The sequence below is a fragment of the Lagopus leucura genome, unplaced genomic scaffold, assembly GCF_019238085.1.
Source record: "Lagopus leucura isolate 7727_CA_CO unplaced genomic scaffold, USGS_WTPT01 Super-Scaffold_100004, whole genome shotgun sequence".
NCBI classification, from domain to species: domain Eukaryota; kingdom Metazoa; phylum Chordata; class Aves; order Galliformes; family Phasianidae; genus Lagopus; species Lagopus leucura.
In genome coordinates, this window is record NW_024962264.1 from 23,597,448 (window position 1) to 23,669,536 (window position 72,089).

Sequence of the window (72,089 nt, forward strand, 5' to 3'; positions counted from 1 at the left end):
TATAAATGTGGGGGCCAAAAACAGCATTTATCTTCCTTTGGGAATGAATTTGCAAGCAATGTACTCTCGCTGATCTCTGACACATACTACAAACAAGAGTAGTGTTTGTAGAGGTTTTCTAGTCATGTAGGGAAACTAATGACATTAAATAGAATGTGAAAAAGTTTTGATGTGGTTTTGATGTGGAATTCCAGAAATCAGAATTTTGCATGTGCTCCATTCTTTCCAGGACTGTTCTTAGATCACAATTAACGTGCAAGTTATGCAGTTTGTGATTCTGGAAAAAAAAATTATCACTTTTCTACATAGAAATAGTGTAGGACAGTAGTGAAAGTCAGTTTGGTGGCAACTTGTGAAACTGCTGTTCTTCCTGTACTTTCTGCTTGCTTTTCTTGTTCTGGGTATGTCTTTAAATGTGAAGTTTAATCTAACACTGCTATACAGACGTGTTTCTTTTTGCACAGACAAAGCAGTATGAAGCATATAGGCAAATTAAAAATAGAGCTTATACTCTGTTTGCACAATCATCCTTTCTATATGAATGCAAAACTTTAAATTTACATAGAAATAAGTATGCATTAAAAGCTATGAAACCAAGCGATGACCTCAGTGACATCACTGTAAATCTTGGCAGAAAAATGTTATCCTCTGGATTTATGCTAGTACTGTTAAAATAAATTGAGTGATTTATTAGAGATGAGTGAAGTTTTTATGGTCGTGTGGGTCTTGCACAAATGTGTAAGGTTGTTTGAGTACCAATATTCACCAGTTTAACTTTTCCTTTAATGTGTAATGATATCTGTGACAGGTCTGCACAATAAGTATCTAAGAGTATGTTAGTTAAAAGCTATGCTACTCAAGGAAATATCTTGCTGGGTTTTCTTTAGAGATAAAGTTGTAGAGATGTGGATGTGATTCAAAAGGATTCTGGAAACTGTGGATGTTAAATGAGTTTGGCACTGAGATGCATGCAGCATGACTCTTTTTCATCTCTCAGTTACTAATTTTGGATCAGCTACACTTGAAGCTGCAAATGTGGATCTATCCTGTTTTCTGTATCTTAGAGGAAAGTTAGTTCAAGGTAAATTACAGTGTCGTATTGAAAACTAACAAACTTCCATCTAAACAATAATAAAATTCCATACTACTCCCACAAAACAAAACAATAACAACAACAACAACAACAAAAAGACACCAACTCTCACATATTTTCAATAAGAAACAGCGCCGTGCTAAAAGGCAGTTTCCTTTTGATGAGCTGTTTGATCCAGCCAGTGTCCAATCAATGCAAAATTCATACTTCCCACAAGATGGCAGTGTATGTGCATTTTATAAACTAACCTCTAAACTAGTCTCCAGAAACCAAAGCAGTATTGTGACAACTTTGACGTTTATAACCAAGATAATTAGAGAGCAGGTGTTTTATTATTGCAGTTAGTTAAATCTTGAGAGAGAGAGAATTTTAGTAACTTCCATTAACACTGGGTTATAGCATTATTTATTTAAATATATAACAACTTTCTTGCCTTCTTCATTTTATGATTGGAAGACATAAGCACGCTGAGCAGTGAGGTGGCTATTTCTATACTGTAGAATGAAGGAACACCAAAGATGATGAGAAACTTTTATGCCTTTTACCCCAAAGGGAAAACTGGGGCTAAGGCTTCTCATCAAGACATACACAGAGTAAATTTCTGAAAGGATAAAACATTTTGGTTTTCTGGAGAAGAGACTGTGATGTTAAGAAGCAAACAAACAAAAATAACCGTGCTCACAGTATTGGTTTTGGTCCTTGAGCATAAATTAACTGCTTCTGTTCAGTAATAGGCACCTTGCCTATTAACAGTGTTTGTACCAGTATGAATTTTGCTGCGTGTACTTCATTTAACACATTGGTCTCTTAGACTTACCGGAATTAATGAGCACTCACAAATCTAATTTCTGATATTTAAAACTATGTAATTATGGAAATACAGTATCTTATAAGGAATTTCTAGAAAGCCTGTACTGCACGTAGAAATCCATCTTGGAGAATATTAAATTCATAAAACTGTATTTTGACAAAAGTACATGTTTGTGGGCTTTTTTTTTTTTTTTTTAATATGTATGTGGTGTTTTGGAAGATGTCCAGTGGATTTCTTTTGAGACTGTCACCTTTTGCTAAACAGCAAGTGCTGCATCTCTAAAGGACTGGAAAGTGCATCTGGGAGGCTTTCTGAAGACAACTGTTAACTCTGTTTTCCACAGAAAGCTGGGCAGAATATCTAAGAGATTCTGTGATCAAGGAGTACCAAGAAGGGCTTTTACAGTGCAGGTAGATATTCTGAGCAGAGTTGAGATGTATCCAAAGACTGTAAAGACTCATAAGGCTACTTTAGAGAAAGCTTAGACTGTTGTTTAAGAAATATTAGGAGTATGTGTTTTAATGCAAAAATCTACCTACATTTCTGATGTAATACTGCGTTCTACTCTTCCTCTACATCTTCAGGCTGAAAAAAGCATGTAAATAATGGTGAAGTTATTATTTGTATCTCTGATTGTAGAAGAGTTGTATGAAATGCAAGTGGAATGTGGATTTCAAATGCAACTGTGCGAATTCTTGAACTAAGAATCTATCTGAAGCTATTAGGAAAAGACATTATGGAACATGGAACCACACTGAGCAAGTAAGCCAGAGAATCATATAAATCTGTTCTTTATTTAAAGGAGGAAGAAACAAAAAGTAGGAACAAGGAGTAGATTCAGCTTTATCAATAGAGTCTAGCCTACACTGACCTTAGGAAAAGGGAATTGGAAATATTCCATTCTGAGAGAAATACTCTGCTATTCTAAACTTCAATTTTTTTATAGGTTGTTCCAAACACAAAGGGATTTATCCTGTGTGCATGGGGAAGTGAGAAGTTGGAGGGGCAAATAAGATCTCCTAATTTCCGCATTTCTTCTATTTGTTGGGGGTGAGTCTGTGAGTTACCAGTGCAAAACTGGTGCAAAGATTTAAAATAAAATGAAGGGTTTTGAAAACACTTGATGTAGAATATTTTGAAGAATTGGAAATAAACAGTTTTTAAAAAAAAAACATAAAGCAACAGATGTAAAATAATCTTAAAGCACTCAAACAAAAAATTCTAGCTATCTACATCATAAACCACTGTAATGAAATTGTGATGCAATGTGTAATTGATGCTAATATTCACATTATGCGTCTTAGAGCAGAAAAGATAAATGATTCTTCCAGTCCATTTATGAGAATATAAGGCTGCAAATTGCATGTGGCTGCCTGATCATAGTTCTTTAGAAAAATGATGAAGGAACTTTCTCTAACTACAAGTGGAAAGGTAGGAGAAAATAAACCATTATCACACAGTAATGATACACCTGACAATTTTTACACACTGCCTCCCATGATATTTCACTGTAATCTGAATTACCAGGGTATTGATATGTACTCTGGAGGGGTTTTACATACAATGCTTGAGACTTTTCAGTTAAGATAAACAATCTCGTTATTTTCAACATGTTGTTTGATTCATTTTCTTAGTTTAAAATGTTTGCCCTACCACTCAAATGTTTCTTAGTATCTGGAAACAAGAGGACATAGCTATAAAAGAATGAAGGTTGAACCATCATCAGTGTGCCTTGCCTAAGGAAGGCATTAATAGTATATGGAATCTACAGTATATAATTTCCGTAAATTTCAGTTTGTAGAACTATCAATTAATAATCTATAAAGTAGAATAGGTTTTTTTGTTTGTTTGTTTTGGGGAACAGATAGGAACCATGAGTGATTACTGTGTAGTGCAGCCTAAGGGTTGCCAACAGATACACATTTAAATATGCTCTTAAAATGTGATTAATTCATTTATAACCTGTATTGTTTCTTACTGAGTGTAAGGGTAATGAAAAGCAAGAATGTGAAAACTTGGACTTCCTACAATTTGATTTGACATCAGCCATGGGAAACTGGAAAAATTGGAGTGGTGTTTAAGTGAGAAAGAGCCATCTGTCATCACCTTATAAAATATTATTGTGTTTAGCTGTATCTACTACCCTACTGTGTTGTAGCAGTGCACAAAAACTACTTTACAATCTTGGAGGCATAACAAGCTTGTTTATCTTCCTCCTCTTGGCCTCTTCTTATCTTTTTGGCACAGCCAAATCTGTATGGCTTTCAAGGAAGTGTTGAGGCTTTTAGTGCTTTATACAGGTAAGTTGCTTATTAGTGATACAGAAGTTTCGTGTTTTGTGTGTGACGATGAGTATATTGGTGTGGAATGAACAACTTGCCAGGATATAGAAGGTAGCTAACAAAAAATATCTGTCAAAAAGGTCTTCTGCAAAGATATTTCTTATTTTGGTGCCAATAGGATTTATATTATATTGCACTGGCTATTAAACAGTTTCAATATGCTGCTTAAACTTAAATTGGCTTTCGAAGTTAGTAGCACGTTCAAGAACTTCCGTAACTGGCTGGTAATTGTTGTCGTGAAAAGTGTGTTGCAATCAGTGAAGTCATGGAAACTTACTGTACAGGTTAACTACTGATGTTTGTTTAGTAGATTTCAGTACCTGCTGAGGTCTCAGTCACTGCCCTGAGGCATTTATAATCAAAGATACTGAGAGATAACAAACTCACATTGAGTTTACTTGGCTGAAATTGATTAGCCAAGCCAAAGATGACACATGAGGCGTGACAGATAGCATATAACTCTCATTCCAGTATTAATGAGCCAATGAAAAACTGAAGTATTCAAGCAATGTTTGGAGTAATAATGTAAGAGGAATTAAGTGGGATTTAGAGATGTCTGTGTTTGTTTCCTGGGACAACGGCATCCGGTCTCGAAGCTGAATCACTAAGTGTGTCAATAACTTGGCCAGCTGACATCAGCCTGTTCCATGCTCAGTTTGCTCAATTTCAAAACATTTTACTTCATCACATCAGTGACGGTACTTCGCAGAGCATTCAAGTGCAAATTTGCGTACTTATATGCTAAAATTGGCCACTGAATTTCAATCAGTCTTAAAGCTGTCCTTTCTTATCTCGTCTAACCGTGATAGTGACATTTTCTATCACTTAAAAGAACATTGCTGTACAGAAATCTGATGTCTTGTCAGTGAAACCATAGTTATGAATAATACAGTTGTTACAGATCCATTCTCAAGGTCACTTCATTCTTACTTCGTGTTACTGCAGAGATTTATTGTGGCTTCAAAAATTTAGATGAAAAGATAAACAAAATGAAATCTTGTTTCTTTAATTTCAAGTTTGAAGATGGATAAGGTAGAGGGATTGGATAAATCCTAATTTGCTTTATTCACTGTCTATTTAGTTTGAAATCTCACAACTTTTTTATATCAGTTGTGAGCTTCTTATTTTGTTTTTCTGTATTAATATTCACATTCATAGAAGTATTCTACAATACTGCAAGATTTGATTGTGTTTACTGTTCTATGCTATTTTGTTGCATTTAACAATTTTGTTTTTTATTCAACAACATCTGGGTTTGAGGGGGGAAGCTGTGCACTGGATAAGGAGAGAGGCAATAATCTTTATTCCTCAAATCTTGTAGAAAAAACTTTGGATTAAGAACACCATCACACAGTTGTTATTGGGAGCTTTGAAGATGTGAACTTAAAAACACAAAAGAAAATAACTGAAAAACTGGTAAGCAGAAAGAAGAGTGAACAGGATAGTTAATGAAAATAAGAGTTGAACTAAAATGAAGATAAGGAAGGCTTAGTGAGCTTTTTCTGTGGAAAAGCAGTTATTATGTGGTGGGGAAAAAGGGAAAGATCAGAGGCACTTTTAAAAAAACAGATGCATTAGTGGAAGTATGTTAGGAACCAAAGGTTTAAAAATAATCATAAGTCAAGTTGTTGAGATTTTACTTCTTCAGAGGGTGAAAATATTCTCTGCTTTGAGAAAGATTACATCTAAGTCAATTTTTGTATAGATTCTAATTTGAAAGGTAACAAAATGTCCACTGTTCTTTCTGACATGCTTTCTTATGTTAATATTTCTATGCAGAAACTCTTCATAAACAGTTCTCTTATCTGACTTAGCCTGTAGCAGAATATAAAGAACACTGAACATAAGCGATTACTGATCAAGCACTAGAACTGGCTGCTCAGGGAGGTGATTGAGTCACCGTCCCTGGAGGTGTTTAAAAAAATGTATAAATGTGGTACTAAGGCACACAGTTTAGTAGAGAAATGGTGGTGACAGGTGGATGGTTGAACTAGATGATCTTGGAGGTCTTTTCAAACTTTAATTATTGTATGATTTTTTTTTCTATGATTACTGAGTGGTTCATAGTATGAGATGGAATCCATACAGCCTTTGCATAAGACACAACATTGAATTCAATGACAATTATTTCTTAAAATAAAATAAAGTTTGGTTTTGATTTTGTGAAGTAAGGTGATTGATTACTAGTAATTAAACATATTATCTAAGAAAATTGTGACTATTGAGTTCAATTATGTAGGTGAAATTTCCTATCTGAGAATCACACTGTGTTAAATTGAGTAGCAAACTTTTGACATTTTATTTACAAACGGGATGTATGAGAAGCAGGGAAATGTCTTGATTACTTACTACAGAATTGAGATATTTCTCCCCTCTCATAGACTACCCAGCTCCATATCCAGTACAAATAAAATGAGGTTTTATTTTTTTACATTCATTAGAATAACACTTTCAAGGTTTCTGCATTCTAGACTAAAGAAGCTCAGGTATATCCTTTACAGTCTCTTTAACTTGCATCTTGATAGACCTGTGGATTATTCTCCTATTCAGTTTCCAAGAGATAAAAGCTGGCGAGAGGAATAAAAAAGGGTAATATCACTTGAAGGAAAAAACATGCTCTACTGGACTTGTAAGTTGCTTTAGATTAGAGGTAGTAGACCACATAATTGATCTGCTATAGAGTTGGATGGGAAATGAGGAGTTGAGGCTGTATTACCTGTAACCTGGATATCAGCTTTGTACTGATGGGAGTCACAGCAGGATATTTATCACTTGAAGCTATGCTAGAAGTTATGTGACTACATTTCACTTCTCCTGTTGCTAAAATCATTCACAACTGCGTGTTTAACTGATAGGTTTAAGAAACTGCACCTTTTATTTCTTTTGTTTCCAGGAAGGTATTTCTGGAGTTTCCAAGATTTGCACTGGAGCTCCAATTTACTCTGGATCCAGATGCAAATTCCTATCACATGTGGTAGTGATAGGCTCATAGCGACATTCTTAAGTAGAGAATTACCAGGTATGTGCACATTTATAGATAGATTTTTCGAAATTCTGGAGAAACCTAAATGGTGGAATTGATCTCTGGAGGTCAGAGATCCCTGCACTAATTTTGTTTTTGAGACGAGCACATATGAGAAGATTCTCTGTCAATGATGCCCTGCCTGTATGCTAGTGGTCTCTCTCTGTTGCCTTAGGAGCCTGTAGGGCTCTGTACCTATTAATTCAATCGAAACCACTTCCGAGCAGCAGCATATTGCTGACAGCTACCCAGAGCCTTATGCAGTCACTAGTCCTACAGCAAATGCATTTAAGATTTCTGATTTTACACTTCTGTTGCTGTGTGCATCCTGGTATCATGCTGTGCTCACTGTTTGTGAGCCTTCTGGGATGAATCAGATGTGTTATGGCATTGGTTATACGGACTGGCGTATCTCACTGCAATTCCTATAATAATAATAATAATAATAATAATAGTGAGTATGAATCAGTGCAGGAGTGGCTCAGAGTTTCGGGGAGCCAAGAGATGATTCATCCTTTGAAATAAAGAGAAGCTGCTAATAAACATTAATAGACATTTTCTGTTTTGTTTGCAGTGTACCAGCTCTTGTATATACTGGGTAATCAACACAAGGATCTGAAAAAAAACCAATAACTGCTTTGTACATCATGAGTTAGAGGCACATATTGAGTTGACTGTGCTCTGACTGGCACTCTGGTGCTAAGATACAGTGACAAATTTCACCAGTTTGCTATTGCAACAGCTGCATTACTGTATATTGCATACAGATTATTAACAACAAATATGTTTAATTTAGAATTTGGTTTAGAATTAAAAGTGACAATTTACTTCATTAAAAAGAAGACTACTTGAAAGTAGATTCAGTGGACAGGAGTGATTTTGCTCTACAGAGAACAAACGTTTTCTCCTTCAGCTTGCAACAGTTCTTGTCTGTTTGACATAGTATTTGAGTGGGATCTCATGCTTCTCTGCCTGCTGTGGCACTCACTGTGCACCCCTACTGCACTGAATCTGTCTTTACAATTTAAGAGTGAATCATACCCAGCTGCAGTCCCACATGCTTCCAGCTTGTGAAAAATTTACTTTGTTTCAAATGAAAAATTTTGACACTATTTTGTTATTTGTCCGGATGATATCTTGGACTTCCTTACTGGCTTGTTCATTTGTAAGAGAGCCTTTCTATATTCTTATCATTGAAATGGTGTGTATATACACACATATTTACCTAACAAAAAAAAAAAAAAAAAAAAAAGATCAGAAAGAGATTAGAAAGTATGGTTATAAAGAAAAGAACTTGTGTTAAATTACAGAAGGGTGAAAAAGCAATATTATGAGTCCAAGGGGGAGCTTCTATAAAAAAATTCTGAAGGTTTTCAATTAGTGATGCATGGTGTATTGTAAGAGAACCACCACTGTGTTCTGAGCACATCTTGATACAATCCCGCTGGTTGCCAAAGTGATATAGAGCTTTCTGCCCTGAGGAATTATGATCCTCCCTGCACGTTTCTCAAAGTGGAAGCTAGCCTGGTGTGTCATTGACTGTCATCCTTTTCTGTTTTGTTTAATGTACATTCAGCTGCTACTTTGCTGGCTGTACAGTACCTCAAACCGTGGTCACCACTGGTCTTCCTTTGTTCAGCCACAGGAGTTTCATTCTGTGAATGAGTAAGTTCCATTTATTTTAGAAATACATGCACAAAAGAAAGCACCAAGAATAATCTTATGTGCTTGCTTTGTTTATGTCCTTTAATTTATTTTATATTGTTTTATTTTATTTTATTCTATTACCGCGTTTAAGTGGCCAAGACCCACTTCACAAACATTTCCAGGAGAAATGCTTTGTCAACCACTGCAAGTTTCCTTTTTCTTACTATGCAGACACTCCTTTTATCTGAGTCTTTGCAAAATTAATGTCTTCAGTACATGCAATTAAGCTGTATTTTTCTTATATCTGAACTCAAAAGTACTTTTTCAATTTGTCATCATTTTCAATACTCAGATATCTCAAATGACACACATTAATTATTCACTAATCTCTCCCCTCCAAAAAAATCCTATAGGCTTAAGACCCTGAGAGAGCTGTTTGGTTTGTGTATATGTGTCTTTTTTCATGGAAAAAATCATCTAAAAAAAGTCTGTAGAATATCAATATTGTGTAGATATTGGTTTCTAATTGACTGTTTCCACCCTTCCTCCTTTTTTTTTTTTTTTTTTTTTTTTTTTTTTTTTTTTAATTTCTTTTCACAACTTATAACCTAGTTTATAAACTGGGCTGAGATGATGCTCAGTGCATTTTTGACTTTTCATTTTGTTTGTTCTGATTATATTAAGTGTGTATGTGTGTTGACTTGCTCTAAATTCTTATCGAGGCTCTTGTAAACTCAGGAGAACTGTCCTGCATGTGAGTTTATTGATCTGCCTTTTTTACCCATTCAAGAGCACAGAATCCTTGGCTTCATATGAATAATTTGCTCATATAGAAAATGTTCATGACACTGTATTGGTAGCTATTACTTAAGATATCATAGAATCATAGAATCACCAAGGTTGGAAAAGACCTCTGAGATCATCCAGCCCAATCGCCTACCTACCACCAGTATTTCCCACTAAATTATGTCCTTTAATGCAATATCTAAGCATTTCTTGAATATCTCCGGGTATGGTGTCACCACTGGTTCCCTGTGCAGCCTGTTCCAGTGCCCAATCACACTTTTGGAGAAGAATTTCCTAACATCCAACCCAAATCTCCCCTGGTGCAACTTGAAGCCACTCTCTCTAATCCTATCACAAGTTATGTGATTGAAGAGGCTGACCCCTTACCTCGTTTTCTGACACCCCACTTCCTTTTCTGTAGCTGTAGAGAGCAATAAGATCTTCCCTGAGTCTCCTCTCCTCAAGACTAAATGATCCCAGTTTTCTCAGCCACTCCTCATAAGACTTGCACTCCAGATCCCTCACTAGCTATCAGAAAGAAGACATCTAAAAGAGGGATGAAATTAGGAACATTTGTCAATTTATTTTATAAAAACTTAAAGCATCTTATATCCAATCAGCTAAATAGATATATCAATAAGGTGTGTAAGTAGTTATGTCCATCTAGAAGCTCTTCCGAAAAGAATGGCATTGCTACAATAATTTATATAATCTATTTGAATTTCTGTCTACCATAGGCACTGGGAATCTTTATACTTTGTAAACTCAGTTACCTTATAGGAATACTTGTATCTCTTCCTCACAGTATCTATTTGTTGCACGTTACTTCTGTAGCATTCAAGATTAACTTATCTTTCCATTCAGATTTGAGTACATATTTGTTTTCTTCCTTAGGAAGAACTGGTAAGCAATATATAAATAAGGTACTTCCTAAAGCTGAACATTACTTGAGAAAACAATGCAAGTTTTCCCCAGTTAAGACGTCTTTCCCCATACCCTCTTACAAAAGTTGTGTCATCTCTACTTAATTAGCATTGACGTGGTATCAACTGACAATTGTACAGGCTGTTCAGAGACCTTTATGTTGCAATGTGGTGTTCCTTTTCACTGTGGGATGACTAGATTGCTCTGCAGTACTGGACTCTATCATAACATTAAAATTTAACCCATTCATCTTCTGGAAATAATAGGTGCTGCCAGATAGAAAGTTTTCTTGCCAGAATGTTTGTAGCTTGAATAATGGGGTAAAATGCAATCATTTTAGATTTCCTGGATAAAAAATTTCTTAGGTAATTGTTAGAAGCTTCGGTATATAAAATAAGTGTGCAGTGAGAAGAGAATGGAAAAAAGAACATAAAAGAAAAATTAGAATCTACTTCTGTTTGTGCTGAAGATATTTCAAGTTCTTATTAAGGTAGAGAAATCATACAAAAAAAATTTCAATACAATTTACTATTGAGTCAAGTATCCTAAAAAGTACTGTGCTCTCAAACAGATGGAGATTATTTTTTTTTCTCCTACTCTAAACAGTTGATGAATTCCTTCCAATTAAACATACGTTTCAGAGTGGGAACATTCCTGTGGCTTTGTGAAAACCAGACAAACAGAAGGTGATTCATAGTAAGGTTGTTCTTTGTGAGGATCTGAATTAATAAAAATATTTATGGAGAAAATAATGCAGGTGTACAACATCTCAAAAGAACTGTATTTTTTTGAATTCTTTTTAGGACTTGCTATTTTTATTCATCTAGTTCTGCACATGCATTGTACACGAAGTGATACTGCTATATGAAAGGAAGGTAAACATTAGAATTTTCTTCCTCTATATTGTGTAATAAGTCTTTGAATTGTTTTTATTTAGTTTGGAAAATTAAAGTAGATTAGTCAGTAACTAATTATTTATTAAACAGAATTGTTGGCAGTGCAAGTTATTTTGGAAGTTTATGTCTCTGTGCTGGCTCTTAGTGTATCTCATACTAACTGTAAGCTATTCCCCCTACACTGAAATCACATTATGGCCTCTTTGCTGTCCTGATAAAGATCATTTCAGAAAAATGGCAGAAGAAGAAAACAAAATGAAAACCAAGTTGTTGTATTTGCTTACCTGTTTCGCATGTACACATACAAAGAATACAAGGAATTACTTAATACAGTCCATTGAGCTAGAAGCCAATACAACAGGTTGAAATCTGTTAAATAAAATTGGGATATGAGTATGTAAAAGATTCTTAAGAGTAAAATTTACCAAAAGAGGGACATTTGATAAAAATAGTGCAAAAAATAGTGCAACATGGGGGGACTTTTATAAAAGAAACTACACCAAATCATATCTGCTCAGAACAGTTTTTACTGAACATGTTGGATGATTTCCAGTCTGGATGGTGCTTTGAACAACTCAGTCTAGTCGGAGGTGCCCTGTGTATACCGGAGGGGGTTGGAACTAGGTAATATTATGATCTCTTTCAACCCAAAGCATTTTATTATTCTATGATATAATCATCTTGACTCTTGTCTCTTTTCTTGTCCTCTCCAAAGGTCAAAAATCCTCTCCCTCTCTGCCAAAAAAGAAATAATAATAATAATAATAATAATAATAATAATAATAATTACCTTTGAAATTCTATACTAATGTTTTAATTTGATGAATTAATATCCAGTAACAAGGGGAATACAACTTGGTAAAAAGATAAAATGCAAAATCAAAAATTCACTCCGAAGTTTTGTCTGAATCCTACTACTAGCTCACTTATTTTCCTACTCAATACAGCACATTTTCCTTGTGTCTTCTCATTATTGTCTTTGAAAACTGTAACTTATACACAAGAAATGAAGTTTGTGTGACCTCAAGTATCAGAGAATAACATTCTTGAAGTTTTATAAGGAAAATTTAAGTTAATTTACAAAAGGTAGCATTACAGATTATACACACTTTTTTTTTAAATGCTGAATTTTCCTTGTAGTTTGCTTGCTAATGCTGAAAAAGCTCCATTTTCTATTTTATTTTTTAGTCCACCTTTGAGCTTACTTTGAAGAAGAGTGACTTATTACAGGTAAGCAGAGTATGAGAACTGTGGAAAAAAAAAAAAGATACTTCTGATTGGTTTTAGATCATGCCTTAAATTTTTTAAGGAGCTCAGATTGCCTTTGCCAAATTATGTTTTTGTTACTGAAAAGCAGCACTAATCTCACTATACTCCAGTAGATAGTCACTGATAAGGCAGGGAATATGAAGGAAATGTCTTGGAGATTGCTAGGATGTCTCTGTAGAAAGCAGAAAGAAAGTAAATAACTTAATGTGAATTTTAATAGTGATCAAAACCACTGTCTAATTTGAACCTTGTCAAGGGTGGTTTTTGCATTGTAAAGAATTTATTGCTGCTGGTGTGATGTTTGTCCCTGGCTGTGTTTGCTGCTGTCTGCAATTTTGCACTTGAAAATCTTGTACTTGGGGTGTGTGTCTCCTAGCTGAGGAAAGAAAACTCTAATTTGGCAATATAGTTGAGTAAGAGGTGTGATCTTAAGATGTTTTTGGAAATACACTGGGAAGTCAACAAATCTGATCTAGCACAGATGCCAGAGGGCTAAAGAGCATGCAGCTTCTTTGCAGGAGTGTCAAGGTTAGTCATAGTTTTTACAGTTATTTTGAGAGAAAGCACAAATCAATTTCAGATGATGGGAACAATTTTCTGTGGTGATAGGGTTATCTCATTGCTGTCTCCTGCTTTCTCATAGCAGTGATAGTGACCACTATCAGAGACAGGATATGGAAGTTTGCAAGTTCCTGTGTACTCTGGTATGTTCACAGTGTTTATGTAAAGCAGATGAAAATACTTTCACTCTGCATTGCTTTGAGCTTTAGTGGAGTTAACAGATCTAGAAAGGCTATATGGAAAGTCTGTCTGCTACAGGAATACTTTGTAAAACATGCAGGAGAAGCTACATGCATTTCAGACCTTCAATTTTTTTAAATTACTATATTCCTTTTCTTGTAGGCAGAAGGAACATAAAATACTATTTTTCCTAAATTTGGGGATTGTTTAAGAAAAAAAGAATGCAGGCAAAGCAGCTACTGAATGTTCCCACTTTTGTCACCTATGCGCAGCCAGTTCGAGGCTTCCAGGCTTTACTGTTTTCAGTGTTTGATATCTTTGAATTTTCCTAGTTTACTGGATTGGTTTATAGCAATGTAAAATAGTTCTCCTGTGCCTCAATACTTTTTGTATAAGGAAGTTATTTTGGGGAGAAAAATCCACAAAAAATAACAAAAAAAACTTAAACATCAAGATTAGACTGAGGATCTTGTTACTGTTTTCAGTTTTTAATAGTCAAGCCAGTTATCCTCAAGGTACTCAGCCTCCTGAGCCAGAAGGCAAAGACAAGGGCAAAATTAACCCCCCACAATTCAGGAGGAAACAGTGACATGCTCTTTCACCTGAACTGTTATAAGACAGAGAAGGACAACAAAGTTGGTGAAGTGTCTGGAGCACAAGTACTATGAGGAGAAGCTGAGAGAACTGGGATTGTTCAGTCTGGAGAAGAGGAGGTTCAGGGGGGGATCTCATCACTCTCTACAACTATGCGAAGGGAGGTTGTGGCGAGGTGGGGATTGGCCTCTTCTCCCAGGTAACTAGAGATAGAAGAGGAAATGGCCTCAAGAATGCACCAAAAGAGCTTCAGGTTAGATATTAGGAAAAACTTCTGAGAAGAAGTATGAAGTATTGGAGCTGGCTGCCCACACTAGTTTTGGAGTCACCATGCCTGAAGATGTTTAAAAAAAAAAAAGGATAGATGTGGCATTGAGTGACATAGTCTATAGCAGTGACAGGCATGAGTTGATGATATGACCAGATGATTGTAGTCATCTTTCCAACCTGTACAATTCTATGAAACTGTTCCCAAAAAGTAGCAAGCAAAAGCCAAGATAAGGAATGTCATTACAAACATAGCTCAGGGCTATTATGAATTGCATCATAAATGCAGGAAGTAGTTTTTCTCCTGGATGCTTTTGGAATATTAAAACAAATAAAATTTGGTGATTTTTTTGGAGTTTGCTGGAAATCATAGTTGTGTCTGGGCAAAAAGGCTATATGTAGGCACAAAGACGAGCTTTGAAAAAGGTGAATGATTTTTGTTTGCATGTTTATATATTCATAACGCCTGTTAATTTTTTTAGACATTATCACTCGTACACAAGCATCCAATATAGGGTTAAATATCCTTTTAGCAGTACTTCTCTTCTTAACCATCAGATCCTGCGGTAGGATGTTCCTGCTTTTTTGCTTCAAGAAGAATATTTGTTCACCGAATTGCAAAAGAAAATGAACAAACAAATAAAAAAAACACATCCCATAAGAATTTATTCTCTTTCCATTAGGTTAATTGCAAAAAAGTATATGTAGGATCTTTAGGCATTTTAATAATTAACTAGAAGACTATCTAGATTGATTAAAAACTTTGTAATATATATTTCATTTCGTTTAGAAATGATGCTGCACAGAATGGAAATGAAAGCTGACAGTTGATAAGGGAAACAATATATTATTCTAATTTGAAGCATTTCAATTAAAAAAAGACAAAAACAAATTCACTGCAAAGAAATATTTTTAAACTGATATATGTAACCATTTCAATTCTTTTTTTTTTTTTTTTTTTTTTTTTTTTGTAATTTATAAGTATTTGTCAAAGCAAAATCTGGCAAAATCTATACGTGTTTTCCAAATGTTTTAGTGACAGTGTACTGGCACTTTACCTTCAGCAAGTTTAATGTGAAAAATTTATTTGAGGCTCAGCGTTAAAATGTAAGGTAAGTTTGCAATGCAGCCTTTAATAAAGACTGACATAAGGCTATTATTAACTACAGCAATCTAAATTAGCAGTTAAGATATTCAAAGTCTCTTAAAAAAAGTTGTGGTGAGTCTTCCAAAAGCTACTCCAAGCTGCCATTATTTGAGAATAATCCTAACCACAGGACTAGGTTCTTCAAGGTTCATCATGGTTCCCAGAATAAAAGGCCTGTTTTTGAGGGTTCCTTGTCCTTAGTGTGACCAATATGAGAAAGAGTTTTAGGATCAAGGTTTGAGAAGCTTCTTACAGACAGAAGCCGGATTTTATGTATAATGTGTGTCTGCATTTTTCTGTGAAAAATTTTTTTAAGTTAGGCCTACTGATTTTACACTGTACAATTTCTGCTGAGAATTACTTCCTTGTGGAAATGTCCCAGCAAGTAGGAATTTTAGAAAGCAAGAAGTCAAGAGAGAGGCAGAATTAGAAAAGTTCAGTTTAACTCATGAGAATTTACTCTACATGTCAACTCTACCTTGACAAGTACCATCCAGAGATGGTTTAGAAAATAAATATTACTGAAACTTGTGCAGAATAGGATTCTCTGTCGCAGGCAAGATATCTCTAATGAGGTTTTCCTGTAGCTGGGGTGGAATTTTGCCTCTCCCCTTATCTGTCATGCTCTTCACTGAACCTGGTTGATGATCTTTACTGTAAGAATTTTGACACTTCTTCATTCTGTAGGCAGAAAAGCAGAACTTACAAGCCTGGTTACTTATACATAAACATCTTCCTGCATTGCATGGTCAGGATGTGGGTTTATAAGTCACCCTCATACCTCCATGATCCCATACCAAAGCTGATGGCAATGATGCCTAGTGGTGTGAACTTCCTCAGCCTTCTCATGCATGTTATGTAAAACCCTGGAGAATCTCTTGGATTGTTTCTGCTGCTTTTTCAGCAACTGATTATTCCCAGGAACAGCTCATTCAGAAAACCCATAATGTGACCAAATGGGATGAATGTCTGGCATTGTAGGAACACAGGCAGTGTGGATTCTTCATACTTTTCACTCTATACCACCATCCTAAATTTCATCTTTATCTGCATATCTGGTTGACCTCCAAAGCTGTAACTTGTGTTACTCTTTTACTCAAGAAATGAAACACGTCATACACATTTCAGTTTTTCTCCTATGAGCCTGCGTAGTAAAAGTGATTATATGTAAATTGAAACAAAACAAAAACAATAGCAACAACAAAAAGCCACAACAAATTACAACCTAAATGATTCTATATTCTCTTTGAAAGAGTGTTGTTGTTCTTCTTCTTCCCTGAGCTTCCTCAAAAATAAAGATTTCAAAAATAATGCAAATGCATCTCATACTTTTGACCACAAATCAAAATTCAGAATTGTGTTTATTGTTGACAATTTTTTAAATATATTAAGTGATTTTTTACTGTTTGGATAAAATAAAACTTCCATTTTTTCCCTTAATGCTTGAAAAATATTAAGCCTTTACTTATCACAGCCAGTTACGTCTTCTGAGAAATATGAGATTATAGAGAAATTAGAGGTTTGACAGGATTTTGTTAATTAACAGTTTGATCTTTTTAAATGAGGATTCCTGACTTATTAAAGTACTCCCCCTCCATCTTGGAATCTCAGTCAGTGTTGCAGCAGGGACCTATGACTGTGAGTTCCCTCCTTTATCTTTCAGTCCTTCTCATCACCTTTCTTTGTAAGCTTGCAGGCATACTTTCTCCATGATTTGCAAGGTGCAGAATCAGGATCAGAGCTATCAGCTAAGTTATACACTTTCTGCAGGTCAGCTGATCAGTTTCTGCTGGTGCGTGGGTCAAGGAAACAGGAGGGTGGAAGATACAGTAACGTCCCCAGACATTCTCCTGGGTGTAAGAGGGTGTAGAGAGCATTCAAAGAGCACAGAATGTGCAGAACACTACAGCTTTTCTGTCCCAGATAAGATGCCTCAAATGAGTCTTTCTTGTAGCTTGGGTGGAATCTTGCTTGTCCTCTTACCTGTTTCAAGACGCTTTCTTGAAACTGGCTTGAGTACTTTTTCCCATATGACTTTTGACACTTCATCTCACAGGCTCTGGACTGGTCTCCAAACATTGCTTTTCAAATTCTTCTATATTTAGTCATCTGGTAAACATGTGACCCTGAACTCTGCAATTTTCCTTCCTTAATGCCTGCCTCTACTTCATTTTCTCATCCTTGGCCATCACACAACCCTTTCTCCAAGTGTGGAATTGCAAAGTTTAAGGGTTGGAAAGGTATTTTATTTTCAGCCTGACACTGACATAATACAACATTAAAATCAATATTGTATGAGGTAAGGAAGAACCAGCTGCATTTAGAGAGGTTCCAGTTCTTAGCTATCAAATTTTCAATCTGACTTTAACCCACATCAGTTTAGAACAGGAAACCCAGGAAAATCTGTTTCCTCCAGATCATGTTGACGTCATGGTGTACAAGGTAATTAATATTCTGGATTTCAACCTGACCTGCTGGAAGCCTCTAAGGCAGAATGAGACAAGAAGGCAAACAAAACATTTCCTTTCTTTTCTGGAGAAAGATAAATAGGAACAAACTCTGACAAACTTTAAAGTCAGATATGGAATTGGATTGTATTATACTACCTAAAGATGATATCAAAATAATCGAATTGATGAGAATTAGTTGTTTCATTAAATAAACCTCTCTTTCAGGAGGAAAAAGTAACTGTTGTTGATTAGGAATTTTAGTGGTCCAGAACTGAAGAGCTGTATATGGAAATAAAAACTGAAGGTATAAAAATTTCTCTAGACATTAGAGGAAGCAAAGTAAACTCTAATGTCCTTCCAGTTGTCTCTCAAAGCCTGTTTGTTATTGTTGTTGTTCTCAAGGCATTTAGTTAGGAAACAAATCTTGGAGGTGTGAAATTTGCATGATCTCTGAATGGTGGAGGCTGAATATTGTTGTATTTGAAATTACATCCAACTTTTTCTTAAAAGGCAAAGCAATCTACTCGAAATTTACTGTCCTTTCCCTAATTTGATTAAGCTGAAGGAGAGAGACAGGCAGGATGGATTTTTCCCTGCACACGTGGATATGATTTTGCAGCAGGTTGCAGCTGATGAATTGGCTCAATTGGCTTTTTCTGTATGTCTGTCAGGTTCTGCTATCAGAGGAGGTACAACGTCCTTGTGGATTTTAAAGCTCTTTGTTTGTACAGAAGTGTAATGTACAGTAAGAACTTTGCTTTTTACCAGTCGCCAGATTTTCTCTCTAGTCACCAAGTAAAAGAGTGGTGCAGAATGTAAAAAAATACACTGGTTTAATGAGTACAATCCTAGAACTAATTTTATACAAATTTGTCATTCAATTTCTTTTTCTTTTTTTTTTAAATTATTTCATATGTGAGTAGGGTTGTGTGTCCAACAACGGATATACAAACTCTTCTAAGGATGCCAAAGAACACAAGTTATACAAGCGGGCATGTCACAGGCTGACTCGATGACTCAGGTCTTGGCAGCTGCCCCATAAACAAAGCTACTGAATTGGTTTGAATCTGTCTAATCATAAAACTTCTTATGCAGCTCACTTGCAAAGATACGCTTTAATGAATTACTAGAGAGTGAAAATGTGGACAAAAAATACGAATTCCTTATGAGTTTTTAAAAATTATAGTAGGCTTTAGAAATCCAGTTATAATAGTTGCACTTCAGTCTCTGGGTTTTAATCAGACATGAGTATAAGCTAAATCCACAGCAAGGATTTGCAAATGAAAATGCGTTTTCTTTTTGTATTACAGTAATTTGCATTTTTGCTTTGGGACTTAGACTCCAGCTTCTCTGCCAAGTACCATCGTTAGAATTGCTTAACACCAACGAAACCCTATTCTTATCAGGAAAATTCTGAGGATCCAGTAGTGCAGGTTGCTTAGTGTGTGATTAGAGGCCTGTTCATACAATCTGTCATTTTAATTAAAACAAAACACGAAAAACCCAGCATGCAAAACAGAAAAAAGTAAATAGAACATAATAGCTAACATTCTGTAGGTCAGATCTTGCCTCGGTGCTGTAATATTATAAAAATAGCTGAGTACCAAGGGGGATTATACATACTGCTTATTAATGTACAACGCTGACATTTATCAGTTCATGGAATGCACCTTGTTGAGGATACCTGTGCTAGTGTCACATTGCCTGCTTAAACTGATAGTAAGCCCTCTCTAGAGCTAAATCCCAGTAAATATAAAAAATTTAGAAGGATTTCATACTATAATACTGGAGTCTTTGCAGGTAGGTAGGTGCTAATCTGTGCCTGTGAAGAAGTAATTTTATGACAACTGTTTTTCCTTGCCCCTTCTCCTGGAATGCTGTTTTTGACTTCTGTACCTGGAGACTTGATTACCTGTCCCTGGTCAGGAGGGTAAGACTGTGTTTATTTTGGCGTGACACTGAAGTTTTTAACGTAGTATGTATCCCTAAGACTGTATGTCAGTTAAAGGGAGAAAGAGAAAATTGAATTTTGGTATAATTAAAATCTGAGATGAAAAATGAAATGGCAAATTAGACTTTGGCTAAATAAAGCCTGCTTAATGAAATCATAGAATTATAGGATAGAGGGTGGAAGAGACCTCCAAGATCATCCAGTTCAACTGCCCACCCACTACCAGTATTTCCTAACAAACCATGTCCCTTAATACAACATCTAAGTTTCTTGAACATCTCCAGGGACAGTCACTCAACCACCTCCCTAAGCAGCCCGTTCCAGGCCTGGCCACTCTTTTGGAGAAGTTCATCCTAATGCCCAACATGAACCTCCCCTGGTCCAACTTGAGGCCAAACTCTGTAGTTCTATCACAAGTTATGTGGTGTAGGAGGACGATCCCCATCTCGCCACAAACTCCTTTCAGGGAGTTGTAGAGGACAAGCATGTCTCCTCTGAGCCTCTTCTCCAGACAAAACAATTCCTCAGCTGCCTGTCAGATCCCTCAACTGCTTGTCGTAAGATTTAAATATATCTCATATAGATTTAGTCATATTCTCTGAACTCCAAACAGATTTATCTAGTGAATGTTACTGAAAAATGCTCTACAACTTTTGGAGAAGTTACTAGCTTTGGGCACCTACATGGAAAATATAAGTTTCTCTAGAACAAAAGATAATTTCTACTGTATGTGTACTCTGCCAGTATGTAGATATATAGACACATACACATGTTGTGTGGTGAATATAATACATGTGCAGAAGGTGTAAAAATGAAAGCGTAGTAGTTCTGGTGCAATGTCAGTGTGCACTATCCTTCCTTGAGGAAAATGTGAGTACAAAATGAAGTACTTGGCATAATGCTCATTTCAAGCAATGGGAATGTGTGAAAAGATACCTGTTTTCTCTAGCTTTTCATTAATGCATACCAAGTAAAGTAACTCTCACATCAAAACAACAGGAATCTTTCTGATAAGCGTCGACTAATTTGTGAGCATGGCTGAGGGCAGTGTATTTAAATGGCCTGACAAAGGTAGAGAAGAAAAGAGCTCCCTAAAGGAATACTCTATCTGTTTGAAGTGAATTTGCCAGGAGGATACTATCCTAGGAAGCCAATTCACTTTGATAAGAGCTGTACCATAATAAATGATAGAGATTTCTGCGCTCTCTGCCCATCTGTGGGTCTTGAGAGCTGCAGCATTCATGTGTATGTGAGGTTAACTGCCTGTCATATTAATTGCTGCAATAGCTCTTAAAGGTCAGATGGTGTACAAGAGTCTGAAGTATTAGTCATTTGGGCTAAAATACAGCTATTTTTGTGAAGTTTTAAATTTAAATGTTTTCAAAATGGTTTTCTACCTCTTCTGTAGGTTCTGTTTGCAACTGTGGGAAAGTGCACTGAAAATTACTTTTGAACTTTTTCTGAAAGCAGGCAGATGTCTGCTCATTCTCATTTACTATGGGAAAAAAGAAGTTCAAATATGTGTAACTTGGAGCCCTATTTCCTATTCTTCTTTTTTTAGTTTCTCAAGATTGTTGCTGCTGAGGCAAGCACATATCACGAAGAAGAACAGAGCTGAGATATCAGAGGAGGACAGTTACAAGGTCAGAGGTCTTGATCAGAACGTCCAACCAATCTACAACATTGTGCTTTGATATGACTACAGTAAATCTTTGCTTCACAAGGCTAAGCCTAGAGCCTTAAGCCATCCAGAAGCTTTGTCTCACCTATCCTCAGCTGCCCCACCTGTCCTCAGATGACCATCCTACCAACTGATCTTTTTTGTGAATAGAAGTAAGTAGACTAGAAAGCCTCTGGTAAAAGCAACAGCTAAGGAAGTGCAGTTCTATACTAAGAAATCAACTCTGCCTTTGCAGTGCTGGTAATCTCTGTGAAGTTTCTCAATGCCAACAGTGACTTAACACAGAGCTTATGAATAATTAAGTGACCTGAATTCATAACTGTTGTGAAAGCTTCACTGCTTAAAGCATTTTTTCATTAAGGTTGATTTTTACTCATGATCTCCATCTTATCCTCTGAATCCCTGAGAATGATGTGTTTGATTGTCTCTCTATAAAAGTCAGAAAACATTCAGGCTTACATTTCATCCACAACTCAACATAAAGGTCTTCAATATAAGAAATGGTATTAAATTAGTTAGTTTTGAGATCTATTGTAGGTTTAGCCTTTCTTTAGCCCTATTTCTTACTTCTCTTCACCTGACTTGTTCTCTTCCTGTTTATTGAACCCTTGAAAGAAAGAGCGTAACTTTGTGTTTATTGTCCCTCTCAGTTTAAATTATAGATTTGACCTGACATTAAACTGTTCCTTTTTTGTACTGGCCAAAAAAAAAAAAAAAAAATCCAAAACACCATGTCATATGATGATATCCTTCACTTTCATTGAACCATATTGAACCATCTGGAGTTCTGGAGATGGAGCTGCAAACTGTCAACATCTCCTGATGGAAAGCTAATAGAGTTGGCTAAAATGGAAGTTTAAGCTGGAGAATCATCCTGTAGAAAGTTTAGAGCAGTTCAGTGCTAGAGGAAAGAAATCACTGTCTGTCAAAGAACCTCCTGTCCCAAAGCTGTAGCATTCGGACATATCTAGTGCTTTGAAGATTGTTCAAGTCTGGATTTCAGTGAAAAACAGAGTTTGAGTTTGCTTTTTTTTTTTTTTGGTTTGCTATTTGCAAAGATGTTGTTCTAAATGAGAGAAAAAGGTCTAATCTTCCATATCAAAACTCCCTTAATTGAAAGAAACAAGGATGAGTTTCTGCATTGATTGCTCCCTTCACTAATAAAACTGATACACATTTGATTTTATGTTATGCATAAAGCAAGTCAACCCTGGGTTCCTGATCTGTATATAACAATAATTACTTTGATAACTGTGGATATATATACCCTCACACAAAGATTTCCTTGAATCAAGGGACTAAATAGTGCTGATAAAGTAACACTGCTGTATTGCATAGAGGTTGAAGTGCCTTGTGATTAGGGCTTCTATGTGGGATTAAAAAATGAAGTTCACTAGTAATATTCATTCTTTCCTGTTAAAAGGTTCCTAATTGAGACTGCAAGGACATGCTGAGAAATAAACTTCTATTACATATCTTACAGAACCATAGCATTCAATGTCCATTGCAACTAATGAGCAGCATTGTAGTCTAGATTACTACTTGTTATTTTATGTACTTGGCAGTGAGTATCTCTTATTTAAAATATTTATTTTTCTTTTGCTGAATTTTCCTACAAAATTGAAACATTTGCCTTAAAAATGATGATCTCCCCAGCAAAATAAATTATGTCTTGGAACTATGTAAAGACTTTTAACTGAAGAAAGAATTTCAAAACAATCTTTGTGCAAAATGAAGCTCACTTTCACCTTTTAATTAATCGTTCTGCCTAGTACTACTCTGGGTGTTTCTGTCTGTAAGTCAAACATGTGCTCTTTCTCTTGCTGTATGGAAGGGTTCCAAAGGTTGGGGGGAAGTCTTCCAGGAAACCTTTCCAAAACATATTTAGGGCTTGTTCTTCCTGTACAGATAAAACCCTCAGATGTGTTTTAATACAGACTAACTGAAGCTGGAAAATACAATATTTGGTTTGGGGCATTTTTTTAAATTAAATATAGAGACTTTATAGCTATTTTTCCTGTTAAAATTTGCATCAAGAGGCTTAGTTCTTTGTTATTCTGTTGTTTCTTTCAGTGAGTTCCAAATGTGCTAATCATTTGAGATTTATCTTAGTATAAATGTTTATTTGATCAAATAACTTTTTGCATTCTGAGACTTCCTTATCAGATTAGCAAATGGAAATGAATGTAGTCTCTACCTTTCATGAAGGCATTCTATATGGCTGTGTTTTGAAAACTTCTGTCTCTGAGTTACAAAAATAATCCAGAAGAAATGATCTATACATAAAAGAAAGATATGGCTTTGTTGTTTTTTTTTTTGTTGTTGTTGTTGTTTTTTTTGTTTTTTTTTTTTGTTTTTTCTCCTAAATATAGTTTCAGTTTTTCCAGGTGTCCTGGAGTCTAATTGTATGTTTTATTAATCTAATTTTGTCTTGGGTTATTATGTGATACCCATGTAAACTGAATCAATTCTTAGAATCTTATCTGTTCACAGATTTAGAATTTTGTACAAGAAGCTGATTTTGCGATGTATGAAGTGATGGCTCTAATTAACTTTAAATTTCTTTCCTCTCTTTATTTCTTTCCCCAGGGAGTATGCATCAAAATTTTGACCTTTTATTATTTACACCCTTCAACAATATGTTTTTCTTTCATCCCCTAGAAAACTCAATCCTTCAAGTTTAACAGGTATTTCTTTTGGGGCAGCAAGGAGTAAAAATGAACAAGAGCAGCCAAGCATCAGTATGCCAGCGGTACATGTGCTGATAATATACAATATTCTCAGCAGTATTTGAAGTATGTTATTAATGGCAACTGCTGAGTTACCATCTAATTTAGTGTAATGTTTGCTAGGTGCATGGTTTTACATATGCTATCATTATTGTTTTACATTTCTTTTTTTATAAGCTGCACTGTATTATGGTTTAACATGGAGAGAAACAGAGGTAGGCAATTATCAGTGTTAAGACCTGACTAATAAAGCTTACTAGCTTCTTACATCAAGTCTTTAGTGCTACCCTGTAGGAAATATTCAGATCTTTTATATTGTGTTCTGATATTAATGAAATTAATGTAGAAATTAATATAACCAAGTTAGATAGTAGATGCTAGTCCAGAGGGATCAACAGATGCCTTAAGGGATGTTGATGGCATGGCTAGCATCATGTGTTTGTTCAAAATAGGCTTTAAAAATATCTGTGTTATCATAGCCTAAAATAGATGCAAAGGAAGAATGGTGAGTAATTCAAGGTATGTGTATCTGCTTCTTTTCTTCTCCTCACAGCCTTACTACTTGATGACTTCCACAGAAGATAAATATTAGTGTTTCCGTTCTTAGTTACAATCCTGAAAAAAAAGAAAAAAAAAAAGCAATGCTTAAATCAGTGAAATTAAAGTCAGTATTCCCTAGGAAGGTGAGTATTAACTTTTTCCAGCTTTCATAAGGATTATTACCTCTTCTTATGTTATAAGTCTAAATAAATTACTGTATTAAAATGTATTTTACTCAGGTATGTAGCCCATGGAATACCAAGGCTTATTTCATATTTATGTTTGGGGATTGATTCAGAAAGTCTAGGGGAGCACAAGAAGTAGGAAACTCATCAGTTCAGTTCTGTTGCCTTTGTTTGATACGTTCCATCTAAAAATAAGTGTTATGATAGCAAAATGGATATGCACAAATATGAAACAAGCAGGTTGCTCAGGATTTAATTCAGGTTTTAATCAGTTAAGGCAGGAAATTAGATTTAAAGATTCAGAAAATGAGATTTAATGAGTAAACAGACATTTCAATCAATGCCAAAGTAGTGATCCTTGTATATACAAAGACTGAAAATACATATATATATATTTATATATAAAAAAGAAAACAAATATTTTAGAATAGAAGTAATTTATAAATAGGTATAACCCAAGAGGAAAAAAATCTGTTCTTCTGTGTATGATATGCTACATATTCAGTTGCATGTTTAAATGAGGAAAAAAGTATTTTGCCTCTTATTCTATTTTTGTGTGTACATACATGAAAAAGTAAATTCTTAATTTTTAAAGTTTTATCCTGAACTGAATTCTTGGTTTGGAGAATTCCAAATGTAAATAACAATATATTTACTTCTATGAAAAGAATTGTACTAAGTCAGGTCCACCAAAATATGCATGGCGTACATAGACTGGATAACTGCACAGAACTACAAGAAGGAAAAAACTGGCCCTTTTTTCTATACAGTCAGAAATCTTCATAGCAGTGTGTATATTCTACTGAATAAAATATTTTAGCGTATATGGAATCAAAAGTTGATAACATTTTCCCCATACTGGATTTTATTCTCCATCTCTGCAATTAGGGTGTGGATGTTGGAATACTGTCACTGATCTAGATACATCATTAACTTTTTTTCCAAAAGTTTATCCAACATTTTTTTATATTTTAAAAATCAAAAGTTAATTAGAGCTAAACAATTTGATCTATCTCTTTGACGTAAAAGGTGTTTGGCTGTATTCTTGAAAATGAATCCCTTGGGATGCTGTAATCTTCATAACTTCTCCATTCAGAGTATCATCTTCAATTATTGTTATCAGTCCTTCAGCAATTATTGATGGGCTAAAAAAAAAAAAGAGGCTATTATTCAATAATAATGATGTAATAGACTGTGATAATAATAATAGACTGTGAAAAGCATAATTATAAAAACACAAAGTAAGTCTATATACCCTGAAACTTAGCCTGATATTTGAATATATTTATTTTCAGAAAAGTAAAGGTGGTATTATTGTATTAGGAGAGAAATTCAATCTCCTTAATCAGAAGATGGAACATAAAGCTGCAAACTTTGCAAATCATTAGTATTTGCTGCAGGTACTGCTAAATTCCTGTTGTAATCCACATACTTCTGGGCTTCCTATTGATTTTCTCTATTGCAGGGGCAATGGACAGAAGTAGCCCTTACAAGACCCTCTGCAGCACTTTGCTGTTTTTTTATTTAGTTTTATTTGTAGTAGGACTGGTACAAGCTAGTGCATGGAGAACTTTGCCATATCAGTTGGATATGTTCAGTAGATGAAATAGATATTTTAAATATGAAAAATATTGGGCAAAACAGCACAGGTTTCTTTTGTGTAGAAGGAGCTGACAGCTAATTGTTAAGAAACCGAGGAAGTATTAAGATGTCATTTCAGGCTTTACTTGTTCTTATTTTTAGAAAGGCTTTTGGCCTTTCTTTGCAATTCCCTGATGGACTAGGTAACTTTAATCTGATCCACATAGTCGTTACTGTACATTTATGAATTTGATCCAGTACTTGGTCCGATTTCTGTTTGTCTCATGTCCATATTTTGTAGGAACCAAATAAAAATTATATTCTCTGTATCTAATAAAGATTTTAATTTAGCAAATTTATGGAACGATCTGCTAAGGACTATTCAGAACTAATACACCATCTTTAAGTCAGGAATTTGATTTGCACTTCGCTGGAACTGGGAATGCATAAGGAGGAAGCATCACCACGCAGACGATGCTCCTGAAATAGGCTTAAGTATCTGCCATTACTCATTTATTTATAGAATACAATTAACAGAATTTGGTCTGAGGCAGCGTTTCCCTTTCATTCTTTTAATTTTGCCTGCTGAGAATTAATTGAAAATGCAAACTTGTTCTTTATTTACAAAGGTCAAAAAGCAGTGTATCTGATTTGACTTACTCCATCACACCGTAGAACTGCATCATATTTTTTATCTCATCCTTATACGAATAATATTGTCCCATATTCTCTTCTTTATCTATTGATTGAAGAATTGGTGTGTTGACAAATCCTGGACAAATTGTGTTGAGTCTCACACCATAGTTTTCCATGTTAGCAGCTAACTAGAAAAGAGATAGAGTTAAGAGTTCAGCACAGAGTTAGGAATTCAACATCAACATTTTTTTAAAAGAGTATTGTGTAGCTAAGTAAAATAACATTTAACAGAAACCCTGCCTGACATTACGTAAATCCTATCTCATTTTCATGATAAGGTAGCCTGCATTTTCGGCCTGAAAAAGAAAAGAAAGTCCTATATATTTTGCATCGTGCTTCCACGATGCTAGGCTGTACTAATTCCCTGGTAAGTACAGTGATTCTGTGCTGATTTTTCTTTTTCTCCTCAACTTTCTCATGTTCAGCATAGAGATGGCATTTGCTCTGATTTTCTGCAAACCCCTTTATTTTCGAACTTACATGATGGTGTTTAATTACTCTCTCACAAGAAAGTGAAACTGGAAAACCAGGTTTCAGGATTGTGCTGTGGCTATTATGTGATATGCAACATTTAACCATACTTATCTGTTTAGCTTAATATTAAAAAGGAGTGATTTGTGTGGGGAGTAGGGGAGTAAAATCTAGACAACCATGCAAATGATTCTTTTAGGTTCTTTGTTCTGGAAATTAGGGTGGAAGCCTTTTATAAGTGGGCTATCTTCTCTAAGCTTAACCCATGAAAGTGTAATCATACTTCACTCTCTCCAAGTTATTCTCTCACGTAGCTTGTTAAACTTAACTGGAAAATTTTGTAGTCAGAGTAAGATTTACTATGTGCTCATATAACACCTAACATGTCCCATCCTGAATGTGTTTTTACATTTTAGTGTGTTAAGAGTTGGCAAGAATAAATAACGATCAACAAATTTGTGTTCCAGTCACTTTTTCCGCACTTCAGCACCTATTTATAATTACAACGTTCTCAGTTTGACTTAAAAATAAGAAAAGCAAAATGTTAAATGATTGAGATGGAGTTATGACTTTATGACTTCTGGTCTCTTCCATTTGTCCTTAAACTATTTTACAGTTTCTTTCTCCTTTGCTCAGTAAACCTTTCTAAAACTCAAACTTACCATAAACAATTTACTTATTCCATCTTCAGATACCCTTTGTGAAAGAAAGGACCCTCTAGCAATTTGGATTCTTCATTTGCTTTAAGACAGTTTGTTCCAGTTGTGTGACAAAAGAGGAGGGAGCATGAGAAACAGGGTGTTCCCTAGGAGATGCTGATACTGTTTTCAAAAACATATACTTACTGCTATTGAGCGTGTAAATCCAATTACACCATGCTTTGTAGCACAGTACACAGGTTGGAATGCAGCAGGCATGAGTCCTTTAAAATAAAAAGTTATCTGAATAAGGATGTTGGGTACCCCTACTTACGATGACCTTAAACACAAATGTAAGTTAATAATGTAAAAAAATGTGATAAATTTTCATCAAATTCATAGAAATGCAACAAAATAGTTCATTAAAAATCTGCAAATTCTGTTTTTTAATCTAAGTGAAGTGGGGAAAAATGGATGAAATAGATGAAAACACAGGTAGTCAAGGGTGGAATAATGGAAAAAAAAAAAAAAAGTATAATTTTAAGATTAAAGTACTGTCTTTGAAGTAAGACAAAAATAAAGGACAAGACCTAAGAAAGAACACAGAAAGGAAACCCTCAAGAAAAAGAATTTTACAGCCTTTTAAAATGAATCTTGATATATGTAAAGTATTTTAGATACTTTCATTACTGAAACCTTAACTGCTGATACACAAACTGGACACCTGCATTCATTTGCAGTGATTTTAAGGAAGGAATGTGGGTCAAGATGAGAGAAATAGCAAAGTCAATTTTGGCTACTGTACCTGAATTTGTATGCTAGAAATACTCCACTAAACAAATAAATAAAATGTCTGACTTACATCCCTCCCTTCAGTTATTTCTCTCAGATAGTAAAAACAAGCAAAAAACAACATCAAAAAAAAAACCTGAGAAAATTTTTCCCCTGCATGCTAGTGAATGGAAATGAATGTGCTGCTCAACTGCCCATGAAATAATGTTGTTGTTTATTTGATAATGTCGTTTGAATTACAACAAAGAGTAAATTACATTGCATAGTGGGTTTTGCTCAAAGAAGCAAGTATAATAGAATAACTCAGACTTAACGTGAGGCACTGTAAAATTTATTTTACCTACAGTGCTGCTCCAATAATATTTCATAGGTTTTTAAGAAAAGACTTACATGGAATAGGGAAGTCAATTTGCAATAAGCAAATGGAAAAAGTACTAAGAAATGAATGCAGGACCTGCTCTGTATGTACCAGAGTGTATGGAGATGAGTGATTAAACACTGAGAAAATAATAAGATGAAATCCTTATTGAGCAGAAAGAAACAAAAGCAGAGATGTGGATAGGAGATATTCTCAAAGCATTTTCTACACTAAGTTAAACTGTATGAAATGAGTTTCACTGTATGGTACCTCCTACATTGGCCCCTATTCAGAAATAAAAACCCAGCATGATATTTAGCAGGGGACAGAAAAAAGAGTGAACAATACTTGGCAATAACATTGATGTGTTCTGTAAGGAAAAGGAGAAGCAAAATGAAAAGTGACTGCCATAATAGTGTACGTTTGTGGTGGGAGTGAAAGAGCATAAAATCATTATTTACAGTAAAATAAGAAGAGCAGAGACTTTGGTAGAAAAATTAAGAAGTTAATTATAGTAACACTGAGTTTGATGGCAAAAAGCTGATAAAGAAGAGATAGATCATGCGTGTATATACGTGTATTTTTAAACATTAAGCCAATAATATCTGCTGTGCAGTAACACCTGAACTGGACCACATGGATGCTCTGGTTCCACTTGAATGTGAAGTTCCTGTGAAAAGCAAGCAAAACCTCGCCTGTTCCGTAGTTAAAGGATGACATTTGTCTGTGCTCCTTAATACAGTATTGCAAAGTTTGATTTTGATGCCTTGATATTTTAATTCAACAGAAATAATTTCTTTCACATCTTTAAAAGATAAAATCAAAGAGTGTTTCTCATCTCAGTGGATGATTACTATGAAAACTTTAAATGTAACCATGACAAGATTCAAGGTTTTGACTTAGTTTAAATGCCACTTTGCTTAGCCAGTGAAAGCAGCACTGTTCAGTGATGGGAAATGAACAACTTAACCTTGTTGTGTCCTTAGCTTGAATTGATTCATTATACTTTTGATTGAGAATCTATTTTTGAAAAATGTGTTTCCTATGGATTGTGATTACAGTATTCCTTTCTGGTGACTTCTGATTGTCATCCATCATCAGTATTCTGGTAATAATTGGAAACGCCGGAATACTGTCTCATTAGAAATACTATGGTATCATTATTATTATTTTAGCCATTTAGAGGTTTTATGTATTTTAAAGATGAAAACAATCCCAATGAAGCTACAGGTAATGGACATGATTCAGACAAAATGTACTTGGAAATGGAAAGGAAGAATTCAAAGATTTTGTTGGTGCTTTTTTTTTTTTTTAACACAAGTAAATATAGTAAGACAAGTTACTTTACTTGAAAAGGAAGGGAAAATCCAGAAATAAACAAAGGAAGGGTACAGTTCACTGTAATGAAGTTGAAGAAGGTTCAAAGACTTACTTAAATGTCATAAGAGAGCAGGAATAACTTGGCAGGAAGAGCAGAACAAGTAACTCATCTTTTTGGTTAAATCAAAACATTAAAGCCATTCTGAATAACTGAAATTTTTTTTTGCTAACATGGAGAACCACAAAGAAATCAACTCTCTTTCAGCCAAAGCAGTAATAAGTAACAGTGAAAAGCTAGTCCTCGCATCCTTCACAACAGCACTCCTGTCTTGCTTTTGTTCCTGACTTCTGCACCTAGTACCACAGTGTCTGATTTCCCCAGCCCCATGGAGATATGAAGCTGTATCTGTTCACAGTGTATCCTAGGGCTTTGCTGGAAAATATTTTGGGAACTGCTCTGTGACAGTGATTCTGTTCTGCCTGAGTATTTAGCAGTTCATGACTATGTTTTCCTAGTGGGCATTCATTTGTTAGAACATTTGGATTCTATTTGCTGCTTCTGTAGATATTTAATTATCTAATGCAAAGTGAAACAACATCACTGAAAGAGGCTGGGGAATATTATCTGCAAAAAAAGTTTGCATGGGGAGAATGTTTAAATGGATGATGATGGAAGCAGTGTGTGCTGGGACAGGGGGAGGCAACTATACCTAGAGCTTCCTCTCTCTGGGTTTTGTCATGGCACAGAACTGTTACAATGAAAGGGGACAGGAAACTTCCTTCCTCCTCAAAGGATCTCAATCAAGAACTAGATGGTGAACTTGACATGATTTCATGATGACTGAAGGTGCTTTTTTGATTACCATAAACATTTTGAGTAGACCAGCAATAATCCTGCGCTCATTTTCCCTTTTCTTTTTTCTCAGCAGGATGATGGCCAGCTTGTGCCTTTGGTTATATGGTAGTCCTCTCCTTGGTAAGGTGTCAGGACTCATTTCAGATATCAGGCTTTTCAATACAGCTGTTTGTTTATCATGGTTAATAGTTTTAATTAAGTTTCATGGTCTACATCTTGATAAATTCATATGGGATGTGGGGAATTGTATCAATAAGCTTTAATTTATCATTAAGCTTTGCTGAAACAATTATTTTCTACATTTGTGAAAATCTTTAATGAATACAGAATTAGGGTTTTTTTTTTTTCCAGGTATGCTTTTCCCCTGAAATGTCCTTTGAGATTTGAGTGAGCCTCCTTCCTTGAATAAGATTTATGAGCTTTTTGATGACCTTTCTACCCTCTATTTTCTTCATGGGTGCACACTGTTAGGCAGCTTAAGACAAATTTTGTTTCTGCTTGACAACAGCTTTGTTTCACTAATTCTTTGAGAAGCTTCGTGTTTCTATGAGCATACTGTAGAGAATAAGAAACCAAAATCTGCTTTCTAACACGGCTGTTCATCTCACAGAGGGTTTGAGCTCATTAGAAAGCAGTGCTTCTACACTATTATTATGCAGGGATTAAGCTTATTTCCAATAATTATTCAAATTTTTTTCACTTTGTTTTTTTATAACCTCAATATCTTGTTCCATCCCAAATTTGTAATTTTATTTTATTTTTTAATGAAAGAGGTGAAGATCCTTAAGTGTAAGTTTTGGGTAACTGATGGAACCTATTTTAATACAAGCCATAAGAGTGTGTCTCTACTGGAAAATATTGTCAAAGTAATTTGTTTCCTCTCTCTACTAGATTTGCTTTATGAATTATAACAGTTTATTGTAACACATAGAATACTTACAAATAAATAACAACACAGGATGTAGCCATATTTATTTAAATTAAATGTATTTTCAAACCACATCACAGAAATCTCCTTTGTCATCCTGGGGCAAAAGTCTGCAGTGTGGGATATGCTCACAACACTCTCTGAAGGTCAAAGCTTCTTGAAAAGAAGCAGTTATGTAAAAAGAAAAATGACCTAGAGGCATGATGGCCCTACGGAGTGATGAGGGAATTGATTTTAAGGGGTTTACATAATATTCTATTCTTAAGAATATGGAGGAATAAAAGATTGTGCTCATTATGTCATTATGTGATCTGTGCCAAAACCAGAGCAAATTGTAAACTGCATTATTTTTAGGTAACTTCATAACAATGAACCAAAGTCTTGAAGGAATAGTTTCTAAATTTTCTAATCTTGCCTTGACAGATTCTGCTCAGCAACTTCTTAATTTAAATAAGAGAGGGAACAAAAGCTCTTCTATGATGCTGAACTGGGCACCCAACTGTGCAGCTGTTTGCACCTTTACTCTTCTCCATTACTGTGACACAGTCTTGTCCTTACTCAAATGAAATTAACCATATAGTTTTGTTCTTGTGATATATATATATATATCAGATCCTAAAGAAGTCTCTGCTGTGCTGTGAAGAAATGCTTTACACATTTCCTTTGGCTGAAGCTTTACATAAGAGAGGAAACTGGCTGCATGTGGAGCCTGAATGCTTGAAATTAAATCAAACTGTTGATATTATTATACAGCAGTTGTACATGCCAGATAGACTACACATCAAACAAATTCTCACTGAGCAATATAAATTAGCATGTTCTAAGCTAAATATTTTATTTCTATATATCTCTATAAGTACTTCGCTTTTGTTCGTTTGTTTTAAATATGGTAGAATCCAGGCAAATAGAAATTCAATTTTTACAGAACAACTTCATGAAAGAATGAAAGCTCTTGAAGCAAGTGCTCACACAAACAAATTCAGTTTTCCTCTTTATTTACTACAAGTGTATATGTATAAGTCACAAAAATGTAAGAGAGAATGTGAAATGTAGTCATGTAATTAATTTCGGGAGTTAAATTTAGTGTTTTGTGCTATTCCTGTTGCTTCTATATACTCTGTATAAAAAAAAAAATTAACATAAGTAGTTTCCTACAGAATGGGTTTTAGAAAAGTTTACTTTTTAAATTTGAAATTAAGTATATTACTATGTATTCAAAATCCTGCCCCAACTGGCATTCTCTTTTATGCAAGCTTATGTATTTCCTTCTCTCTCACATTTAGCCCTGTCTTGCAGGAATGCTCTGAAGAAAGGACGATTCAGTACTGGAAAGAAATGGTGGACCCTATGGCTTACACCCAGCCAAACACTTATGGCATCCATTTCATAGGATGCATTGAAGTATGTCTGTGGGTGTTCTTTGGAAGCATAAAACAGTAAGGTTTGATTCAGTCTCTAGTTCAATCATTGGCAGAATTCCCATGGTTAAGAACTAATTAATGCGTGAAGCAAACATTATTGAGTGTTACACAAGAATTGCATATAACTTTCTTTGCTGCTCAACAAGACACTTGCTGTCAGTCTGTGGAGCACAGCTGACACAATCTTATAGAGGAGTTGGCTTGGGGGGTGGGGGGGAAGAGGGTAAAATTAAAACCACTCCAAAGTTTAATCATTAACAGAAGCTAGCTTTGAGAAAAGAAAACACACGCAGGGAATGTTAAACAAGCCAATGGCAGCTTGCCTTTTGTATATGGAGTGAGTTTAGGGACTTAGACCTTCAGACTGTAAAGGAGAGTTAGAGTCACAAAGCACAAACAGTAAAAAATAAATAAACTATAAAAAGTTAGTGTGTGTCAGCTTTTACAATGTGGCTTTCCCTACGATCTAGGAAGAAGCTGCTATGTAGAAGACTTGTAAAAGCAAACAGAGCAAAGGAGGCTGTTTCTGATAGATGGTTGCAATAGTTAGAGCATAATGTTAATTAAATAAATGAAAATTATAATAATTATAATGATACAAACTGAGGAAAGCCAAACTGTCAGATCATAAAAGCAAAATCTTTTTAATCAGTTCAGAATACTTAAAACAGAATCAAACTTCTTGCCAGGTTTGCCCTTTTTTAAGCATTCTGCGTGCATCAGCACTTCTCTAGAAATACGTAATCTTTTACTTGTGTTGATGAAATCTTTTATTGTGATAGCAGTTCTCTTCAGGTTAATTTTGTCCTGATGTGAGGTCAGTTTGAGCTAATAGAGATGAATTTACCATCTGCTAAAGAACCCCTCACCCATATGAAGTATGTATATGAGTGAAATCAGATCCTCTGTGTGATTTTTGTCAATAGGGTGGACTGGATTTCTCCTTGCAGAAACCCATTTTATATGTTAATTTAATGTCCTCAGAACAGTCATGCCTATCCACAGTCAGGACCTAAGGCCACCACTCTCTTAGGTCTATAAATTAGATTATGGTTCCCACCTTTGAGTATGTATCATTGTAACTTAGCAGTGTTATTAAATAGTGTTCAGAATGTAGAATAAAATGAGGCAAGTTAGGTTTTGTCCTACCATTTCTGTTACTGTGATGAAAAATAGCTCAAAATGAGAATAAACAGGGAAGAGCCATAGTAAAAAAGAAAAAAGTGAGAGCAAATAGTACAATCCATTGATTTTTAGATACAAACCAGTGAACAGAAAGTGTTTATGTAGAAAATATTCTCACCTGCCAATGATGAGATATTAATGATTACTCCTCCATCACCTCCATTTCCTTTTCTCATATATTCTAGACCAAGGTAGGTTCCTCTTATCACAGATGTCTAACATAAAGGGGAAAAAGTACAATTATATTCAAAATATGTTCCCTTTTTACTCCTAAAAAATTAGTTTTGCTTTAATTTTAACATTTAACTGTAATTTTGCTTTACTTGACTTGTGATCTAACTTATTCTTTGATGATTATAGACACAGAAGTCATTCCACAGTAATTCAGCTCAATAATTTCCAAAGCAAAACTGCTGTAGATAAAATAATAGCTTGATTATTTTTCTAATAAAGATGTAATTTGAAACAAGCCTAAAATAAGTGCTGTGAAGGAAAGAAAATGTATACTAAGTAAATAATTGATAGACCAAATACATGCTTTGTCTGAGGATATAAGAAGTGGATGAACAGATCATAATCCCAGTATTTTTACTGAGATGAATTATTATTCATTTTAGAAAATGTACAGACTGAATCTGAAGTTGTTACACTTATGTCTTTGTTTGACTCGTGACATGAGAAACTTGCACTTCTTAGAATTAAGTTATGTAGTCTATTTCTGGTCCTAAAATTTGTATTTTCTGGCTGAAATTAGTGCATTTTTATTTTTCCTGTCAAAAGAAGGTTAGTTCGAACAGACAAATACAGCTATGGGAAAAAACCAAGAGCAACAAAACATTTTACAAGATGTGAAGGAAGGTATTAGCGTAATTTTAACTGCAGTATGTAAATTTGTTTTATTTTTAAAGAAAGAACTTTAAGGAAAAGTTTTGCTGTGACTTAATATCTTGATTACCTAAGACCTTGTTTTGAACCCTACTGCTGGGATTCATCCCACCAAACTTAAGATATTTAAAGCAAATGAGTCTCCCCGAAAGAGTAAGTTGCTTTACCAGAGATTTTTGAGGAGTACTAATAGAAAGCTGTAGTGATGCTCTAAGTGAAAGATAATAACTTCATATGTTTCATACTTATTTAGCAAGTTCATTAGATCTCTGCATAATCAGTTTGTATTTGGCTTAAATTTCAGAACTGAATCACTTTTATATTTCCAGAGATATTCTTTCTGTTTTTAATCAAGAACTCCATTTATATTTTCTTATTGTCTGTGCCATTTATTTGACCAGGACTAAGATGCTCAACAGATAAAGTGGCCCTACACATCTGTCCACATATGTGCCAGGGAAGGTTTAAAGGACTCTGTACCACTGAGGTAGGAATGTCCCAAAGTATATTACTAAAACCTTTTGGTTAGTGGTTAATTGTACTGGGAAAAAAAAAAAAAAAGCTTTTACAAAAGCAACATGAAGTGTTTTTCTACTATTGTCTAAATTTCCAAACAAAAAAATGGATAATTTTAAGACATGTATTTATTACATTTCATTTTTAACAAGACTTCTAATTCAATTTGTTTCCTGTCTTCAAGAATCGTGCTTGTTTATTTTAATAGGAAACGTATTTGGAAGATTTGAATGTCTTCCTTTTTTTATTTTTTTCTGTATCCAAGTAGCACAAGTCTGAACTGCACAGTGACAGAGATATAAAACTTGAAGCTTCATTACAAAGTTTGCCTTGTAGTATTGATATTGAATCAGCTCTTTTTTTTCTTAATTTTCTTCATTTCTTCATTCATATAGATGTAGTATTTTATATTTTCAATATCAATATATTTTCAGCATATCACTAGTAACATTTTGATTAATATAAGAAAAAGCTGTTTTCTAAATACTTTAACAGAAGCTTTTCAAAGGTCTGTTTTCAGTGTCTCGCTAAATTAGATCTGATGCCCTGAAAAGTAGCAGACACTATAAATGTGGTCTTGCAGTGTTTAATGTTCATTGTCACATTTAAATTTCAAAGAATGTATAGAAAAATAAGATTATTTGTGCCTGGTAGCATTGCTGTAAGGTAGATTTATTCTTAGAATGAACTCATTAACAGCTTAACAGAAAAATTAGATTTATTGGTGTTTCTCTCTCTCTCTCTCTCTAGATATATAATAAGATAAGCTGTATACAGGACAATTTAGAAAAGCAAGAGTTAATGCTGTCTCTGGAAAGCAGGTGCAGGCCCTATCATGCCCTGGAGCAGTGGCTCAGCCTGTTGAACAGAAAAGGAGAATTCCACTTGATGATGAGAAGAAATAAATCAGTTGGAGAAGGAAGTAGCTTGTGGCTCCTTGAGGATTTTTCTATTCTTCCAGCCTTCTCATTCAAACAGATAAAAGAGCAAGATGAGTCCTTGGGCAAACCACAAATAAATGGGAATAGTGAGTGGCTTGACTTTTCTATCAAAATCATATTACTAATCTTTTTTTCTCTGTACCCCATGAGCAGCATCTCTTGGTGAGCTGGAGGAAGCCGTCTTTTATAGGTATTGTGAGAGGTTGTATTCTGAATTAATGCAGACATTCATTTGGATATTACCCTTATAACTGCTGTTATCCTTGCATGGAACTTCTCTATAAATGTGCATGATCATGGCTATTTCTGGTGTTTGGTCTTGTAACACAAATAATTATTCTGGGAATAAACTGAAAAAAAGTAGAGAGAGTGAGAAGAACCTAGCTGTCTGCACACTCATCAGATGGCACTCGGGATGAAGGTGTTCTGTGATAGATCTTCCATTCACTTGCCAACGTTTCGCTCTCCAGAAAAGAAAGTCATCTCAATAGTTTTCAAAGGTAGAACGGCAGTAGCTGAACTCACTGTTTTTTGAGCTTGCAATTTATTCTTAGAATCTAAGTGTCACTGTCCAGCCAAGCCCATGGATCCAGGTGGGTGAACAAACCAAGGCTGGCTCTTCTATCTGGGAGCCAAGAACTATGATGGGAAAGATGTTTTTCAAAGAAAAAGGTGTATATATTTTTGGGGAGTTGATTTGAAACTCATCTTTGGAAAAGTGCAAATTGCAGTCTGAGGTTTCCTCTTTTATGGAATGTGACACTAGTTTCCTGGATGTTTGCATTCCAAGAGAAAGCTTATAAACTATCACTTCAGTGCGTCATGCACATTAAAAAGTAAGTCAAAGAATGATGCATTCCTGGTCTTGGAATATGATGAAAAATGTTTCCCATCTGCCTTTTTTTCTTTCTTTTTTCAGGTTATGTAACTAGAATCATAGAATCCTTAGAGTTGGAAGGGATCTTTAAAGGTCATCTAGTCCAACTCTCCTGCAATGAACAGGGACATCCACAGCTCGATCAGGTGTTGCCCAAAGCCTGATTCAGCCTCATCCAGGGATCAAACGCATCGCTAGGCAACCTGTTCCAGTGCTTCAGCACCTCACTGTAGAAGATTTTGTCTGTATGTCCAACTCAAATCTACCCTCTTTAAGCTTGAAGCCATTTCCCCTTGTACTATCACCACAGACCATGCTAAAGAGTGTGCCCCTTTCTTTCCTGTAGATCCCCTTTAGATACTGAAAGACTGCTCTCAGGTCACCTCAAAGCTTCCTCTTCTCCAGGCTGAATAACCCCAGGTTTCTCAGCCTTGTAGGAAAGATGTTCCATCTCTTGAATAATTTTTGTGGCCCTCCTCTGGATACTCTCCATCAGGTCCATATCTCTTATGTACTGAGGACTCCACATCTGGATGCAGTACTCCAGGTGAAGTCTCACAATGCAGAGCAGAGGAGCAAGATCACCTTCCTCGACCTGCTGGCCATGCTTCTTTTAATTCATCCCAGGATACGATTGGCTTTCTGGACTGTGAGGTCACATTGCTGGCTCACGTCCAGCTTACCATCCAGCAGTACACACAGTTTTTTTTTGGCAGGGCTGCACTCAATCCTTTCATCCCCCTGATTTTATTGGTAGTAAAGGTTGCCATAACACAGGTGCAAAATCTTGCACTTGGATTTGTTAAACTTCTTGGGGTTCAACTGCAGTTCCACTGCTCAAGACTGTCTGGGTCCCTCTGGATGGCATCCCATCCTTTTGGTGTGTTGACTGCACCCCACAGACTGGTGTAATCAGCAAACTTGCTGAGGATGCAATTGACCTCACTGACAATGTCATTGATGAAGATATTAAAGAGTATCAGTCCCAGCACTGATCCCCATGGGATACCACTGATCCAAACATTGAACAACTGAGCACCGCTTCCTGGACTCAATCCTGCAGCCAGTTCTTCATCCATTGATCAGTCCACCCATCAAATCTGTATTTTTCCAATTTGGAGAGAAGGATGTTGTGGGGTACCATGTCAAAGGTCTTACTGAAGACCAGATAGATAACATCAGTGGCTCTTCACTTCTTCATTGATGCAGTGACACCATCATAAAAGGCCATTTGGTTGGTCAAACAGGATTTGCATAGCTTCTAGGAGGATCTGCTCCATAATCTCTCTCAGCACAGAGGTAAGACTGATGGGATGGTAGTTCCCAGAATCATCCTTTTTATCCTTCTTAGAAATGAGTGTGGTGTTGTCTTTTTTCCAATCACCAGGGACTTCTCCTGATTGCCATGACTTTTCATGTTGGCTGTTCATGTTGTTTCATGTTCATGCTGACTACTGAAAACTAACATTAAAACCTGAAAATAATTGGAATGGTTATCTTCCCAGTTGTTGAAAAAACTGACCTCATTGATACTGCTGTTTGTATTCTTATCAAAATACAATTATTTACTCTAGCAAATAATGAAGACAAGGTGCACTGCAGGTCTGAACATGCTCCTAAGGGAGAAAGTTTTATATTGTACCTGCCAGAAGAAAGTTCAGGATTCTTCCCAGTTAAATCTTAGTATCTCCTAGTGTTAGCTTCTGAAAAAATTCAGACTTGAATTAGATATGACCAGACATTCTGATGTCTGGTCTTTGAAAAATAATTGTGCTATTACTCAAAATGTTTGTAATTGCAATTGGAAGCATCTTATCAGTAATCATCAACTTATATAATAAATTGTTTGGCAATTTCACTATCAGTGCCAAAATCTGAAACAAAACTTACAGAATCTACAGTACATTACAAGTCTGCATGTCCCATACATGTCTGTATGGTTTTAATGGTTGTTCTTAAAGAAATAGTATTTTGAAATTCTGATTCTAGTAAAACTCCTAGTTTTCAGCAGAGCTCTAATTCCATTTCTTCTGTCTTTCTGTCTTCTCCATGTCTTCTGTACTTTTTTGCCCCCTAAATTCCTCAGGAATAAAGGAATATTATTATATTTTGAGTAACTGGATTCAGGTGGTGCGTGGTTCAAATAAATTGGTCTTTATTTTAATTGAACATTGGCTACCATAAACATACATTAAAATGGTAGGCTGTGAAGTTCATTGGCCTACTGGACAATTAAGGTCTATCTATGTGCTTCCTAATATAGACATCAAAATTTAGTATGCTTACAGCTCTCTTTATGCACTGGGAGGGCTGATCCTCATGCCATTGATCTCAAGATAATAGCTACTTTTCACCTTTTGGTAGCCACATCTCTCTGTAAGCACTTAGTCATATTTCTGACATCACACACTTAAGGAATAGGCAGCTAAGCCATTGAACAACAGAGTTGGTGTATTTCTTAGAATGCAATCTTGATACACTAGTTAACTGTGCAGTTTACTCTTCTACAGACAGCTCTGTGCTCCACACTGAGCAATTACATAAGAAGTGTTAAGAAATTGCTTTCCTGTCTGTACTGTGAGCCCAGGCAGTAACACCCAGCTGCTGAATCTAGCTGTATCCTGGTTTGTTTTTTTGAGGTGGAAGTTCAACCCATGTAATTTCTTCTGATAAAACAGGAAAGGAAAGCAAGGTGTATGGACCAGAAGAGATACGCCCTTATCTAACTTACACAAGGGAACAGCCCTGCAATGATCATTACATCTTTGTCTCAGAAGTAAATAAGATGAAGCTTGCCTAGTTAGCTTTAAATTTGTTGTTGACACATTAATTGGCCTTTCGAAGGATAGTTCCTTACTGACGAGGGAATTAATTGATTTTGCATGATTTGCTAGTTGCTAGAAATTTTATTACACCATAAGCTATATGTAACCTATCCACACATTCATGCTTCTCTTAATGTACTTCATCATTTGCACAAGAAATTTTTATATTCATCTTAACTACCTCCTTATGACCCAGGGAATGAGCAATACAAATGGAGTAAACAAAGAGAGCAAGACGGATCTCACTAGTTCATTTATCAGAGCAAAAGAAAACCAGCTTCCCAAATATTTAGGAATATATATTCTCAGAATTAGCTATCATTTCACCTTTCCCTACATCTCTTTCTGTGACTGTCTTCAAAGCCCTTCTAGATGAGAATAAATCTCCTCACAGGCGGTGTTTGCCTCTCTATCCACACTTCCACAGTATAGGAGGAAATAAAAATTTGGTTTGCCTTGAGAATATTTTACTCACATATCTCTGACAACTGTCTTAAAACGTTTGGTATTTATGCGGACACATTTTGTAGATATATATATGCATACTGCATAAAATGCAGATGAGATTAAATAAGAGCATAATTGAATCTCAAAATCTATTTCTTCCAAATTTCAAATGACAAAGAATGCCAACTTTCCCATTTTTTCTACTTCTGCCTAAAAACTCATTTTATTTCTTTTTAAGTTTTAGAAAAAAAAAATATGTTTCAAATCTCTTTAAAAAATGAATTCCCTAAAACAATTCCCAGAAATTTTTAACTACAGTGCAGTAACATTATGTTTAAAAACATTGTTTAAAAACATAAAGCATTAATAAAATCAAATCAAAATAAAAACACTTCATAATTATTTCCCTGTGAAACAAGATAAACAAGTTAACTTTAGAAATGCATAAAACTAAAAACGTATTCCCTTACATGTTAATTAGTAGTTTTTGCTTTTCTAGGAGAATAATTTTGTAATTTTAGAAGGCTCACAAATGACCTTTCTGGATCAAATTTATGTATCAGTAAATGTATATAATCTTTGGAGCTTAGAATCATAGAATCACAGAATTATCAAGGTTGGAAAAAGACCTCTATGATCATCCAATCTAACCAGGATACCTGTCCTGTGGATACCTGTCACCACTATTTCCCACTAAACCATGTCCCCACTATCCCAGCCACTACCAGTTCCAGAAAGCCTACAAGACAAGAAAAAAGGACACCAAATTGTGTTTAACTAATGCGCATCTAAAGCTTATCAAAACGTAATCTTTTTTTTTAAGTGTAATTTTTTTTAAAATTTGTTTTGAGGTCTTTAAGAGGAAAAAAAAAAGGTTATAAAAGTTTTGGATTCCTTAAGCATGAATTCTGTGAAGCAGGTTGCAAGAAACACTATTCTTGTTGTTCTAGACAGCTGTAGGTAGGACTCTTCATAAAGATGCACATGTCACACATCCTCATGACTTTCTGTATGTGGTTTTTGTTTGTGATGGACTGTTGAAATTACATAGGCAGTACCCACTTAAAATAAAATTCCTATATGGTAGCCATGTTCCTTTCTGCATGCTATATTAACAAGACCATGCATTTGTATAGGTATCAGTAGCTGAAGCTCTATTATGGGGTATGGATGATACTGCTGGCATGCTTAATTAGAAGTGTTGAAAGAAATACTAAAAAAAAAGATGGATGATACTTAGCACAAAATGCAACAGGATTGTGAAAAACACCACAAGAGAAATCATTCTAGTGGTTGTTACCCTTTTTTTTCCTCACCATAAAGCTGCCTTGTTTCCTTCACAGGAAACTTTAATGAATACAAGCAAAAGCTGTTTTTTATTCTCTCCTTTTCCTACTGTAGTATGTCCCATTCTTTAAATTTGCTTCTTCATTTCTGTTCCTCATGTTTTCTCAAGCAGTGCTATCAGGGAACTTCCTTGCACCTCTTTAAAAATGTTCCTGGTGACCAACCGGTTCTGTGAACTGTTTTAGCCATAAAGAACACACCCCATATGTGTTTGTTCTGATTTATCTTCCTCTGTACTGCTCTACTTTTGTACTTCGTACTTTAAACTGGGGCAGGGAATATTTGTTGTATAAATATATAAATAATGTCATGAAGACCAAAGTTGGCATGTAGAGGTTTTTCTCCACCAACCCCCCCCCCCCCCCTTTTTTTTTTAATTTTAATTGTTGCATTGTATATATCAAAATATGTGGCTGTAGAAGTTATTTCTATTCTTAGGGATAACACAAAGGATAATCAAATATCCTATGCTGGGGAAATAGACATGTTTTTAAATTGCATTTTTCATACATTTTTTTTCCTTTCTCTAACAGAACCAAAACATGTTTTATGGAACTGATCAACATACTATATTACATGAAGTAGTTTTACTGTTCTGTTTTTCATAGTTAATAAGCATGAAGCATGAATATCCTGGTTTACAGAAATTATTGTAACTAGTTAGAAATGACCTATGGAAATCAGCTATGTTGTTGGCTCGAGGTTAGACAGTTAATGAATATTCCAATTAAAAGATAAACGAGGATATGTAATTCTTAAATTGTCCTTAATTTAATGTGCATGGTTGTGCTTTTACTCAGCTTAATCATTTTAAATGTGCTTATTTTAGTCACCTGCATGAGTTGATGCATTTATTCAACTTCCAATTACGAAGGAGAACTTCATGGAGAATTAACCTATATAATCATGTTTAAGTTATATATGAGGTAAACCTTCCTCCTACTCTGCAGTTATAAAATTGTTTGTACATCAGTCTGTAAGTGAAGATATTTACTTAGGCACTAAATTATACTCTAGATTTGCGGACCCTAAGTGCCTTCATTTTTTGAGGTAAATTTGTAGGTGAATAATCACTGACAAATGAGTTTCTCACACAGACTTCATTGTTTTTGGTCATGACTAACTACCTGTGCATGCACATTTGACAAGTGGATGGCTGCCTACAGTAAATTATAGCCTATATTAATCTAAGACATATGCATGGAACTTGTGATGTCACACTCTTGTCAGTTCACAGTGTGAAACATCCTACTTTTTAATTTGTCAGAATATTTCAGAAGTGAAAGATGGAGAACCATGTGTGGTTAAATCCTAAGGAAGATCTAAAGGAATGAGAAAGGAAAATGAACAATGTTTCTCTTATTGTGGAAACCTTAATGTGTGATTCCAAGAATAAACAATAACCTTGGATAGATACAAAAGGTAAAGAATTATTATATCAGAACATTTTTTAAAATACACATTTCTCAATTGAATTTCTAGATCTTATCTCAGATACAGCTTGCGTTACATGTCCAGGTATATTTTGTTGTTGTTTTTTTTCAGAGAGGCATTCAAATTCAGTGACTCAGATACCTTTATCCACAGAATTTTGTAAAAAACCAAGCTTTTCATTTTCATATCCTGAGCTCTCCTGTCCAGCTGACACATTCCAAATGACTATTCGGTTTCAAGTTCCATGCTGCACTCTACCAAATTTTTTTTTCTGAGCAGATCAAGGCTACAACACTTTGTAAGCATTTTCATAAGAATGACAACATCCAATCAGAACATTATATATGGTAGAACACAAGCTGACCACAATGTTGTTAACCTTGAAAGTTGGCCTTTCCTATAGAGCTTAGGTCTCTTAACTGTAGCCTAAATTAAAAAAAAAAAAAAACAAATTCAACTGAGAAATAGATTTTACCTGGTGAAAGGAATGAGACTTCTTTGTAGAGTTAGCCAAATAACATCAAAGAACTAGTTACAGTCTGAAAATAAATTTTACTCTTGTTGAATGTACTCTGTTTTAGCAAGTGCTCTTAAGTGATGTGCTTCAATTAGTCACAATGTTGAAATGGCCTATGTTAAAAACTCAGGTTGTATACTTGCTTCAGTGGTGAAGAAAACATGGAGCTTGGATGAAAAAGTTTTCCTATAGTATCACAGTTATCCTGTAGTATATATTAGACTTATTCCCTAATACAGGTCAGCTGAATCTCTCAGGTAGCTAAAATGTTCTAAAGCATTCATATAAACAGACCGGTCTCATGTAGGTGGAGCTCTATTGCCTTAGGTGCCATATTATTACACCTACATGGGATTTCATTGGGCTTTGAAAGGAGAATGTTGTCTGCTATAACTCCACACGGTGCCATACATCTTGGATAGATGACGTAAAGAAGCCACTGCACATACATTTAATTGTCTATACATATGCAATTAGGTGGTAATATTTTGGACAGCTGTGCTTACCAGTCTAATAATCCACGTTCTGTCACATGGCATAACTCTCCATGGTTTGTGCAGATTAAGTGCATTTCGGTGTCAATTACTGAAGCATGAGTATGTGAGAAGAGATAATGCTTACCAAGTTAATTTGTATAGTGCTCTCCCAGTCCTTCTCATTGTTCACTCCAGCATTATTAACCACAATATCCAGCCTTCCAAAATGCTCAATTACTTTTTTGAAAGCACCTATAGTAAAATCCAAAGGTGACATTTCTTAGCACTTTTCATTCAGTTATACAATGCCCGATAACATGAGCAAATGAAAGTTCTTATCACTCATACATTTTGCATTAGGTTGGATATATAGCACCTAATTATATAAACATTTATAGCTTGATCCTGTATGACTTTGATGTAATAAATTCCAGAACTGTCCCCATAAATTTTAAGTGTAAAATAAAGGCTTTATTTGTTCAGAATGGTTTTATTGACTGGCCTGAATTTAACTAATTTTAAGAATGCACTTCTTATTCAGTGATGTAATTAATACAGATTTTTCAGGTACAAAGAGTTCTTGATTAATTTTACTTTTTTTTTTTTTTAATTTATTAATAGTTTTTTATGCATCAGGTAACAATAATAACTTGTCTGCCAAATTCACATATTCTTTGTTCTGGTGATAAAAATGAAGACCTGTCTTCCAAGGAAGCTGAAAATAAGAACAGGGAAACTTCCACAGTGGCACTGCGTTGAACTAAGATAAAAGATGTGTAAGGCAATGATGTCATAGTGATGAGCAAACTCATCTAGGCTGGCCCTGCTTTGACGCCATAGTTGGATGAGATGACCTCCAAATATTTGTTCCAAACTAAGTTTTTCCATGGCTGCAGATCTGATCTGAAGTTATACAGTTTCTTCACAGGTTGTTCTTTCCTCCAAAAATGGATACACATCACTTATCTTTTATTATTATGCAAAAGCATATTTTTTATTATGCGCATTGGAGCTGGGAATGTTCAGCCTGGAGAAGAGGAGGCTCAGGGGAGACCTCATTGCTGTCTATAACTTCCTGAAGGGAGGCTGTAGTGAGCTGGGGGTCGGCCTCTTCTCTCGTGTCATTAGTGATAGGACCAGAGGGAATGGCTTCAAGCTACGGCAGTGGAGATTCAGGCTGGACATGAGGAAGTATTACTTTTCAGAAAGGGTAATCAGGCACTGGAATGGACTGCCCAGGGAGGTGGTGGAGTCACCGAGCCTGGGGGTGTTCAAGGAAAGGCTGGATGTTGTGTTGAGGGACATGGTTTAGTGGGAGCTACTGGGAATAGGTGAACGGTTGGACTGAGTTTTAGGTCTTTTCCAACCTTGGTGATTCTATGATTCTATGATTCTAAAATACCACTCCCTCAAATATTGTTTTTAAAAAACATCAGTTAATGACTGACTGAAAATCTTGATTATTTCAGGTATACTGAAATTATGCTTGAAAGGCCTTAATGAATGAAACTACTTTCCTAAAAGCTGATACCATAACACTGAATTCTCTGGTCTTTCATCTTTGGCTACTAGCGTCAATCAAGGGTACAGCTGCAGCTTTGAAATAAACATTTCTATGTTTTTGTTTTGTTTTCCAACAATTGCAAGAGTTTACAATGTTACTTTTATTTCGTTTTGATTTTACCATATGGTTGGTACTCTAGCAGTGTTTTCTTAATAGATCTGAATGCTGCTGCAAGTTTATCACAGTCATCATCTTGACATCAGAACAAGAGCTTGGCAGCTGTTGGAAAAGGTTTTATCCATCCAGTTGCTCTTATTGTACAGATTTTTCAATGTTCTTAATCTGTACTATGGTTTTTCATATTTTTAAAACGTCTCTTTTCTGCCTTCTTGATCACTAAGATCACTGTAAACTAAATTGTTCTTCCCTTTTTGGATGTAAAATAACTTTGTGTTTACACTGCAGAGTAGTTGCTTAGAGCTTATTAAATCATAAAAAAGAAAAACCAATGATCATACAAAATGCTAATCATTCAAATGAAAGAGAGGATCAATTTTAACAAGTAAGAAAAACAGTGGAAAGTAAGTCTAAACACCAATCACAAATGAGCTTCCTAAATTTTCACGGTAAGCAAAAATAAATGTATGGTCATTTTTTTAAACTGAAGGTGAAGATATACATAAGAAAGCCACCGCAGGAAAAAGCAAGGAAAGACTTGGATATGGACAAACTAGTGGATTCCCTGCACATGAGCATTATGTACCTACAGATACTTGTTCTAGTCTTGTGATTTGCTTCATTTTGTAAGCATTCAAGTTGGAATAAAATTATTAAAAATGTGACATTGAATGTAAAAAGCAGATATAGGACATGACACATCCACTAAGTACTTAAAACTCTGAGTGAAATTAGGCTTATTATGCAGCAGTTTTCAATTGCAAGTGAAGAAATCCACAAAGATAATAATGCTGTATTAGAGAAGCATAGCAACTCCTTGCCCTTGATCCTTGCCATCCCTCCATTCCTATTCTGATTGCTCTTTTCCTGCTAACTTGGTTGCAGAATTTCCCTCTCTATGCCATCCTGCTCCTTCCAGTTCCGAGTGCTCTGCCTGCAGGCCGTGCACTAGCCTGGTGCAAAAAGTAGAGGAACTATGGGATCAGGGTAAGAGAAAGCAAGTTGAAGTAAAAGCTGTGCTGCAGCACATGCTATTCCTACTCCTAAGAGGCTTATTCTTCTCCTGAGTTACTCCTTTCACTTGGAGAAAAAATCACTTATTAGCTTAGCTGATAAATAGTATGTTTGCTGGTTAGTGCATCTCCCACATTTATTTCCAGCATCTCCAATGGAAAACATTTAAATCAGGCATAATGACACCACCTAGGAGCTAAGAATAATATTGCTGAGCTATGGACTAGCTACAGTATTTGTAAAAAGAATGACTGTGTTTCACCTCCACTGTTGAGACATGAACAAGAGCAGTGCGGTGTGTAAAAGCAGAAGTAAAGGGTACGCATCCAACATGACACAAATGAACCTGGAAAGGACACTGACAAAAGTGACGTCAAACTCTCTATCTGACTGACTCATTACCTGTGAATGTTTCTCTTAAGAATGGAACTTCAATGAAGTGATGCAGTAGTTATAAAATATTGTGTAGAGTACATCAACACTATAAGCTATTTTAAGAACTCACTAGGGTGCAGGATTTATTCGCTACATTAAAAAAAAAAAATAATAAAAATGGTGATCATAAATCCAGGCAATAAATAATGGCAATCATACAGGAGAAAAGCTCCTTCCCATGACCTGCATATGCAAGACACATGCAGAATTCTATCAATCTGTATCAAAACCCAGGCTGAAGTGCTGTGTTATCTTTTGTCAACCCTTCTTTCAGCTCCAGCAGCATATGTTGGACATAAGCATGCCATATGGAAAGATCACTGCAACTTGGAGTAGAATTTATTGCTCCTGTGATGAGAGAATGCAGCTTGGATTCTGTACCGAAGCCTCATAAAAAGCATGTCCGTGCTTTAAAGCTCATATATATTACTCATAAAATAACAAGTATCTTCTGCAGAGGCTTCCATGGAAAAATATCACACGACACTCAATGGAAATAACTTCTTTGGCTTTTCTTTACGATGTGCCAAGTAACACAGTGAAATGCACGTGCGCTGGTAATAATATTTCACGTCCACAGGTTCAGAAACAAATCCTTTTTGAGTCACGGTCGGGCTGAGAACAGGCTGCCCTCCAGAACCCCGAATTGCACACATCGGAGCGGCAGCCCGGGCTCCGTCAGGTCGCTGCATGTCGAGCCGGAGCCGCGCCGGCAGTTTCCTCCTTACCTTTCAGTTGCTCTGTATCCGTAACGTCGCATTGGATGAACACCGTCCTCTGCGCTTCGAACTGTTCGTCCAGGGCCGCCTTGCTCTGCTGCCCGGCCTCGGGGTTGCGGTCCAGGAGCGCTACCTGCCCGGGAACGGAGGGAGGAAGGAAGAGGCTGAGCGGGGCCGCGCCGAGATGGGGGCTGCCGGCTCCCGGAGAGAGGGAAGCAGCGAGCGGCGCGGGGCTTGCTTACCTTGGCTCCCTTGCCCAGCAGCGCCTGGACGAAGGCTCGGCCGATGCCCTGAGCCCCGCCGGTGACCAGAGCCACCTTGCCATTGACGTGCATGGCGCTGCCCGCCCGCGAGGCGTAGAGGAGCTGTCTCCCGCCTAGCCGGAGGAACAGAGCGCGGTGTCACCTGCCCCAAGTTTCCTCCCTCCGTCGCTCCCTCCCTCCTGCCCTCCCTCCTTCCCTCTTCCTCCTCCTCCTCCTCCTCCAGCCGGTGCAGCCGCGACTCATTCCCCCTCGCGCCCCTCGCGTCCGACCCAGCGCCGAGAGCTGCCCGCAGCGGGGGGGGAGGAACAGGGGGGGAGCGGGTCGTGCCCCTCTCACGCCTTCTCCGGGTGCTTGCGTGAGCCCCGGGTTCGAGAGCCGGCGAGCAGAGCGGCTCCCCCGGAGGGTCTCGGCAGCCGCCTCGGGAGCGCGGGGAGCGACGCGGCGCAGTTCGGGCTTCGCGGAGGACTGCTTACGCCTCCGGGCCGTGAGTGCTTTGCTTGGCCCGAGCTGCGTGAGCGGCGGGGGAAAACAAACTCTCGGAGAAAACAAACAGAGCCTCTTCTCACCCCGTTGGTCGGCCCATCGGTGCTCTCCCCTCAGCCAGCAGGGAGACTCGAAGGAAAACACAGTGACCAAATGCTGGGAACTTATGGAGATAACAGCTTTCTAGACATGGTCAGACCTGCAGCTTGTGCTTAAAAAATTATTTAACTTCTTGTACAGCTGGGAAACCAGATCCTGCTATAACACAAGTTGTATCTGATTAAAAACAAATCTATCAACGCCAAGTAACATATATCAATGTACATTACGAACAAGAAAAACCTTAGCAATCTAATAGCTGAAATCAAGTTTCTTGCTGCTTGGTATTTTACTGGAGGTTCATGAACATTATCCAACAGAAAGCACAATACGATGCAGTGTTGGGTGGATGGGAAAAATTCATCATTTTTAAGCTTCAGCTCCATAAACATGCATATGTTGCGTATGCATGTGTGCGTATTAAGACTAGCTTTTCTTTCGGGGTCTGTTTTCTTTTGCATGGTGTACCAAGTTTGAACTTTTCACTTGTGTTTTCAAGGCCCTTAAGTACTCTGACTCAGACTACATCTCTCCCATTACCCTCTGCGCAGTCTGCCCTTACCTCCCAGTGACAGTATATCTATTTTTTTTCTCCTCCCTATTTTCTACTACGCAGCCTTCATAATGGATGCCCTTCTTTCATTTTTTTTTTTACATAGAAGAAACAAATTATATTACTCCTAACACCAGCAAACTGTTACAGAACCATTAAGGTAACAATGTTACTTAATTGAGTAAATTGAGTAACACAAGGACTTGTTATTATAACCTTTGTCCTTAAGAATGTGAACTAATGTAATCCAGCTGCTAAATTGGACAGCAGCCATTTAATTTTCCTAAAGATCATGATTCACGGTGCTTCACAAAAGCAGTCAGAGCTGGCCTCTGGGATTAGTGATTTTCTTGACTGTGACACTTGTATTTCTGGGAGGATGCCAGATTACATTGTGCCACCTAAACTGCCCTGCCTCACGAGGCCTTTCCCAACCAGCTGAGCCAGCTTCCCTAATTTGCTCAGAGGCGAGGACAGTGCCTGGTCAAAGCACATCGGGAGAACAGTGTTACCACATATGGACTTAATAGCATTGTAGTTGGAGTCTATCACCCTGAAGACAACCCTGACAGCTTCCCCCTATCCTACACCTTAGGCCATCTGCCATGGTGTTGATTTTCATAATGTACCAATATCGTTTTAAAGTGCTACGCAAAGGAAAAGATCAATGGAAAGCAAAATAAAAAACAAAACAAACAAACAAACAAAAAAAACAACCAACAAACCATGAGTTTTCAAACTGTTGAAGTCAGAATGACCTTTGGCAGCTATTTTCTAAACTGTTGATAACTTCTGCATGAATGTTGAGAGCAAGATGAACTCTTTAACGGTGCTGGAGTGCTTTAAGATTTGAGTGCATACACTGTGTCAAACAAATCTTGCAAGTCAGTGCCCCAGCAGGTGGATTGGTTGGATATAATCCTGGGCATGAGAGGTTGAAATTGTTTAGAAATATTACAATAAAGTAACTCAGGTTTTCTAAATATGTTTTTGTTCACCGAATGAAAGAATGGGAAGGGTCCATTATCATTCTCACACAAGAAGACAGAAAAAGTGTTCCACATCAATACTCATAAACTTGGCAAAATGTATTTCAAATTAGAGACACATTCTTAGCTAGCAGAGTGTCAATTCATCCAAATACAGGGGGAAATACCTGAGAGATGACATGCTGATTTACTTGTAGGCCCAGTAGAAATGATGTGGCTGTAAGGGATGTGTACACTCTGCTTCTTCAGACTGGATTTGCTACTAACTCATTGCACTGACTCTGAAGAACTTCATCATGACATAGCCCTTTACTAACACAGGTCTGTAATATGATCAACTGCATAAAAATTAAATGTTACCCATAGAAAAAGATTTTCATAGACAATTGCATTGTTAGAAATCCAGAGTTAACGTCTCTTCACATATTCTCGATGAAATTTGGGTGGGAAGATATTTTCTACATGATCCATTTGGCAGACTTTGAACCTTGTCTTCAATGTTCATGAAAGAATAAAGAAGCATAAGAACTTCCATGTTTTACTGGTCCTTATTTTCACATAATATGTCCATGAGAAAAACCCATATCAGACTTCACAGAATAACTTGGAAGAGCTGCTTCAAAAGACTACAATGAATGCTGTATTCCCGAGAAGTCCCAAGGAATATCCCAAGAAGACCCAAATATCCCAAGAATTTGGATTGCAGAGACTAAGCACATACAATTGGTATCTTTGAAATATATGATGGAAACCAATCTGCTAATTAAAGAAAACATTAGAGAGTTGAAACTCTTGATGCATTATTTAATGGTAAAGTCAAATAAATCATGCTATCTTTACATGTGTGTGTTCTCCTCCCCCCTCCCAGTTCCTCTCTCTGGAATGTACATTAACACTTGCCAGAGAGCTTTGTCATACAATATGCCAACTGGACTCATAAATGTCACAAACAGTTATTGTCCGAAATCACAAGCATGAAAAGATATTAAATATTTTCAGCAATGTTTGGTTTGGGTGCTTTGAATGACAAGTAATTCCATACTAATAGTCTGCACTTTCTGTTCCAGTTTAAGAAGTATCAAAAACATTAAGAAATGCCTTAGATATTGAAGCTGTTCAGATTAAAATCTCCCACCTATTTCACTAAATGCAATGTCAAATACATATAATACTGATATGTTACTTATGTGCAGAATGAGATTTCACTTTATTGTTTCTTAATATAAATTATGGTTAGCAAGTTTTCATTAGTTTTGCTTTCCTTTTGAAGAGATTCCATTGATTTTAATTCATTTTTTTAAGAAGGAGACGGAGGTACGATCTCTCTTTGACTTGTCATTCTGTCACTCTAAATGGTTGTGTGTGTTGTTTTTTTTCTCCCTCCAAACCCTAACCCCCAAAGTGACTAATGCCTCATTTCTGTGACCATCTCTATACTCTGCAAGGTGCTATTCAAGTTGCTATGATAACTAGATAAGTGATATTATATTACAGAATGAACTATGAAGCAATTAATGTAAGAGGGCATTCAAGGAAATTTGCAGAGCATGAATACTTGAGTATGTCCATTTCCTCACATTCTACTGAGAAGAAAAAGTGGAAAACAGAGCTAGAGAAATGTCCCACAAGTCTAATAATGTGTGGGTTCATTGAAAGACAAATTTCAAGTCACATACTTAGTGTGGTTTTACCAAATATTCTTCAACAAAGAGCCTTGTTCAGCAAGTGTAACAGTTTTTTATGTCCTAGTTGTTTTCCTGATGCCAGTTCTATATGATCACTCTGTTACACTCTAAGTTTGAAAAGTGGCAATTGCTGCATAACAATATGAGGTTATGCAGCTATGCTTTATTTCAAATATTATAACTAGCAATATACAGAATAATTCAAGACAGATACACTGGTTGCCAGAGGTGTCCAACTCACTTACAGGACAAGAAACTGACTTAAAAACAGGCTCAGATATTTGCCAAAAGGCATACTTACAGCACAAAACCATATCAGCCCATGATGACTCAGAGGCTGGAATATTTTGTTCATCCAGGACAACAGCAGTACAGGCACAAAATTTTCTTATATTCGGGGACAAGAAGAGAACAGACATTACATCAAAGATGAGTACAAGAAACTAGCTGTGAAAAATCTGCTACCAAAGGTCATACTGTACAAGCTATTGAAGATGTCAAAACCTTTACGGTAAGATTTGGAGGTAAACATTAAAACTGCTGCTCAAGTACTGCAGGCAGACTGTGGGAGTAAGCATAACATATTTTATGGAAATATGATAAATAGCAATTGAAAGCAGGATTAACAGAATAGAAATGGAAGTCAATGCTTTATCAGAATATGAGAATAAGAAGGGCTGGTTTCTCAGCAGAAAGAGGGTCAGAAATTTAAAGACTTAGTTCATTTGCTTTATGAAGTGGAAAAGAGAAGTCATTGGGTACATTCAAAAAGGGAATGAAATCTTGTACAGTGTAATTTCCTGATTTGTAAGAAACCCTAAAAGTATGCAGTTTGTGTGAAAAGATTTGCCAGACCACGTGAGGAAGATGTTACAGAAAATAAGAGGAAAAGGAAGTAGTGACTGGTTTTTAGATTGCCTTAAACTGACACGATAGAAGAAATAATAAGAGAGAGCCTTCTGTCGCATAGCTGAAACAACAAGAAGTCGGTGGAAACATCTATTATAGCTGAAAGAAAAGTTCTGTGGTAAAGAAAACCATTCATTTGAAACTGTTCGGTGAGGAGGGAGATAACTGCTCAGTAAGTTATGGACAGGGGAATGTAGGGATCCCATCATGGTGGGAGACTTTCAAGCACTCCAGTCCAGCATGCCCTTTGCAATCCCAACAGCCCAGTTTTACACTCAACACTCTCACAGTTAGTATTTTAAGCATAGTGAGAGTACATTTTGGAATGGCATAGGCTCCCAGAGGAGTATGAATGTGAGTTTAAGCGCATGTTGCCAATGCTGCACAGGCCTCACCTGCAGGCAGCTCGGCCAGGCCAAAAGCTTCTTGAGGCAGTAGCCAGGTTCTAAATGACTGAGGCAAAATTGAATGCTAAAGTATGCCCTGCCCTCTCTCTATCTGATATAATTATAGGAGGACCTTTAAAACCCTGTATTTGGCAGTGCCTTTAAACACCGCAGCAGCATGGCAGCTGGCAATAAAAACAAAACAAAAATATGTGAACCCCTCCCATGCCTCTTGCAGCTTTGGCAACACACTGTGCAAAGGACTGTCTAGCCTATTCATTTGATTACCAGCTCATTAAGCAATGCAAATATCTAAATATTTGGAAGGAAATGGTTGCATGCCTAAAGTGCAAGGTTTCTTAAGAAGTTAATGTGATCGATTAAAATCAGACCAGCCATCCAATAAGGGAGCTTGTGTTTCTTAGAACTGCACAATTCTAGTGTAGCCCAGTATAGTCTGTCTCCTTAAAGGATTGTAATTATTAGATAAAGCACATTCCCTTAATTATTGGTTGAAATGTAGATTCTTGTTAATATTTATTGGGTAAATACTAACAGGTTTTCTTTGACAAACATGCAGTTAAGGAGAGTCGCAGAAAACATTCACTCCATCTTTCAAAAATAATGAATTAGCAAGGAGCCATGAATCTAATGAATTCTCGTTATTCTTTTTTTTTTGTAAGGTCAGACAGATATAATTTTTTCCATGCTAATGTTGTTGCTCTGTCCTATTTTTCTCTATATGCAATCACTCTCCAGGTACATCAATTTTTGGCATGTTTGCTTTAGGAAAAGGTATGTGTAGCAGAAATGGTGAGTCATGGCCTGAAGCAGTAATTGAGCAGCTGGTGGGAAGGCAGGGGAGCTCAGGTGTACGCAATGTACCTGAATGACTGGAAGGGATGGAGCCAGGATCTACCCCTCCCCAGATCTCATTTAAGGGCTGGAAGTGCAAGTAGGAGTATTTTGCTGGAGATCCCTGGATGCTTGAGGCCTTCTAAGTAAGTAGTGTTTTTCCTTTATCTCTGTGCCTGTAGCTGTTGTATTTGAGCAGAACTTCATTTTCTGCAGCCTAGGACCTTGCTGCTGTGCTGTTGTTGCTGTGCTTTCCATTATATTTCAGCATCATATGCAGATGTTTTTGAGGTGATTGCAAAGCAACAAAACTAAATTTCATTGTGTAAACTGATTATTAGTTTTAAGTTTTATGGAAGTTAGAGAACTTCCACAACAGTTCTGTGGACAAAAGCTTGGAAGTCTGTGTACCTATGATGTAAAGTAAATGGTTGCTGTCCAGTCAGCTGAACTATCTAGTCAGAGCTGTACAGAAATAATATGGAAAGTGAGCTGAATCTTAAACACAAGATATTAAAAAGGAAGAAATAAAAGGAGATGTACTTATTGGAGCTGGCACTTGCTGTGGTCTTCCTGTTATCACAGAGCGTGTGAAGGGGGTGTTCTGCATTACAGGCTTGTGTTGTTGCTCCACAGGAGAGCCAAGAGCAATACTTTAGCACAGCACAAAATGAAAGTGGAAAGTAAGTTCCCTTATTAGTCATTTTCTTTTTTTTTTTTTTCTCTCTGGTGATGGCAGAATGTTTTGTTACTTCAGTTTATGGAAAAAGAACAGGAGTGAAGCAACGTTATATAGGTTGTAAACAAACAAATGTTTAGAGGTGATGACTCTGGATAACACTTTTTTATTTAAATTTATTTAATTTAACTCTGTTTGGAATGGACAACTATGGAAGAAACTGATCAGATATTCTGATACCCAGAGTGTAAGGCAGTCTAACATTAAAAAAAAAAAGTTACATTAACTTGATCTTAAATTATTACTTTGTTGGTTTCTGAGAGTTATTTAGAGCATCTGAGCATAGAAGAAACTGCTGCTTATAGACTTACAGAGAATTCCACCAGAAAAAAATAAAATGAAAAATTGTAGATTGGCAAAAAAAAATTCAGAAGGTAAATGATTGCACGAATTATTCATTTTTAAAAGGCATATATTAATAATAAATACTGTTGATTAGTAAGGTATGTGATAATACCAGACAGCTGAATATTCACAAGAAATAATTCTTAAGCAGGTTTTGGAATACTTTTCTGTAGCTTTATATGTATATTCTAAAATCTAAGAAATGGTGCTTCGTATATTGCCGCCAATTCCTGGCCCAAAGTGTTAAGATGAAATCAATAAATAAGTTGAAAATCTAAACTTATTTTTATGCCTAATAACTGAGTGATAAAGAAATAAGTGTATGAATTTACCAAACTTTGTTTCTGAAGAAAATACGAGTACAGATATTAGCCTTGTTTTTCATCAATATGGGCAAGTGTGTTTCAGACATTGTAATTTTAAATGTACATATTTATAAAATATGTTATTGATATTTATAAAATAAAAGTTATTGAAAGATTTTTTTAGTAAGTGTAATATAGCAGTTCTATATCAAAGAGAAGATTATGGTTAACACTTAAAATTTCAGAGAAAACATCCTCTTTACACTACTTAACCTGTTTGTTTTGAACTATTTCAACCACTAGTAGTTAATGACTGAGTATCATTTCTTATTATTTGAAGTGTTTACAACCACAAAATAAACTGCAGATATTAATTCTACATAAGTTTATTATAGGCTTTTCAGCTGAAATTGTTGGGTGAATCTTGACATGTGGAGGAGTTTGTGACCTATGTAGCTTGGGAAAAGAAGCGTGATGTGCTGATACAAGAACCTCTATCCTTCATAGAATACACATTCAGTCTTCTGTCCATACTCAAAGCTGTAATGGGAAATACTTGATGCAAATCTATCTGGAGTACAGCATATGCTATTTCTATGAAGAGAGCTATGGATTCCTACTGGAGAAATCGTATTTTTTGTGTTATAAAACTCAAATTCTGTCATAGCTTTGTGGAGATGGTAAACTTACAATGTACTGATTTTTTTTTTTTTTATATGAAGCAATTTAAGTAGGTCTTCTGAGGTACTTCCATGATCATATAAAACCAGAATCCATAGCCACATTATGTATTATAACAATTTAAAGATATTCAGTATGGTCAGCAATATGTCACTTTCAAGGGCACCATAGGTATTGGGTTCTGTTCTGGGCTCCCCAGTGCAGGAGAAACATGGAGGACAATGCAGCAGAATAAGTTAAAGTGCCCCTAAAATGACTAAGAGTGGAGCATCTGACATATGAGGAAAGGCATGAAGGGCTGAGACTTTTCAACCTGGAGGAGAGAAGGTTGATGAGGATCTCTACAGTGTAAATTCCTGATGGAGCAATGTAAAGAACAGTCAGACTCAATGGTGTCCAGAGATGGGACAAGAAGTAATGGGCACAAACTGCACAGAGAAACTTGAAAGGTTCATTACTGCAAATAAAATATGTTCAGCAAAATATGTAATTAGTTAATTTTCTACTTTTAGAACTGAAGAAACACTGCTAATGACAGTAGATGTTAGATTACATGAAATCTCCGTAAGTTTCCTCAGTTAGAAAGCTGTTGTGCTTTGCAATGTATTATCCAGATGTGACATATGCTGCGTATCCATATAATTTGTCTCTTTTCTGACATTTGCGTATTCTCCCAATTCTAGGTATAGTATAGAATAAAATATGAAACCCTACTATCATAAAGGAAGAAAAAAGATTAGTTCAGAGTAAAAGCAGGCAAACTGACAGCAAAAGTTGTTTAACTTTTCAGCTCCTATCTACACATTCACAGAAAGAATGGCATGAAGCTATTAGTGCCACGCTTGTCTGTGTACTAAGTATGGTACAAAAGATTTTCAGGAATATGTATAATTTTCCCTATGTGCTGAGATTACTATAGTGCACAAGCTACTTCAAATGGAGAGCTTTCTATTTTTTCTGCAGTTATAGATTTTCATAAAAGACTACAAGTAATTACTTGTAGTGTTATTACATGGGCATAAACATGATTTGTAATACCATCCAATACTTCTCTCTCTTAGAATTAATCCATTTAAAACTCTTTATAATTCTATTATGTCACAAGTAAGAAATTTTCAGATCAAATTTTTCCTTCAAAGTGGTAATGTGCAGGTAAATACAAGTTAGGCAAGAATTAAGAATATTTATTTGTCTATTGAAGAGTAGTCAGGCATCTGAGTTAGCTCTGGTCTGCCATAGAGCTTCAATAAAAAGGGGACCAGAAGGCAGATTAAAAGACCACATGGCTCTAAATCTTTCTGTGGAGTATAGGCTTTACTCTTCTGCCCATTCCACTCTGATTCCCCAATAAAATGATACATCATTTTATGCTTAAGCTGCTGTACAAAATTACAGTGACTATAAATAACTTCTTATAGAGAATATTTTTCCAAGTTTCATTTTATAACAGTTAACTTGAAAAAAGAATCCGGTACTTATTAAATCTGGAAAAAAAAAACCAAAAACAAAAAACAAAACAAAAACAAAACAAAAAAAAAAAACACTTCAGTTTCTGATACAATGTTGATGTATTTTTTTGGATGTTGCTTTTGTTGTTGCTGTCTTTCCAATTCTTCTTTGTTCTAGTTATTGTATCGCTACAGTTTTGAGAAATCTGGATGAGAATGAACAAATCAGTAAAATCTCTTTTGGAGATAAATGTGATGTAATAGTATTCAATTACCTAAGCCTTTTCTTTAATTTAGCATTCTGAAGATGATGGTTAGTGTTAAAACTGCATATTTAAGCATACATTAGAATGCTGAGGACTAAAGAATTATTTCATACGTTTTTCCCGCCAGAATTTAGGAAGGGATAAGTTAAAGATGGAACTAAGGTACATAGAGATGTTTGAATGAAATTCATCTTCCTTTGAAATGCAGTTGCTGGTGGAATTAAGGAAGGAGTACGTCACCACTGAGATCATGAAGCAGTGGGTGCCTTGGAGAAGATGAGTACATGAGAATAGGTAAGAACATTGCTAGTGATTCTTATTTGAACGAAACATTGTGACCTTTCACAGACTGAAACATGGACTCACTCGGCTGCGTACTCCTTGTGTACTTTGGCCATGTTATGCAGAGTTCTGGCTGCCAAAGGACTTCAGCAGCTTTCAAACACGTGTTCAGCTACTGCACTTGTTTGATGTTTTTTGTTTTTACCAGGAAAACTGTCACTGACTGTGTTAATCCTTCTCTAGTATGTGCATAAAAACATCTGTGCGTAGCCTACCAGTCCCCTAACTAATTCTATGTGCTGTGGTGTAGGAGGGGTATGCACAGACTGAACTGGGCTCTGTACAGAATACTGTGACAGTGATTTGCCTGTTGTGCAACTCCTACTTGTCAAAATAATTCCATGGTACAATATTTGCTTAGTCTGTTTCCTGCCTCTTTTTCCTTTAACAGGAGGGAGGGTAAGGTGCAAATCAACACTTTTCCCATTTGAGGGGTGTTTATCCACCTAATTTAAGGTTCTCAGGGACTCAAACAGTGGTTTTGGCTTTCTTGTACAGGACAACACTGCAATTTCAGTAGGTCAGACACAAAATAAATAAAAAAAGTGAAGATTTAACAGATGCCTCCCTTTCATTGTTTTCAACTTATTGCCTTAAATTTAGAAATGTCCATTGTATAAACTGAACAATCTCATATTGAGACAGGTAATCACTACCTCATTCCCCTCATGTATTTCATAATCCACTGTTGTGGAAAGCTTTATTGCATATATATAAGTGAAACTTTTAGTTCCAGACATAGTTTTATGGATCTGCACACCTCAAGTACAGTGTCCAATCCTGTGTTCAGTTTTGGGCCCTTATGTACAAGAAAGACACTGGATCTGGTCTGGAAAAGAGCAATGAAGTTGATGAGGGGTCTGGAGCACAAGTCTGAGAAGTGGCTGAGGGGACTAGAATAGTTTCTTCTGGAGAAGGGGAGGCTCAGGGATGACTTTAATGCCCCCTACAACTGCCAAAGAGGAAGTTGTGGCAGGGTGGTGGTTGGCCTCTTCTCCCAGATAACAGATTATACAAGAGGGAATGCCCTCTAGTTGCAGCACGGGAGGTTCAGGTTGCATACTGCAAAAAAAATTCTTCTCAGAAAGAATGGTGAGGTTTTGGTTCTACTTTGTGGTGTTTTTTTCTGATTCTCTCCCTCATCCCACTGGGAAGGGGCGAAGTGAGCTAATGAATGTATTGTGCTGAACCAGCTTAAACCACAGCATCAACCTTAATGATTTTGTGATTCTATGACTTGCATGTATCTGAACTGCACTTCTTGAGTGGCAATTAATACTATGCCAGTATAATATTAAAAAAAAAATTCCAAATTCGTTGAACACTTTATCAGTAAGAGAAATATTTCTATTTTAATTATTTCTGAATAACAACAGAATATATAGTACATAAATGATCAGTTACTAGTCTTCTCAAATGGTAAGCAAAAAGAAATTCCTGAGAACTACAAAGTTAGAATTCAAAGAGCATGAAAAGGGATGTAGAGAAGTACTCTGAATAATTTGTGATGTATCTAAAACCGGAATGTTTTTCAGTGATGGTGCAATTTTGTAAGTGTGAAGGGATCAGACCAGATCATTCCATTTCTTCCTGCTCCCTGCACCACATGATCTCTCTGGCTATTCTGCGTAAACAAGGATATCCAATGTTTCTTTATTAGGAAATCCCAAATCTCTTATGGCAACACACATATTTTGACAAGCTTTTAAAAAAATCTCTAGAATAAGACTGTTATTTCTTTAATAACCACAAGATTTTTTTGGCAAAATGAATGTTCAGTTCTGAATTTTTGTTGCCATTTATTTAAGCTCTTATATTCTACCAGTTGTGTTACCATAGAATGATCTGGACCAGAAGGGACATCTAGGGCCACCTAGTTTCAACGCCTTTCTGGTGGGCAGGGTTGTTATACTGTAATATAGTTTATATCATATATAATATTTCTTTATATATTTCAATTTCCCATCAGTTTTATTCTTTTTCCCCAGAATCTACATACCAAGAATCATTGTGAGCTTTTGATTGTGAATTCCTTTCCAGTAAAAAAACAACAGTGAAATATGATAATCTTCCATTGAAGTGTAAATTCTATGCCATGCTAGTCATGGGTATTTTTTTAAGACTTATTAGACGTATGTGTTTAGATGGATTGCCTACCTGGAGAAAAGTAAACTCTTGTGTCTCATAATATTACATGATTGCATTCCCATGAGTGACACCTACATAGTTTCTAGTGTAATCTAATATATTGCTTTTTGCTTTAAATCATGAAGTTCCCACAAGATGTAGAAGTATGTGTTGCTCAAACTTTCATTAGATACACAAGGATGTAATAAAACATCATCCCACCATTTTTTGAGGGAGATTTTGAGCTGGTTTGGGAATCACAGTCTAGGTGCAGAGGACTACATAATCCATTACTTAGCAGCTGAGACAGCAAAATCTGTAAGGTAATTTACAGTATTGCAGCAGAAGTCTTCAACGTAGTTTAATTAAAATGTTTTGGTGATCTGAAGATACCCATAATTTAGCACTGAAATCAAAGAAGTCCATATCAACAGAACTTTTTCTCAGGCTCATGATGCCAGATGGCATTGCTATGTATATGTATGTATCATGTGTATGAATCTACGTTTAATGACCAAAATATGGAATGGTTCTTCAACCACTCCCAAGTAAGTGATGCAGTGCAAGATATGAGGCACCTGGTCCTGACTGTTAGATTCAGATCACTTAAGTGAGGCATCTAGGTTTTTTTTTTTTTATCCAGTTCTTGGAGAGAATCATAGAATTGCTCAGGTTGGAAAAGATCTTAATAATTATTGAGTCCATCTGAGGCCTAACCACACTATCCTAACTCTCTCAACCCCCCGCTAAATCATATCTCTGAGCATGGGAGACCTAAAGATGGAACTTTTCTGGTGAGTTGCTTAGAGCCTGTGAGTAAACATAGGTGTTACACTTACTCTGCATAGGCCTGAGTCCTGTGCTTTGGGTGTTTCCATTTGGCTCCAGCTCTGCTTCTGTGTATCATAGTTTAACTAGAAGGGAATATTTGTATATCTAAAGCACAGACATTTTAATGGTGGCAGATTACTACAGCATGCATAATGCAGTTAGACTGTGAAGCTCACTGTCGCAAGTGGATTCAGAAGATAATACAGTTAATTCTTGAAGCTGGTTTGAAGTTTTTATCTCAGTTTAGGTATATACTATTCTGTCCCTCTATGTATCAATATGCATTCAATAATCAAAATACATTCATGTGTCTGCTCTATATACACATAGCCTGAATACTTTTCTAAACCTAGGAAATGGTCTTGTACTTTCTGTCGCTAATTTCTATTTGAAAAGTAAATTAGACCATTAAAACTCCCTGAACTGGTGCAACCCGGAAAAATGGCAACAATATTTAAACAATATTTACAGAGCAGTTTTAGGGTTTTCTTTCTGGCTTGGTTGACATTAGGTGGGGCTTATATAGTTCAGTGCCAAGAAAAGCATATGTGTCTCAAAGTGGCCTTTCAATGAAGTTATCTGTTTCAATACTTCAAAAACAAACAAACAAAAAAAAACAACAACAAAAAACAAAACAAAAAGAACCCAAACACCTTTTGTTTTAATGAGCAAGTCTGATATGCAATATATTTGGCACTTTTATAGTGTAGATGGTTCCTTCCCCTGGAATTCCTGAAATGAAGGTCAGGCATTAAGTTCTTGTCTCACTTCTGTATAACTCTAAATTAATTTAATACAGGCTGTGCCTCCTAAACTTCTAAGTGTTGAGAATATACTCGATCGTGACCCCACATCCCAAAGAACAGAACTTGTAGTATGTTTTAAAGAAAACAAGTGGCCAATATTTGGTGGAAGGCAAAAGGAAAAAATAGATGTGTTAAAACAGACTTACTTAAACATGTTATTTTTGCAAATTATAAAGTTAGAAGATATTAAATTATGCTAAAAACTTTCTCAATGTCTGTGAAGTCTACCAACCTTCTTGACTCTGATAAAAGAATGAGATTTCTCACAAAGATTGTTAATACGATGTAGTGCAGTTCATTCCTAAATACACATATATTTATTTTGGACTTTTTGCCTTTACAAGTATGCCTGATTATTCCTTTTTATTAATTAAAATCTAGCATCTGTAGAATTGAAATACGCATCTTGAAGTTAATTATGTAAAAGTTTTCTGGGTATAGTGTGCAAGTCAGATCTTTGTGTGTTGGATTAAAGGCAACCAGTAAGTACAAACTGTGCTTCTAGGCTAAAGCCCTCAGGTTTCTTTTGGCAGTTTTTTTTCTGAAGTTATTCTTTGCAGCTTTGAGCCTGTGGATGGAGCATTTGTTTGCTTAAAGTTTTCAGAGTACACATGAAAAGTGAGGATGGATCTTGGCAGCACTGTAGGTTCTTTTTCCAGATCTGTTTTGGCCTTTTTTTTTTTTTAAAGTTTCTGGGCTTTAGCTCAATGTTATTAACCACATCTGGAGCACAGAAAGTTCAAGGCAAAATCTCTCAACAGCCAGAGAAGTGTTCCAGAAATTTAGAGAGTGACATGTATGAATTCAAAATAATAAACTAGGAATCTAGGTACAAACACAAATAAAATATTGAATGACTAAATGACATACATATTTTATTTTGAATCACTTAAGTGTGTGACTAATCAGAGCTAAAGCAGCAGCAAATTAGAAAGGGAGAAAGAGAGGGAGAAATTAGCAAAGTTGGAAAAAACACCAGTGACTGCAAAACCTCTTTGCTTAACATCTTTATTACACAAACTCATTGTATAGTTTTCTTAAATCACTGTAACTGAGAACAGATTACAAGCCAAAAAAAATCAGATTTGTGTCTACACTAGCCTCTTATTCAACATCTTTCAGCTATTATACCAATCCTAATGGGAGCTGATATATTACTATTAGCTCTAGTAACTCTTGGCAGGCCTCACTGCAGATAACAAGCTGGTGAAAATTAGTAGCATCTTTCCTGTGGTATGATTCTCCAGTTCATTGTAGTTCTAGAATTACTTTAGTTCAAATTGAGGCTCAAGGGGTTTCAGGCCAAGATCCTTAAGAATATATATATATAAATATATATTTTTATATAAATATATATATAATCAAAAACAGAGTTGCAGATGGGTTTTAATGATCTAAATACAAGACTGTGTTTCTCAAAACAAATGCTAACAATGTCACAGATAATCTTAGTGGCAGCAGAGCTTCTCCTCAATGGCTGTCATCTTGTTAAGAATATTGGTGGATGTTTGAAACTTAAATCTTACTTAAAAGTAGTTTCAAAACAGATGTCTCTGTACCACCTGTCCCACTTCATGCTAGCTTCAGACAAAATATGGGTGTTCTGGCCATTTTCTTTGGGTTTTAAATGTATGAGCGATTAATTGTGCTCTCTTTTTGCAAAATATCCAAAGAATTAGAGCACTTCTGTAGAATATGGTATCAAGATTGTCAAGATTCTTCACACTATGAATAAACAGAAATCTATGTCTTTCTTGAAAGTATCATAATCATGAGGTTGTCAGGCTCTGTTGATACTGTTCTGGCATGGGGGACTACTTTTGGTTTGAAACTTGAGCACTTTAATTAGTACTTCCTGATAAATGCATGTGTATTTTAGGTTACGTAAACAATTTGTGTTGTGCAAAAGTTGTCAATTTTGTGCTATTAAAAAAAAAAATCTAAGTTAAAAGATACACTAATATGATTCATTTAAATGCTAAAACAGTAATTCTTTGCAAAGGCTTTTTTTTTTTTTTCCACCTTATGGGAAACAAAATCCTGAAACTGCCAAATGCAATTAAATAATCTTGTGGTAACTGAGGGTTAATGATTTCATCAAGATAATGCAAAAATAATTTTTAGGAAGAATATAAAGAGGGATAGATGTAAGAGCAAAAGTAGGAGAAAGATCTGTGTGAATCTATTGAATTTTTCAGCCTTCTTACTGGTTGATTGACCTAGAAGTTATATGAGCAGGCAATGTCAGTTATCATGACAACACGTTGTTGGGATTAGTATTTCAAAACATCATTTATATGAGGAAAAAATGAGGTAAATAAATAAATCACCCAATTACAACCTCATTTTGAATATTCTGTTCTCTCTGATTGCTTGCATGGAATTGGAAAGCATTTTTATTACATAATCCAGCTGAATTTTCTGTGCTGTAATTATGAAAGTCATGTAGAGTAAGACCCAATGTAGCACCAAAAAAAAAAAAAAACCATCCCAAAAAACTAGGAAGAAAGAGACTGAAAGTGAGGAGAGGAAATACACAATATGTGGTAAACGTCATCTAGTAGATCAGGAAGGCAGAGTAGATAGAGTGTTTGGTGATAGGGAAGTTGCAAATTTCTGTTTCTTCCAAATTTCCAACGAAAAATATACTCATGCCTTATGTCCAGATGTTCAAGAAACTGGGCTATTCAAATAGGTTGAAGGAAATGTCAACTTCATATTGAAATGTTAAGAATTCTGTTTTTGTATTTATGGATTACTTAGTACAGACACTAGAAAATTAGCAGTAGTCAACAAAAATGGTTTTACTCCCTCATTATTATGTGTTTTCCTTCAGTTTGTAGATGACAAGTTACTCAGATTTTTCTATACATACTAAAATAGAAGGTGAGTATCCTGACTTTTGAACAGTGACTATTCTGGTAAGACATTCTGTTCCCTAAGAATTAAGCAGAAAAATAGTTAATGCTCACAGGCCAAACAATGAACAAAATCTTTGACCCACTCTCTACTCCATAACATGCGATTTACTTCATTTTAGAGACTACAATGAGAAGTTTCCTATTACTTAAACACAGGCATTCAAGGTTATTTTAAAAGGAATCTCAGACACCCACTGACAGATATGACATGGTGTGTACATGAAACCCAGATTTTCTGGAACAGCAGTGAATAACACTACTGAATTATGTACTCTAGACACAACCCTGCACAAGTGCAACAAGTGGAGATTTACTGTTAGTAGGTGAGTTTCTCTGTGCCATAGAGATTGACATATTCTGCTGAGAGTCTTAGCAGTCATGGGATCTGAGGACTATGCTGAAGTGACAGACAATATATTTCCCTGTATGTGTCATACATATGCATAGGTGGAGACAAGGAGTTAATGAGTTTGTGGTACTGTAAAATGCCGGAGATCACATAAATGATTAATTATCAATCACTTGTGAAGTGATTTTAGATTATGCCTAATGCTCTCTCATGCGACTCATGCCAGAGGCATCCTAGTCACGGAAAAAAATAAGGTGATAAATCAAGCAATAATTTAAATATTTTGTCTGTCATACCAGGATGTTTACAGCTACAGAGTATGAAATGAATTATTAAATCAGGATGACTCCAAGAAAGTATCACCTTTGTATTTGGTAGATGAAAAATTAAAAAAAAAAAAAAAAAAAAAAAAAAAAGTTGCCTCTAGCACATCTGAGCCTGTTATTCACTTTGGTTTACTGAACAAATTCATCACTACTATGTTTATCTTATACTGCTGTGGCTTTACTGTTTCAACTCAGTTTGGAGTTCTACTTTTGTTACACACTAGTTCATGTGCTTGTTGACTCTGTGAGTTTACACAGATGATGCTTTTGTTTCACTGTAGCAAATTCTGATCACACTTGCAGTCTGATCCTTACTGTAACTGAAAATTTGAAGCTGGACCTGTCTGTAGCTGAGAAGGGAAGAGACTGCCCAGAGGAGCATAAATAGAAGCAGCACAAAAGCAGGCTGGTTGCATAAATAATTATAATTTTGAATGATGAAAAACGTATTGGGTATTGTTAATTTTTATTGTCCCACTGGAGGGAGAAAAATACCTCTGATAATGTAATATTGCTGCTTGATCTGGCAGCCTCACAGTTTCCAAAGCCACAAGCTGTGTTTATGGTTCTAGGAACAGCAGTACAGGCTGTTCACAGATGGCATTCCTCTGAGCATTAATTCAGGAGAAACAGAAAGATGTCCTCTTATGAAAGAAAGAGGAAGCTGTTCCACTGATCTGTAAGTTTTGCAACATAAATCCCAGGAATTGGTGAGTATGAGATAGCCTAAGCCAAACTTTGACCTTGAGACACAGCTCATGATTTTGAGTATGTTCAGATCACTTCTTGTCAGTCCCATGGCTGGCCATTTCCCAGAGGTTACAGATTCATTCTGTAACAGTGGTCTACTTTCAGTTCTGGCAGGATAATTTTTTTCCATAGCCCTTAGCTAAAGGAGTTCCCTACTAGAGGACTAAGTGACATATTACTTGGTAGAAACCATCTCCTCTTATAATTGCTAAACTCTCTCAGCTTTTCACACCAATACTGTTGAATGGTACACTGGCCATTTTCCAACTATGTAGATGTTGATGGTTTTGGCTGTGGTCCCAAAAGGGTGGGGACATCCAACATGATAAAACACATTGAAAAAAATCATAGAACAAATATGCCCCAGAGGGTTACTTTAGGAGAATAGGCAAGCTCTGTGTCTGCTAGTAATCTGAACACAGCATTCACTGTTGCTACTCATGATTTCATCAGCTCATTTCAGCAATGTGGCTCAACAGACTTCAGCATGTCTTTTCAGAAGCAGCAAATACATGATTGAAAACACTCTGGAGATGTGAACTTGACCATGTAGTGTGTGGATACTGATTGTAGTTATGCTTCCTTGAGAATAGAAAAGATATTCGATGTTTTGTGGTTGTTGCTGTTTCCAGTGACAGGTTCCTCATAGACTGCTTTGTTAAAATGGGCAGTTGCCCTTTGGTCCCATGAGAAGGGCACTGCTGTGCAGAGAGGATGTTGGCAGAGGTGCTAACAACTGTCCATAGAGTAGTGCTGGGTCATGGATCAAATGAAAACATATTGTAAGGAGAACAGGTCCCACAAGAACAGCCTACCAAGTTGTATGTTTTTATTAGGTGAAGAATAACTTGCTCTCGAAAGTGTCTATGGAAAAGTACGATGTCATGAATGAGTGGGCCTGCAAAAATTCTGGTGGGTTTTGAAATGTGGCAATAAATATTCAGATGCAACACAAAATAGTAACTTTTAGCATGACAAATGAGAGGTTTCCTAAAACGTATTATCCAAGAGGATGATGTCACTTTAAAATGTAAAAGTGAATGATAACGTCTATTTTTCTTGGAAACTGACATTCTGAGCATTCATGAGTCAGAACACTGATGCATTATTTACTGTGCAAGGAAAAGAAGTCCAGAAAACTCGACAGGCATCACTGAAATCTGTGCTTTCATAAAAGTATTAGCTTTTCACCAGAATCACAGCAGAAGTGCAAGAAGGATATAGGAAAAAGAAGTACCAGAGCAGATTCTGCTGTTACTAATGATGATCCTTCTTGTCATACAGAGTAAGGCATGATTTGTTACTTCTTCCCATCTGTAGGAGTTCTATCTTGCTGACAGTGTTGCAGGAAGAAAGGAAAAGGGAGAGGGATGGGATGGGGCATCCACAGTCTCTGGGCAACCTGTTCCAGCACCTCACCACCCTCAGTAAAAAGAAAAGAAACAAAACAAGGAAGAAAACATTAGGAAAAAGGTATAAAAACATTTTCCAACTGCTAAAACTAAAGATAGTTTTCTAGTTCTGACTTAATTATACCATATTGACTGCATCTTATAATTGAATACTGTCAAGTCGAGGTAAATTCATGTGCTACCTTATAATTGTGAAATAAAAAATAACTACAATTACAAAAATGTTTCAGGAAATAGAAATCTTAAATAATCAAAAATATCATTAAAAACCAATCAGAAATCACTGCTGAATGGTGTAATTAAGAACTATTCTTCACGCTTAGTTTTCTCTTATAAAAACCAAAGGAATGATTTGGGCTGAAAATAGTGTAACTTTGTGAAACATTGTTTTATGGAAAGTAAACTTTCTGCCAATACAAATTTAGTCATTACTTTGAGAAGCTGGCATTACTCTGTTAAGAATTCATATTTAATATGTAATGAGTAGGAATTAAAAAATCATATATATCCCATGTTCTTAAAAAGGCTAAAATGACTTCAGCTTTACACCTCTAGCCAAGTAGCCAAGTGTGCTTGCTTACAAAAACATATTCTTTAAACTAGGACAAAGGACAGATAACCTCTAAGACCTTGCAGAACTATAGAGAAAATAACAGGAAGTAAACTGTCTGATACCAAAAACACAGTTCTTATGGCTTGATAAAATGTTCACAATGAACATTTTAAAAGAGAAAGCAGTGGCCCTCTCTGAGGCAGTTATCAGTGTGTATCTGGGGGAAGTCTGGTGAAGATGTTTGAAGTCTGCCAGAAGACACGCTTTGAGTTGAAGGCATCTCAGACCACAGCTGAAAAGAGTGAAGAGTTACCTATTAAAGCAGCCACAGACAGTGGTTTGGTAATTCTGAATAAAAAGGCTTAAAACAAAAAGCCAGGGTGAGCACAGTTGTGGTCAATGTCTTCAATGTAAATGCAGAATGCTTCTTCAGTGATTTCTTTAGAATATATACATTAAAAAACCCTCATACTTGAACATGGAGATGAAAGTGTAAACTTCATCTAGCGCAAATTGTCAAAATGAGTTATTTTATCCTTAAATTTGCATAAATGCACAAGGAAACTGTCTCACTTTTTTAAATTGTTGGAGACATCCTAGCTGATCAGCAGCAGTTTTCAAGATAGCTAAAGGCAGTGCCTGAGGTGTAACTCAATAGGTAAAATAATATCAGGGAAAACTGTTCAGTCTCAGCTTCAGAGTTACTCTTTGAAAAGCTACACAGTTACACATGCCCACGCCTCACACAGTAGTTGCAAGTGAGAGAATCATTCCTCCTTACCTATTGGGCAGCCCTTGGATTTTTCTGTCCAAGTGTCGAAACACAAAGCTGCAAGGAACTGTAGCGATTAAGATTTGGAAAAAGAAACAGAAAATAAATTCTCTGTTTTGAATGCTGAATCAGATCATTTAAAAATATAGTAAATTCACGGATTCGGTAGTTTAGTGTTCTGTTCTGCCTGAAGGATTTTGAAATTGAGTCCTTTACCTCCGAGTACTTTGACTAGATAGATACTGAATGGCTGTCTTAAGTAATCCTAACTACTTAACTGTCCAGCTTGTGGAAAATGCAGGGGAAAAAAAAAAAAGCTGACATCAAGACATGTTAAACATGAAAGAAAAGGGTGCCTGTCTTTGGGCATTGGGGCATTCACTATTGAAATAGGATACATTGTCTTTCGTTTCAGTGCAGCGTTTAGTTAATATGGGGTGCAAGTATTGGTTGTACTTTCCACTGCTAAAGATGTTCATTTACCAGGTGGGAAATAAGAACAGCCAGTTAGTTGTGAAGTCATTTTCTGCAATTTTAATCTGAGACAGCCTTTTCTACATGGGCTGGTTTGTAGACAAAACAAAAAATATTTCTTTTTGTGCTTATATGTATGTTATGGAAGCATTAAGAATTAAGTTCACTGTATTCAGTATTTTGATGCTCAACAAAAGCCCTGCCAAATTTTACCAGAAAAAGTCTAGCCATTGTGAATATTTGTTTTTGTTCCTCTGCACTTGGATGCTGTGGAGTATTGTGGCTGTTTTTTTTTTCTTTTTTTTCTTTTTTTTTTTCCTTTTTTTTTTTTTTTCCCCTGTCACTCTAAATGCTTATTATTGTATGAGCAAGCCTTACACTTAATCCTATTGTGGTTAAATGAGAAGATTTAGCAATTTCACTCTACGCTGTCATCTTTAATCGCTCTACCCATGCATGCATGTCTCTTGCTACTGCTTGATCTATTCAAAGGAGATTTTGTTGAGAACACCATCTGTATGTAGCTTTATTTTTAGGAAGATATGATTTGGGGTCCAATAACAAAAACGGTTTGCAAATTTGCATCTTCTCAGTGGGAAATATTTAAAAAATACAAGGCATTATTGTACAATCACAGCATACCTATGAATTGCCATAGAATCTTGTGAAAATCAAATGTAGCTTTGAAAAATTCTTCACCAGAACAGTTTCAGGAGGACAGTTGAGGAGTAGGCTGATGGCACTAGGCCTTGGTGTGGAGTCATCTGGAACAGTCACAGCTCTGGTGAAATACATGCAGAGAACCTGACAAATGTGATGTGGAAGGGTGTGACATGTTTAACTTTGTGAAAGGAAGGCTGAGAGGGGATAAGATTTCTCTCCTAAGGGAACAGAACTGTTTAAGTGAAAGAACAATGTTGGCACAAGAACAAATAGATATAGGTTGACCCTGAACAATCTTGTGTTGGATGTTAAAAGAAATTTT

The 72,089-nt window shown here is 36.0% G+C and overlaps 1 protein-coding gene and 2 long non-coding RNA genes across 5 annotated transcripts; 2 read left to right on the forward strand and 1 right to left on the reverse strand.

The window, feature by feature from the left end:
- The first annotated feature begins 24,909 nt into the window (after nt 1-24,909).
- On the forward strand, nt 24,910-39,466 carry LOC122179758. Of its 2 annotated transcripts, XR_006178819.1 has the most exons (6): nt 24,910-25,033; nt 31,858-31,907; nt 34,012-34,151; nt 36,608-36,693; nt 37,473-37,749; nt 38,583-39,466. It is a non-coding gene; the product is annotated as an uncharacterized LOC122179758 (long non-coding RNA). The 2 variants fall into 2 exon arrangements; XR_006178818.1 differs by lacking the exon at nt 38,583-39,466 and having other exon boundaries at nt 37,473-38,574.
- HPGD (15-hydroxyprostaglandin dehydrogenase) lies at nt 25,317-49,854 on the reverse strand. Of its 2 annotated transcripts, XM_042870837.1 has the most exons (7): nt 49,678-49,844; nt 49,445-49,568; nt 45,732-45,838; nt 35,440-35,536; nt 28,669-28,745; nt 27,317-27,480; nt 25,317-26,220 (listed from the first exon to the last, which is right to left on the reverse strand). In XM_042870837.1, the coding sequence occupies exons 1-7, from the start codon at nt 49,768-49,770 to the stop codon at nt 26,085-26,087; spliced, it is 798 nt and encodes a 265-aa protein (XP_042726771.1). In that variant the 5' UTR covers nt 49,771-49,844; the 3' UTR covers nt 25,317-26,084. The 2 variants fall into 2 exon arrangements, with proteins under 2 accessions (XP_042726771.1, XP_042726772.1); XM_042870838.1 differs by lacking the exons at nt 25,317-26,220; nt 28,669-28,745 and having other exon boundaries at nt 27,388-27,480; nt 49,678-49,854.
- On the forward strand, nt 42,226-46,071 carry LOC122179759. Its single transcript, XR_006178820.1, has 2 exons — nt 42,226-44,581; nt 44,705-46,071. It is a non-coding gene; the product is annotated as an uncharacterized LOC122179759 (long non-coding RNA).
- Nucleotides 49,855-72,089: the final 22,235 nt, after the last annotated feature.

Excerpts from the sequence above, each read along its gene's own strand:
- HPGD (XM_042870837.1), bottom strand. The coding sequence starts at position 49,770 with ATGCACGTCAATGGCAAGGTGGCTCTGGTCACCGGCGGGGCTCAGGGC. Across the intron at positions 49,569-49,677 it reads TGCTGGGCAAGGGAGCCAAG|GTAGCGCTCCTGGACCGCAA; the intron begins GTAAGCAAGCCC and ends GTTCCCGGGCAG. Across the intron at positions 28,746-35,439 it reads TAATATCTCATCATTGGCAG|GACTCATGCCTGCTGCATTC; the intron begins GTGAGAATATTT and ends TTTATTTTAAAG.